At 40.7% G+C, this 72,089-nt stretch overlaps 4 protein-coding genes across 4 annotated transcripts; 2 read left to right on the forward strand and 2 right to left on the reverse strand.

Annotated features, from left to right (window-relative positions):
* Window positions 1-20,731: 20,731 nt before the first annotated feature.
* Window positions 20,732-33,659, forward strand: agbl5 (ATP/GTP binding protein like 5). Its single transcript, XM_022737849.1, has 16 exons — window positions 20,732-20,773; window positions 22,207-22,501; window positions 22,622-22,793; window positions 22,940-23,106; window positions 23,241-23,418; window positions 23,577-23,755; window positions 24,369-24,900; window positions 25,026-25,195; window positions 25,468-25,603; window positions 25,813-26,030; window positions 26,188-26,390; window positions 31,422-31,552; window positions 31,690-31,742; window positions 31,893-32,068; window positions 32,534-32,667; window positions 32,758-33,659. The coding sequence occupies exons 2-16, from the start codon at window positions 22,287-22,289 to the stop codon at window positions 32,833-32,835; spliced, it is 2,742 nt and encodes a 913-aa protein (XP_022593570.1). The 5' UTR covers window positions 20,732-20,773; window positions 22,207-22,286; the 3' UTR covers window positions 32,836-33,659.
* Window positions 33,660-34,363: 704 nt separating this feature from the next.
* Window positions 34,364-36,019, reverse strand: ost4 (oligosaccharyltransferase complex subunit 4, non-catalytic). The gene is made up of 3 exons (XM_022737850.1): window positions 35,913-36,019; window positions 34,949-35,086; window positions 34,364-34,494 (listed from the first exon to the last, which is right to left on the reverse strand). Exon 2 carries the CDS (start codon window positions 35,083-35,085, stop codon window positions 34,972-34,974), a length of 114 nt encoding a protein of 37 aa, XP_022593571.1. The 5' UTR covers window position 35,086; window positions 35,913-36,019; the 3' UTR covers window positions 34,364-34,494; window positions 34,949-34,971.
* Window positions 36,020-36,311: 292 nt separating this feature from the next.
* selenoi (selenoprotein I) lies at window positions 36,312-46,561 on the forward strand. The gene is made up of 10 exons (XM_022737852.1): window positions 36,312-36,456; window positions 38,709-38,777; window positions 39,407-39,515; window positions 41,346-41,420; window positions 42,633-42,895; window positions 42,990-43,098; window positions 43,180-43,228; window positions 43,319-43,499; window positions 43,605-43,784; window positions 43,952-46,561. The coding sequence occupies exons 1-10, from the start codon at window positions 36,400-36,402 to the stop codon at window positions 44,057-44,059; spliced, it is 1,200 nt and encodes a 399-aa protein (XP_022593573.1). The 5' UTR covers window positions 36,312-36,399; the 3' UTR covers window positions 44,060-46,561.
* Window positions 46,562-58,621: 12,060 nt separating this feature from the next.
* Window positions 58,622-68,475, reverse strand: LOC111236523 (hormonally up-regulated neu tumor-associated kinase-like). The gene is made up of 8 exons (XM_022765286.1): window positions 68,224-68,475; window positions 65,755-65,877; window positions 65,443-65,612; window positions 62,542-62,597; window positions 62,243-62,381; window positions 61,950-62,077; window positions 59,623-59,758; window positions 58,622-58,892 (listed from the first exon to the last, which is right to left on the reverse strand). Exons 1-8 carry the CDS (start codon window positions 68,473-68,475, stop codon window positions 58,622-58,624), a joined length of 1,275 nt encoding a protein of 424 aa, XP_022621007.1.
* Between the last annotated feature and the right edge of the window lie 3,614 nt (window positions 68,476-72,089).

Here is a 72,089-nt window from a genome sequence, read left to right on the forward strand (position 1 = left end):
TTCTAACTCCATTGATAAAGGGACTAAAGGCTTTTCAGTGAGTCACTGAGGCGAGCAAACACCAAAAAGATTCTCCATGTCAGCCCACAGCATGAGCCATAAGATGGGACCTGGGCATGTAAAATAGACCCCCCCCCTTTCCTCCTTTTCCATCCATAACTTAAGCAGAGATCAGTGGCTAACACTCTTAATCCCAAGGGGGTGCTTTCTGAGCTGTAATTTAAAAATAGCGTTTTAATAACACACCACTGCTACAGTACATTAATCTCAGAATTAATTATCTACCCCACCCCCAGCCTATTTGCTTGAAAGAGGCTCTTTGCTGCATTTCTTGTGTTTTAGTTCTATTTATTCCATGAGTGAGCAGATAAAGAGATGCATGTGGAGTGTCTTGTGTCGAGTGCAGTAATTATGCAGTTGCTAGTATATTAGCACTATGTATATGAAAACCCAGCGAATGAATTAGAGCTGCGGGGTGTCATCGGCATAAGCGGTCAGTAAGGTGAGATGTTCGTAAACGGCGCACGCAATCTAACGCGGGCTGTGCAATATAAACAAGAAACAATTCAATTAAGGAGTGCACTGAATAAAAATACTGCATGAGCGTAATCTAAAGATATTGTAGCAAACAGCTGCAGTGTGGAGAATAACTTCAGGTTCGTTTACATTTTTATGCAAGAAAATGTTTTTAATCAAACGTCACTCCTAGCAATGGAGAATCAATTCCGAAGAGAAATTAAAGAGCATAACGTGACTGGAAGCCAGGCCTAAAGGTACCGCAAATATTCAAAAACAATATTAAACTGCGATAAATAAAATATGAACCTTCTTTGGTAATATAGCATTCAAGCGTCAAGGGACGTGGGCACTTAATGCAAGTTAATGAAACACAAGAATCATGTTTAAAGGCACGGCAATCACTGAGTATTTGTCGAAAGGTGATGATCGTGTTGCTGAGCCCTCTGGCAGAAGTTGCAGGCTGACAAGAGATCAAGTTGAACGCTGACAGTGATTATTAGTATATGAGCCCGGGATGTTAATAAAAAAAAAAAAAAGAAAAAAAAGAAGACAAATCCTCCTTGTTCTCTTTCCCCCTCGCTTCCTGTTTCCCTGATTGACTGACTGACTGACCTCTATTGTCATAGCTCCACAGCTGACAGTGATCTCCACACATACATCACTTTGTATGTTCTCGGCTGAACAGCGGCAACGTGCGTGAACTCTGCATGAGGCAGGTGCCCCCGGGTCTGTGTATCACAGATAACCTTTACAAGGAGGTGTAGTTCACGCCTCCCGGCCCCCGCACCTTCCCGCTATCACATCAAAGGATCTGGATGTGGTTAAATTCAGGCTGGGGAGACAGTCGGGGCTTGGCATGCATGACTGATGTCGAGTTTGTAACATTAGGTATCATAAGGTGTAATATAGGAGATAGCATGAAGTGTAAGATTGCATTTGAGCGTGTTGAAGGAAATAGGAAACTGTTTGATAGCGCTTGGTATTTTATGGTTTACTGCTGGTCTTTTTCTGCTCTGGATATCTGACCATAGCTACAAAAACAAAGACCTGCTATTAATTTGTGTTATGCAATGTGTTAGCTCATTCCTCCACTGTATTTCTGCCTTACTTTTTGTCTGTACTTCGTCTTTGCTACACTTTAAGTTATCCTCTCTTTCTCACACACACACACACACACACACACACACACACACACACACACACACACACACACACACACACACACACACACACACAGAATCCACTGCAGACTTTCATGTTTCAATTGAGGTTTGATTGAGTTATTAAATATACAAGTCTTGGAACCAAACCATGACAAAATGACATACATTTCTGTTGTTTGTGACATGACTCTACTCAAAGTTCTGTGTCTCCTACATGACATCCTATTAATTTTGTTTATATCAAGGCAGGTGGTTGTCAGTAAAAGTCATTTCGTCAATCAGTTTTTTTCGGACTGACTATTTTTCAAATGAAAAAATAAGTTGCTAATTTTGTCAGTGCTCTTTCTAGACACTGCAGGTTTAATTGCTAATTGTTAACTGGGAATGAATGCATTTGCATATTAATTAGTTAGCCCATTTGCATTTTTAATTTGCTGCCTTCAAAGGGGGTGAGATAAAAGGTCGCACAATTCTGAATAATTTAAATAATTTATGCTCCATTGGTGAAAAGAAGCTGAACAGAAGTGTTCTGCGGATATTAACCCCTGAGAGCTTTTACCGAATAAAGCACTCCAAAAATTGTTTTAACAAATCTAATTAAACGGAAAAAGGTCTGAACACACAACCACCCAGAGCACTAGGAGCTAGAGTGTGTCCTCGGGAACAAAAAACGCTCAGGAGAGAGTGATGGAGGGTATATGGATATGGAGGACGAGACTTCCAGCCCTCCATCCGGATATGAAGGCCTCTCGTAGTCTTTTCATCATTCAGATTGATCAAATACCCCTACAGGAATGCTGATGGAGTCAGTGCTTGGTAATAGTAATTCTCTCTGAAGTTAAGCTGCTTTTTGCAATGTGTCGTACTCCATAAGCAATCAAGCAGATACATGTACTGTGGTGGATCCTTGAAAGTTAGCTGAGACTAATTTCAACTTGTTGGCGTGTCCAAGTTGTCATTTTAATGAATGGACATTAGCAGCGCAAGTAATTTCATCAGATCATCACAAGGAAGGAATGAGAGAGTCTTTATTTGTATTTGTAACCATGTGTTCTTCACTTTAACTTTCTCCTTCTCTTCTAACAACTCAAGTGTCCATTTAAAAAAAAAAAATAACTTTCCATTTTTGGGTGCAAGGAGCTGATATTTTTGCTCCCTCTTCTTCAACCAGGTCCCGATTGCATTGTGAGACTGTCTCCTCGCCTTTGTCCCAGTGATCTTAATTACAGGCCCTGGGCCCTGAGCAGAGAAGCCCATTTAAATCAGAACACATCCAGCTTCCATTATGGGCTTGGCATTTGGTCTTTGTGCCCATGCTCTTAAATTACATGCTGCCAATCCTAGTGGGCACAGGCAAGATGAGGAGCGGAGGATGGGTGAGAGATGAGGTGAAAGCGGGATGAGAGAAAAGAGAGAGGGGGCCGAGAGTAAGAGTGGAGGGGGGCCACAGGCTGCACTTGTCGACAGAAGCCCCCCCCCCCCCCCCCCCCCCCCCCCCCCCCCATCTCTCTCTTCTTCTGCCCTCTTTATCACCAGATAACTTATGTAAAGTAGCAGATGAAACCCATTCCCATTCACGTCGGCCTGATTGTCAGAATAAGCTTGCATTCCTTTGAAAAGTGATTGACCGCCTGAAAGGGTACAAATTAGGGGCCTGTTCGTCTTTTCTTCTCCGGTCGTGGGGTTTATTTGCGGCAGATTCACCCAGGCCCAAAATTAAGTGAACTCAGGCAGGGATGAATGGGAAAGCTCTGATTGAATAATTGATTTCCTTTGTGCGGCCTGTGTTTAAGAGGGATAACTAGACATCCTTTGGAGTGTAATGATTGTAATTACTGCGATGACTGGTCATGTCAAATATGACACAGGAAAGGACTGTTATTAACCTTTATTCTCCGCATAGGAAAAAAAAAATAACCCAATATCCTCTTGTCTCTCTCGTCTGCATATGGGTTTCACCTCTGGTGGAGGCATGGCTGCCGTAGGTTGAATGCATGGATGAACTCATTCCCTGTCTTCTACACCTGGCCCATGAAAGGTAGATGGGTAATTGACTGTGCAGTCGGAGTCACTGGTGTGCCAATGACTCACACGGCTAGTGAGCCTTGGGGTAACTCTCAAAGTACAATGCATTATGGCTGCAGAATTGAAGTGTAAAAGATAGGAGTTATAGCCGTGTTCATGATATCTGTCAGATTCCCATATGCCTTGACCTCTCAAGCAGCGCAGCCTGAATTGGGCTTTAATGCACTTGACGCATTGAGGGCCTCAGTGAAACAGACATTCATCACATTGTGATCAGACACAGTCTGCTGAAGTTACTGGACATGTGGTCCATATGAATCACAGACACCGCCACTGATCTACTGATCTACTGACTTGTCCAAACAGTGAGGTCTAAAGCCACAGCTTTTAAGCTGCATATGCAGACACGACTCTCTGTATGACAGTTCTCAGCTCCAAGCTAACCCCAAACACTCTCTGCATTTGTCCCCTGCAAAATTCAAAGTTATATACCGAGGCTGTTTTCACAATTTTCAAGAAAATTTGACTGAGCACACCTGCGCATTTAAAGCAGAACTAATTGATGTTTTTGGCCGCTTGCAGACCGAGGAACAAGCTATAAACATGAAACTGACATATTATCACCTTATTAAGTGGATCCGTCTAATGTGCTAGCAAACTGTTTACCTATTTCCCCAATCAGCAGACATGGAACAGTATTTCAGCTGGACTCAGTTGGAGATGTTTCTGGCAACCTAACAAATTCCCGAATTAACTCTTCTTTTAGCTCCTCTGTTTTTCCTCCACCAACCCCCAATAAAAGAAAATATCTCTCTCTTTACCTCCTAAATGCTGAACTACATCCACCAGCTAGTTGCTAACTTTGTCAGCCTGCCATTTGGTGCTGAGCAGTTTGCATACAGCAGGTTTATCAGTGCTTTTTTGCTGAAAAACAGCTGCCTCCTGAATCTGGAAACAAGATAAATGAGCTGAAAGACACGAAAACGCTCCATAGACCTAAAGAGTAGGATGATAATTCTCTGTGGATTCATCACTACAAGCAACCCCTTTCACATTACAAATAGTTCCTTGATCCACTGCAGCTTTAAATAGAGTTTCTCTGCTGATAGAGTGGGGAGTTAAAGGGAAACCCCACTTAAAAATATGAATTGCATGTGCTATTTCAATAATATGGTCCAGCTCAGGATTCATTTGTAAATATAAACAAGTCTCTCCTTAAGAACAGAACAGTAAAAAGTAGAGGCGTCAGTTATGATGTCAAACTGGGGCCAATCCTGGAGCTGCTCCATCGACGGTGAATCACTGAACAACTGCAAGGCCACAGTGACGTCCCCATGGTGGTTTCACTTGGATATGTAGACATTTGATGATTCACAGCTGTAAGGCCTACAGTCAAATAAAACTAATTTGGATGTGAAATCTCAAACATCAGTCCTTAATATAGTGTCAGAGGACCAACCCCTTTGAAGTGTCATACAATTTTCAATTCAACACTTGATTTCCATTAGTTTTTTGCCCTTTTCTTCTTCAATTCCCTGCAACAATGTGCACTTATTTATCCCATCCACCACACCATTAACAGAGCCATCCAGCTCCAGGCATAAATTTTAGAGACATTAGAAACTCGTCTTCCTAACCTGTCACCGTAAAGCCCAGGCCTTGTTGCCCTTCAGTTGAACCTCTGGAGTCAGGGCTGCCAGCCTTGCCAGCTGTGGAGACAACTGAAAAACTTCATTTGCAACTCCATTTGAAGGCTTTAATTAGGTACCACAAGCTCTTGTGCAGGGGGAGTGTGACCAGTGAGCGCCAGACAGATGGCACCAGGGAAACAGTAGTACATTTTCCACATGACCCGAGCGAGGCATATGTCAATATCTATTTCAGATAGTTCATTTTAAAGTCCTGGAAGCATTATTTTTTTCTAGGGATGGCAATGTCAGGGTGACCATCTGTCAGTCTGTCGGTTCAGACCAGAGGTTTTCAAACCACAAGGAGCATGGGAGAGCTGAAGGCAGGGAGTGGAGGGACAGGCATGGGCCAAAGATTCTATGTGGCATGAAAGAGATAGATGCATGCGGGTGTCCTGAAAACAACGGGAAGTCAGATGTTGTAGTTTGTTTTTGTAGTCTGCTGATTGTGCAGTAGCAGCAGAAGTGTCTCACAGAGGCAATTAATGTACTTAAAATAGCAAGATAAAGCGGATTTTTTGAAAGCAAAAGCAGCGCGGCCTCGAACAACAGGAGCTAAACTAAAACGTCAGAAATGTGATGAACAGGGTTTACTTAAACTGGCTCAAGTGACTCAAGTGCAGGGTGGAGAGAGAGTGTCAGAATCTGAGGGACCAAGGCATCATACTGACATGCACTGTGCAGTTCGAAGGCAGGAAAGACCCACACCACCGTGGTAACCTCCACACAGACATTCATGAAGTACTGCTTAAGATATAGTAAAGATGGTAAGAGTACAATGGAAGTAGTGTGTGTGTGTGTGTGTGTGTGGGTGTGTGTGTGTGTGTGTGTGTGGGTGTGTGTGTGTGTGTGTGTGTGTGTGTGCGCACATCTACAGCTATTGGACTGATGGCCACGACATGTAGTTCTGACATTCATGTTCCCTACAGCAGTGGTTCTCAAGGTTGGGTCCCCCAGGGGTCCTTGAGGGAGTTCCTGGGGGTCCCCAGTAAAAAGGGGAATCATTTATTTTCACTACAATTCCATCCATAAGTAATAGAATGACAGAAGATATAAATATTTTGGTCATGGGTTTCAAACACTTTCTGTAATAAAACATCTAAAAGCAAAATCTTATTGGATAGGGCTCCATGGTCTCATTTGTGTCAGTTTAGGGGTCCACTGACCTACAGGATAACTAGCAATCACTTTGGTCCTCCACTGACTTTTCATCTCATGCTAAAATTTCAATTTGACCAGTATTTTGGTTAATGACTAAATACCTACAACCCAAATTCATTAGGCTACTATCAGCCTCAGCTGTACTTTGTGTTCAGTGCTAATAAGCAAAGAGGCCACACTAAACAAAAAGGTGAACAGGGTACAGATTGTCATTGTAAGCATGTTGGTACTGACATTAGCATTTAGCTCTAAGCAGTGCTTCACAGAGCTGTATGGGTGCAGACTGTCTATCTTGCTGCGTGCGTCAAGCTGAAACTCTTTTCAAGCAGCTATCTGTTAACATGTTATTTTGCAAACCAGTAGGCACAGGAGAATCATTCTGTCGTGAAAATTTGTCTTGGCATCTGTTGTAATCAGCATGAATCCAAGCTGACTTTTTAATGAACAAACAAAACAGAAACTAAATTTGATTTTATCATTATTTGTATTGAAGAGAATAATCTCAAAGGTGAAATTTAATGACAGAAAATACTAACCTAAAGAGAAAATCTAAATTAGAAATGTAAATATAATCATAAATGAGGTTTTTAAAAATTACCCTTTTTTTCCCATGGGTCTATAAATGAAGACACAAATTTAGTCTGGAGTTGGTTGCGACTGTGCCATCCCGCTATTTGTGTTCCTTAATGACTTTCTAATTCCTCATCAGTGGGTAGCTAGCCTCCGCAGCAGGCAGACAGAGAGCAGTGGCAGGGTGCCATCCAGGAGCAGGTGCTCTCCCATGTTGGGCTTATGGTGTCCGTAGGCCTCAATTACATCCTTTAGGTTGCTCTTAAATTGGAGCATTTCAGTGGGTTCAGCGCTTCACTCTGAGCTTAACTTTTTCTGCTCACACACTTGAGTGATAGATACGGAGTCAATTGCTGCTTACTTGGCTGGGCTTGTTTTTAGTGTGCTGGCAAAATTTAGCTGGTTGCAACAAAAAGAGCAGGAAAGAAACAGACTATAGACCAGTTGATGGAGATGTTATATTTGACTTTTACCTTTGGCCAAGATCAGGTTTGAGATTTCATGAAGACTTTCTAGATATTTTCTTGCTTTCACAAGATAAACTTGTTTTGCTGGGAAAGTTATTAAAACTACATTACATCATCTACATTCCATCTCACCTAGTTACAGGTGACAACATCACCTCATGTTGCTGGGTGTTTTATTGTGTGAGCTGTGATAGAGTAGAGCACAGAATTTTAAATAGGTTGTTAAAGGCCCACATGATAGCGTTAAGGTTAAATGAAGCAATATTCTACATGTGTCTGTGTTTTGTGTCAGGATTTCTCTCCACATTGCGGGATATATGTAAGAACATTTTCACCAGAAGTAAAACAACAAACAATGACAGTGATGGCAATCAAAACAACATTTAAAAGTCTTATCAAGTTCTTAAGGAAATTCACATCTGACTATAAGCCCACGCTGTTTTGTTAGGGAGGAAATATAAAATATTTTTACCATGCAAATAAACAATAATTAAAAATGTATTTGAACTGAGCTTTGCAGTAGAATACACATCAGTAACTGTACTGTTTTAATTTTTAAATGTATGCATTTTTCTGGCTATTTGTTGATTTTGAATGTTGATTGACTGAGGCTACTCTGGGAAATCTTCCCTGATCCAGACACCTGCACACTGTGCTGTACAACAGACATCACATTTATGAAACTGATTTCAAGGAGGTTTGTAAAATTCCTTAAATAGAGTTGTACATATTTTGTATAAGTTTGTGTTACCACAAAACTATTTGTTTGGACAAATTACTCCACCACCACTGTTAATGTACAGTACCTCCATTTTGGGCTATTACTACCACCCTTGTCTTGATTTGTGATCTTAAAACATGAAGGATGAAAACATATGAATGTATGTTTTTAAGTCATACTATATAGTAGTAGTGTTTCTATGACAGTAACAACCAACTGTCAAAATCGCTAAGCTAATATTTTACTGTTATGCTCATTAACTTAGAAAAAACACTAAGCTTTTAGAAATCTTCTACTCTCCAATAATCTTGTGTTTCTATGTGTTTTCCATCACTCTTCTTTGATGCTTCACATTCATCAATATTGACAGATTGGCAAGAGAGACACTGTGGTTAAAACCTGTACTGCTGGTAAGATACTAATCGTGTTTGCATACAAGATTAACTTGAGAAAAAAAAGTATTTGTTTACCAAGATCATGTGTTAGAGATGCAGATTTAGTCCAAACTACCTTTTTCTTTTTGTAAATTTATACTGTTTTTTTGTTTTTGTTTTTTGTTTTGCCTTGCTGTCATAAAGTGTCCTGAGGTTATTGACTGAATATCACATGCAGTGCTGTTGTGGCATTGAAAGTACCAATGTTTTGTTGAATGACACCAAAATAACTGACAAGATTACCAAGGTTCCATCAAATATGCGTCATCTGGTTTTACCTTAATGTAAATCTGGCAACACTTATTCAAAACTGTCAGGATGAAGTATCATGTTTTTTAAGCTATATTTTAAAATGGGAAACTTTGTCAAGTTTTCTATCAGAGATGATAACACCCCCCTCAAATATTGCAACACAAGGACCAGGAAGTCCAAGAAGTTCACGGAAAAGCATGTAACACCACTTCGCTCATTAAAACAGCTTGTAAACAGGGATCAGCTACCGCATAGTCATTTCCAGTAAAATTGATTAAGAGACACATACTTTACTTATGGCATTTTCAGTCTGTTATGTACATAAATTAACCTGTTTGATTAAAAATTCAAGTACAGACAAAAAAAACCCTTGCAGTTTTGCATTATACCAAATTCCTGCACGAGAGAACTGACACAGACACACATCCCAGAAAGTCTGTCCGCCATGACACTTCTCCTGCACCACACTGGTCAGACCACTCAGAGCTACATAACAGTACACATCTACCAGGCCTCCTCTGATCTCACCCGGGAAGGAGACAACACTTTCATATCAATACCCTGTCATCTCACAATGTGGCATCTTCCCCTTTGAAGGTACAGTAGCATTGTTGCAGTTGCTCAGATGTGAAACTCTAGCTTTTATCATCCTGTTTTAGGCAAGGAGGAGAGGAGTGGGAGATGAAGGAAGCGATTTCTTTTTAACTTGGACCCACCAAAGTGGAAAGAAACAGCGTGTTGACAGGTGTGTGAAAGGAGCACTGCTGGGGCAACTGGGGAACATCAGAGACCAGTTTAGAAGGCTTCGTAAAGTCTCTCCGAAGAGAGGGTGCAATAGGCTCACTGGCAGCAAAGCAACTATAAACTCACGTGCAAATCAGAAGTTAGCAATGAAGGTTAGTTTCTATGGATGCCTGCGCATGCTTTTACCATAGATTATTGTTCTTTCACATACTTTAAGGCTTGCTAACGTGCACTGGTGCAGTCCTCCACGAAAGAGTCTTAAGACACCAACCAGAGAGACTTGATCCTTGTCCTGAATTACCAGCCAGCTGTAAACTACAAGTCCCATTCCACAGCAGGAGCATCACTCCTCCCATTAGCCTTGGCATAGTGCCGACGACAAATGTGAGATCAGTGGTCGTCAGGAGGCCCAGTTGGGACGAGACCCTCTGTCACTCACGGCGACACATGTCATAAACTCATTGTCTTGCCATCAATCTGGGGACCTAACCACCTTAACAGCAGATGGAGGCCCAGCAGGAAGACAGGGGGCCATGCCCTGAGCCTTTGCCCCACACAGAGTGCATGCAGCGGGAGTAAGAGGGGCCACAACTATAGAGGAGCCTCACACCCTAGCTTGGACCTCCTGTGGATACACCTCTGGATGAAGTCCTAATGTTGTCCATGATTAATTAGAGACAAATGTAAGTATGCCATCATTGCTGTGTAGGAAATTAGGCTTGCTTTTGGTTTGAACATTTGTCCCATTAATGATTATCTCAAAGTTTCAAATCCTGTACATTTCAACCTCTGCTTTACGTCAGCAATCACTTTTACATCACCACTGCATCTCTCAGTAAATATATAAAGGTCTAAAACCACAATGAGCATAAACATCCTGCCCAAATGTAGGGATGAAAATAGCGATAAAGATGGTCTGCAAGGGATAAAGATGTCTTGCCACCCCTGAATGGGGACATGTAATGATATTCATAAAGAGACCACCTACTGGGGGCACAGGAAAAACGGTTCCTTAGCAACAACATACACGCTCTTACAAGCTACATCTTGGGAAATTTTGACCAGATTGGGATGCAAACAACAGAAAACCTTTAACTAGGCCATGTTATGAGTCTGCTCCCTATGGCTGAGTATCTGGGTGTCTCGTCTGGCGCAATACCCACCCCCCCCACAAACTAATACATTCTGCACATCAACAAAACACAATAAAGAGAATACAAGCAAGTTTGTGGTATGTTGCTAAGCCAAATCTCAGCCCTTTTTAGTTCTGTTCAAAATGTTACATGAATGATCACAAGTCATATAATTAACATCTGAAAATCCATCAAGGCTAAAGGCCAAGTCTTACTTTTCACACAAAAGTACCTTTCAAGCTCTTTTTAAGAGAATTTACATGGCTATCGTCCAAGTTACTGTACAGTGTACTTCAAAGGTCACAAAATGGTCAACCCTGTTATCTAACTCTTGTTCTCCCTACAGCACTCAGAAACTATTTCACGTTATCAGTTGATGAGAAATCTCTGATAGCTCAGGTGTATTAATAAGTCTCATATCCATTTAATGTAATTAACTGGGGAGTCCTGTTCATGACTCTGTATCATGGGATTACTGAGTGTCAGAAATGTTACGTTTAGTGAAGAAGAAAAAAAATCACAAAGCGAACAAACAGTGAAGGTGGAAATATATTCAAAATGAAACTACCTTATAAGGAGATGTAGCATTTTCTTATACTTTCTTCTCAGGATGTTATGTACATCTGCTACGAGGGACTGTAGAATGCCAAACCACACTTTAATGCATGAGGTCCATCTTGCAGTCAGCACAATAGTGTATGCAGTTAGTCAGTCTAATGGTGTTAGATGGAGTGTGATTTTTGTGGTACTCAAATCTTAAGCATACTTGCTATTATCCTCTTCATCCAAAAAAGCCTAAAAACAATTAGCGTTCAATAATGAGTTATGTTTGTTTCTCCCTGTCATTAATTACAGTTAAAGACAGCAGATGACTTAAAAGCATCCCTCTGCAAAGAGCTCACAGAGGTCAACTGACAAAACGTTATCTTCTGGTTACAGCACTTTCAGGGAAATGATCAACAACAAAATATATTTATATTTTAAAGTGCATCATAATAAATCATCCTCACAAATACATCAGAAAATTATTCACAGAACCTCACTACTATTATCTGGTCTCCAAATCAACACATTAAGGTGAAAAATGTAAGCATTCAAACTCCTTATTTTCTTCCGTTAAAGACTGAGACATTTGTAGAGATTACTGAAGGTAAAGATAACTCTAATCTGCAGCAGGGTTTGCTGTCACCAACTGACTGGTCTTTGAACAGTGTGTCTGTGTACTCATGGCTGTGCTGTGGTCTGTGGAGAGGCCAGCAGAAAGGCTTCACTGCCCTCTTGTGGTAAAAAGGTAAAACATTCATCCAGCTCTGTCAGTCTACCTTGCAAAAGGCCTGCTATGGATCTCAGCACGTGTGCTGCAAGTGTCATATGGAGTGCATAACAGGGTAGAAGAGAGTACACATAGGTGCAGCCAGAGGGAACCAAGGGGAGGTTTCTATCCATAATTCTGTGTTATACCTCATGAGTTGCAGTTTGATGGTAGTTTCATGAAAGTCACAGGCTTGGTGGGTCCAGGAAGCAGGTCAGGTAGCTCGACAGTGGGCTGATTCTGACAGCAAAATAACGGACAGTGAGTTAAGTCACAACAACATATGAATATCTGAGGTGAAGTAGGTTTGCTGGGTCTGGACACGTGCACAAATGAACCCTTTGTCACAGACACTGCTTCCTGTAGAGAACAAGGATTTCATTATATTTATTTTATTGTAACATTCTCAGCAAGGCCTCAGTTATTGCAATTAGTGTAATATAGACTACAGCACGTGCGGTGACTTTTACAGAAAGGCAAACAGAGCTAAGCAACCGATCCCCCCACCCCCCAAAAAAAAACACTGGGTGTGCAATTCAACTGTTAACTACACCAATGTCAAAAATATGGACCGGACTGAAATATTCCTTTTCATAACAGTAGTAGCAGCAAATATCTCCTAAATTTTGGGACTGTTCTGTCTCATGATTTTGCGCTGCCTGTCTTTCCTGTGCTGAAAGTCTCTCACCTGCATCTTACTGCTCCCTGCCTCCATCTTTACTTTCCTGGCTTGATTATTCTTCTGAACTGACGGTAAACATATCAAATATGCAGTATAGAGGAAAAATATCACTTATATGGTAATCTTCAAAATACTTACCATTACTTGAGAATGATACTCCAGTGACAATGTAAGATCCTGCATTTTCCTCCTCCGTGTTGACCTTTCCTGGCTCACATCATCAGGACTGTAGTTGGAAACCACAGGGGAGACGCGGGAACTTGGGTCTTGAGGAGTCGTAGCATTTATTTACCAGCAAAAAGCCTGAAGTGCACATATATTCACTGCTACGTTCTGCTAACTGCTAACTAACTAGCTAACTCTGTTCAGGTCACAAGGCTCTCTCTCTCTCTCTCTCTCTCGCCCGCTACATAGACAAAATACGTACTGAGCTATTCCTGAAAGGAGCTGCGCTACTTGTGCAACAATATTCTATCTCAAACTTCTCAAACTTACAGCACAGAGATGATAAATCAGTGTGATTTGCTCGTTTACTTGATACTACCGCCTCTCAATGCTTAAAGCGGAAGTGTAGTTCCCATGCACGTCTGCGCATGCCGATAATGCGTACAATATCTTAACTGATCTCAGAACGGTTAACGCCGAGTCAAGGACAGCTTGACAAGCACACTTTGGCAATAGTACTGTCTCTGAGCAAGTCACCCGTCAGATCCTAGGACTATCCTACATGCGCATGCGCAGACCTCCACAAAAAAGGCTGCTGTCCTCTCTGTTTGACAAGGCCCAGCCTTTGTCAATGGGACACGGTCACTCCCACGAAAATGAGACGATAGATATAACGGCTGGACGTCAAGCTAGCTTGCAGGGACAAAACCTTCCTGCTGCCACAAGTGGGCAGTAAACTACATGACGAATGCAAATAGGCACACAACTGACATAGCCTACTAATAATATGTCAGGTACTAAGAATGCTCAAGAATTATGCTCTCATACTGCAAACTGAGAGTAAATATATAAGCTTACAAAAATATATCAATAATATATAACTATAAAATAACATCCTTAGCCTATTTGTTATTGGCCTTCCTGAGTCCAGGGAACAGCTGTAGATGAACATGAGTCAGGGAAACGTGCACATTTCTCTCCAGAACTCCCACCAGGAGTCTGATTTTAGACTCCACCAGACCAACCCTCATGGAGTGAACAAAACATAATTTTCAGAAAGAGGAAATAACCAGTAGCTGGAAATAAAATATTAACTATTAAAACAGTTTTCTCTCTCAAAGAGAAGCACAGACATGAATAAGAAGCAGTTTCACCCAAAAATATAAGATTGTCTTCAGAAATGTCTACATTCGTTCCAGTTTTACTTAAACTCGCCTTCTCATTTTGTTTGTTGTGCTTACTCACCATTCAAAATGCTGCTTCTCTGTAGCACAATTTTTCAATGCCTTGAAACATAAGAGAGAGAACAATGGCATCACAGCATTGTGTCTTTGTACACAGGCTGAGATCTTACTACATGAATAATAATTTGTCTTTTACCAACAAATACAGTTGTGAGTTCATTTCTGATCAATATATTTAAAACAGGTCAAGTTACACTATACAAAGATCACATCACTATAAAAAGATGGATATTAATCTTCATTATATCCCTTATAAACTTTAAACATAACAAATCTAACTATTTTAAAGGAAAATAAAAGAATTTAATGCCAAAACTCAACAACTTTAACAATTCTAAAAATTAAAAAAGTTACATTAATCAAAAGCTGTAAACAACTGGTCACTGTCCATGAGTTCTTCCACAAGATAATAACTTGAATCATTAGCCACATCAAGGTACGACCTGTTCTGACCTTCCAGTTGCCAAATAATTGTGTAATCCAAGAAAAATAGATAATGAGGAGTTTCAGTCAAAATTTGTTCAAGTAAAAAAGTGAGATCAAAACACAGGAGATTTATTTAAACAAGACATTATACTGACCGCAATGGAAACGATACAAACTCAATAACGAAGTTCAGACACAACAGTAAAGTTAAGTCAGCCAGTGCATATTTAGAGCTTAAAAACCGATTCAAAACCTCAACAGCTCACGTAGCAATAAAGCCATGATCACATTTTTCAAATAATTTTTAACAGGCTTCAGTCCATATTTTGAATTAGTAACAGAAACCACCAAAACCAGGTCTGCAAATCCATCAAAACAAGTATTCAGTAAACAAGTATTGAACGATTAAAATTAAGTGCACATTTAAGTCTGAAACAGCACATTAAGAGCTTATAAATTACTTTTAAACTGTCATAAATCCACAGAGAAACAAACAGATGATCAACTTCCGCTGAAATGACTTGAACAGACTTCAGTCACCATTTTCAATTAATAACAGCAAGCAGCAAAAACTCGTCTGCATATTCATTAAAAAAACTGGCACAAATGTAAGGCTGTCGCAGTAACAAACAAAAGATGATGCACCTCTTAAATAACTTGAACAGGTTTCAGTCTGTATTTTCAGTTAATAAAACAAACAAAAAAATGTTCTGGAGACACACCCACGCACACTACAATGAGCCCACCTTAAGGACCTTAGTTTGAGAAAAAAAAAGATCACAAAATACAAAATACAAATACAACTTCAATACAATGTCACACCCTATAAAGCATAATGTGTAAAGCCAGCTCAGTCAGCAGAGCAGTAGAGTGCTGGGTCTGTGCTAAAGAAAGTTAAACAATGTGGTAATTTCATACGAACACACAACTCTATAATTCATGTGTGTGTCCTGTGTCTATGCTTCTGGTGTTTCTGTGAACATACAAGTTGTTACACTGTTCATCAGAAAGCCAGTCTGAGTTCTGGTCATTAGTGGAGATATTCCAAACATCAGACCTAAATGTCAAATGCTTCAGCTTTGCAAAAGACTTGTGAAGATGTCTGAGCAGAGACTACAAAGATATTTAATTAGGACACTTCACAAAGCCTTACCTGGGCTAATGAGTTAAAATCCTTATCTTATATGAAGGATTTGTCATTTATTTTTCATAACAGGTGACTCTGTGATATCCAGGAAACCAGGAGTAAAATGTTTCTCATGTTTAGAGAAAAATGCTCTGTTGATATGTAGTCAAAACAAAAATTATGAATTTTATTGCCTCATGAAGAAAAGCTACAGTGTAGAGCCTTGTGTGAAGTATAATTTAAACAAAAGACAAAGATCACTGTGTGCACAGTTACGTTCAGGAACACAAACATTAGCCCTGATGACCAGCAGGTTTAATGCCACTTCAGAGGAGGACAGACTTTGCTTGCTGCATGCACTGCGTGAACTTGAGAAGGAGGTTCATTTTTGTTCTTCTGTCCTGCCTGTGAGGACATAAGGGATGTCCATTTGAGTAAAATGTTGTGAAATGTTTGACCAAGGCTCAGACCTCACCACAGCGGCCTGGGTTCGAATCCAGCCTGGGCCCTTTGCTGCATGTCATCCCCTCTCTCTCCCCCATCTTTCCTGTCACTCTCTCACTGTTCCTATCAAATTAAAGGCAAAAAACTGACTCAAAAAATAACTTCAAAAAATCCTGCTGAGACCTGGGATCCCAAAAGGGAAGGTTGTAGCAGTCCTCTACTATCCCCAAGCAAATTGGGAATGACCACACCCTGACACATAACACAGTCAGGATTTTCAAATCAACTGATCCTGATCTACAACTTTTACACAACATTAACATACAGCTACGCCGTCAGAGTGATACTCACAATGTATAAAGCCCTACACTACTCTCCTAGTTACCTTTCAAAAACTTAGCTCACTTTAGGCAAAAAGCACCAAGTGACCAATCACACAAAAGGTAAATGTTTCCAATACAACAACAACAACAACAACAACAACAACAACAACAACAACAACAACAACAACAACAACAACAACACCACACAGAGCCTTAGAAATTGGTTAAGTGCTAAAGTTAAATAATATTGGTGTCTGTCCATAGAGAGCAAGACATAGGCTCTGATGGGCAGTTTGTTTTTAATAGAAACAAGACCAGATCCAATAATGGTCAACTACAGCGTTCCTGACTGCAGTTGATCTCAGTGTCTAAGTGACTTTTAGTAAACCCAGTTTGAGGTTTCATCAGACACACTCCAGACAGCTCACCATGTGATCACCAGAGCGGACGCTGTAGCATTTGGGTAGAGCTGACAAATTCTGGCCACCAGTGTGGCACATGATCAGCCACCCAAAAAGCCCAGCATGTTGGAGTACATGTTACCCCCTGAGGGAAAATAAGAAGATTAGAAAACAGATTAACATCTCTAGTGCACAGTTTAACCAAACAATGGCCTGCTCTAACTTGCTATACATCCCTCAGCCAAGTTAAATATCAAATACCCCTGTATCCCTGTTTTATTTTACATTAGCATAACTTCCAACTGCTATTACAAAAAATGCAATTCTTCTTCTTATTCTTCTTCCTTTCTAAAACGATGTAAAATTTGATAAAAGATACAAATACTGTGACAGCTACATAGTGAATTGTACATTGTTTATTTCTGCAATATAGAGGTTGGGCTATGGTTGCCTGGTAGCAAATGTAGACATACCAAACAAAATATCAATGGCAACATGAGACACTGGAAAACATGAGCCCTGGTACAGAAAAGAAAACAATGACTTTGTCCAAAATTAATTCCTTGTACTGTAACACTCAACATTTAACTTAATAGTGAACAACAAACTGAGACCGAAGTTATTATTTTGCACCAGTGCCTAGAAAATGATTTTGAATACAGTCAATGATGTGTAATCCTGTTTTGAATGAAGGCCAACACAGGAGTTCTCCCATTATCATGTAAGGGGACAACCCCATCTATATTCACAGTCTCTTGAGGGACTAGCAAGCTTAACTAGTTCTGTGTGTTAAACTCACCTTTGACCCACAGCTTGTGGCTCTCAAAGTGATCCGAAGTTATAAATGTTAGGCACAAGAGTCAGGATTTCCTCTAAAACTATGTAGCCCATAGAAATAGAATGAAAACAAAGATTAATATAGAAACAATCACAGGGAAAAAAGGCAATCCACAAATAAACACACTGGCACTGTCGTACATCAAGGAAAAATAGCTACAGCTGTCAGGTAAAACTGCTGGGTTTCTGAGCAGTTGTTTACTTTAATCTTATGCTTATCATTGAGACACCTGATGCAGAGGTTATCTTTGTTTTGTGACATCTTGTCATCAAGAAGGTAAAACTTTAATTGAGGATACAGCAGACTGTAGAGTTTTTATTTATTTCTCTTGACAAATTACCTAATTTCCATCATAGGACAGTTTGATGACAGGGATAAATGCCTCTTCAATGGCCTAAGGACAACTCTTACTAGGGAGAAAAATGTACTTTGACTTGTACACAATAAATCACTTATTACTAACCAGTATGTCTCTGACCTCCCCCTGAGTTTTCAGTCTCTCATAGAAGGAGGTGAAGAAGTCCTCTCTCTTGAGAAATCCAGGTACAATACAAAGAGCATCAATATCAGCACCTGTCAAAGTAACACAGTTTCATATGAGAGGAAAGTCTATATTTAAACAGACCATTATCTTCACCATCTACTCTCTAGGTGGTAACCTGCCACTGAAAGAACTGTGTTTTCCCTGAATAGAAAGTCACTTGTGAAACTGATCACTGGAAGATTTATCACATAGCACCTTCACCTATGTGTGAATCAATACTCACATTACATGAATCACATGAGCCAGTGTAAAATTCAAGTTGCCACAGTTCTAATATGTTTCCAGTATCATATTTGGTAGTACCTTTGAAACATATAGATAAAAAAGATTTAACCAGCAATTTCTTACTGTTTCTTCACATATTGTTTTGAGCCACTCATTTTAGAGTGACTCAGTTTTTTCCCCCAACTTTCTCTCTGTAAATAAAACATAAAGTGCACATGATCAGATATCATAATTTCTCTGAAGCAAAGGAAACTTGCAAACTTGCCATGATTAGTCAAGATAAAGAATAACAATTAAAAACATTCACAACAAACAGTCCACCTCATTTGAAAACTTAAGTTAAATTGCTGCGTTAAAAGCCTGAGTAAACTTTACTTGAAATTGCAGTTGGTATATATATATAGTTGAAGTTATTTTAGCTTGAAATTTTGAGTTGAAATAGTGTTTGAATGGATAATGAAAGAGTTTTTTTTTATTTTTTTAATTCAAGCAACAAATTAGCATTAGCCTAGTTAAACAACTTGTGTAACTTAACTTTCTGAGCGGAAATAAAGCGTGTCTTCAAGTTGAGTTTACTCACATTTTCAATTGCTTGGAATTAGACTTCTATTCTCAAGAAAATAATGTTTTGTTTTCGTTTTCAAAATGATTAAGCCACAATGTTCTGAGATGATGAGATTGTTTGTGATATGACACATGATTCAAAAAAGTAATGCCAACCATTTCAATATTGCAAGCAGAAAAAACTATTTTACTATTAACTTTTTTCTCCCAGTGAATACATGAGCGAATTTGTGGAGAAAATAATACTGAATGAACAACATTATGTGGCCTTTCTCTGGATCAGCTGCACTAGGTGGATCTTAAAGCTGCTCTGATCAATAATTGTATATGAACAATTGATCAGATGACTATATGTAATGTGAAAGGCACTGCTTGTGATGAACCTACAGAAAATGATCATCCGACTCTGCTGTTCCCCTCTGCTGTATAAAGAGTTTTAGCATCTTTCAGTTCATTATTTTGCTTTTACAGCGCATTTTCACTTCTGCTGCTTTAACTATCACCGCTCTTATCAGTGTCACCTTCATTTTCGGCCACACAGAATGCAGTTCTGAGAGAAAAACTTCAAAAAAGCCATTCTATGCTACTTGCTCAGCACCAAATGACAGACAAAGCTAGATACTGGCTGGGAAACACTGTGGACCATTCAGCAGCCAAGGAGACAGATATTTTCCTCAGGGGAGGGTTGAAAACAAAACAGAACAAAAAGGAAAGTAAATATTAGATTTACGTTTGCCAAGTGACCAAAGAATCAATCATTACAGGTTTAAGTAAGGTTAAAGACTTAACCTTTTTAATTTATTAATTTCTAAGTTAACATCTCCCACCATGTATTATTAGCAAACAAAAGTAAGTGCCTATAATAGGTGTCACATCTGCCTTAGTTCATATTTCTATGATAGTTTCTATGATTTCTAGATAGTTAGTTCTTGGGATCATCTCCATTCAACCAATAAAGTTTTATTATGCAATACTATCACACATTGGTTTTCTTAGACTTTGGAGTAAATAATATCCTGAATAATGTTTCTTTACCAAAGTCTTTTCAGGTTTAGTAGACTCTCTCAAACTCTGTTCTGGTTACTCTGAGTACATAACCCTGTCCTGACCACAGGATGAAATAGTATTGTTGGTGAGTTTAATATTTTGTTGCTGGAGTTTTTTTTTTTGTTTTTTTTTTTTACATTTATCTTTTCTTGCTCATGTACATTTTTTCTGTAATATTTGTGTATTTAGCACTGTATTTAGCACTGAATAGCCACCATATAGAGTCGTCGTATTGTTATAAGAACAATGTTGGTCAGTTGATTAGTGTAAGATTGAAGTGTATGAATGTCAGTGTCAGTCCTTATTATCTCTGAATGCCAATATCGGATAATTACTTCTCCACTTTGTTCTAATACCACAATTATTGCCCTGTCGGTGCCCGTCCATAATAACAAACGTCCTACCACTTGTTACTGTTCGGATTAGAGACGAGGAAATTTCCAGGCATCTTTCATTTCTACAGGGAAACCTGAACGCAGCAGAGGGACCAATGAATTGAGGGTGAAGAAGGAAGGACGGTGAAAACAAAAATGGACATCGATCGAAAATAACCTAGTAAGACTGAAAATTCATTGTCTCGTGTTAAAACATTGGTGCAGCTAAAATGCTGTGACAATGTTGCGACGAAAAAATGCAAATTCAGTAAAAAAGACGTTTCGTTTCGAGCACCGACTGCTAGTTCGGTAGCTAAGTTAGCCTCAGTAGCTTAGAAACGTATGTTAGCATTATTAGCTGTAACATTAACGGTACAATATTGGCCGCTAAGTCTAACATTGTAGTAACTGTTAGCTAGCATTTTCTCATTTAAATAGCGTTAAATGAGAGCCTTTTGTGAACCGAGTGTAACGCTTGCAGCCGAGACTTCACACCCCCTTTATTCTGTGCTAGATGTCTCGGTCAGCTGTTGTTGTTATTACTCTGTTACTGAAACCAAACAGCAGCCATTATTGTATCCCTCTGAACAGAGGTGTAAAGGTGTCAAGTTCTCATAAGTGATGGGCAACCATGCATCGGTTTATCTGCGCCAGTGGTACAATGATTACGGGGGTCTAGCTAACACTGGAGTGCCAATGAAGATAATATTGCATATAGTTTGACCATGGTTGTAGTTTCTCTAACGTCCTCAGGTTGTCGCTGTTATGTGTTGACTTCATATGCTGTATATAAATGGTTGATTTGCATATAAGCGAGTCAAAATGTTTCATCTACATGATATCTCTAATTACAAGTAAGACTGAGTTACCGAGTTACTTTTGCTTGGTGCCTCCATTTAAAGATATATGAAGTTCAGTTTTGACTATCGAAATGTGAACTCCAGATATCTCCATTGTTATAAGTGAGTCATAATGTCAATTATAGATATATTAAATTTCCTCACTGGATTGTCTTTTAGGTAAACAAAACAAAGATATTACTACCAAGACTAAGCTGTTACAAGCAACTGCAATTTTTAAACATGTAGAATTAGTGTCATGGCTTGTCAGTACTAGAGTGGAGATATTTTGAATATGACTGACTGAGACCAGCCACTGTGCCTTTTAAGCGGCATGCATGCTGTTTGGGTGTCATAAAAGGTGAAAATGAATTAACTATATGATGACACCTTTTTTTGTGGAGCTGACAGGTAAGCAGGAAATTTGTTGTTTGAGGTCAAGTATATAGTAAGCACTTTGGTCATTGCTGAGACAGACAGTCAGTAATTGTGTGTTTATAAGCACATCAGTTTGCTTAGACATGTGTGAGTTGCAAAATGGGCCTAGAACTGAGAAATATTTTTTCCTATAGAATACTGTAGCTGTGCCACTGTGTCATTCCAATACAGGTTGCTTCATGTAAGACTAAAGGGCTGTCTGAGTTTTTGGATCCATTTATCACTCTTGTTTCAACTCATTTTGCCAGAAATGACAGCACAAGCATCCCTACATTTTTTCTTTCTTTATATTTTTTGTCAGTGTAAATGTGTTTTTGTTTTTCTGATTTCATAACAGACTGTCTATGTCAGACCTCTGACTGGCTCATCACAAAGAACCTGAGGGGAGAAAAGTCAAAGAGGCCAGAGTTCAGAACCATGGAGGCTCGGTTTGGTAATATTGTGTTCAGCTCCAAGTTTGACTCAGGAAACCTCGCACGTGTGGAGAAGGTGGAGAAGGGCAGCTCCAGCCCTTCCTCTGATACAGCTTCCAGTGGGAGTGCCCCCTCAGGGTCTACTATTACCCCTGACTATGAGTTCAATGTGTGGACTCAGCCAGACTGTGCTGGTACTGAGCATGAGAATGGAAACAGGTAACAAAACTTCTGCTTTTGTAGAAGGTATTTTGTTGTTTACATGAGAGGACAAAAGGCACGAACAATGCTTCTGTGCAGATAAATATCTTTACTTGCTGCACTGTTTTTGTGTTTCAGATCATGGTTTTACTTCAGTGTGCGGGGTGCAGCACCTGGGAAGATACTCAAGATCAATGTGATGAACATGAATAACCAGAGGAAGCTGTACAGCCAGGGTATGGCTCCTCTTGTACGCACTTTACCTGGCAAGAACCGATGGGAAAGGATCCGAGACAGACCCACATCTGAGGTATATACACACACTCAGAGGCTGTCAGGCAGAGGATGTGGGCAGCAGGAACCAATGAGGCAGAGTGCTGTCAGTCTGGCTTCCTGACAACTATAATTATCTTTCTAATAATATGTCTCTTCTTCCTTTATTCTATCGCTTTCCAGATTGTAGAGAACCAGTTCATTCTCTCATTCACTCACCGGCTGTTGGAGGTGCGGGGGGCTACCACCTACTTCTCCTTCTGCTACCCATTCTCATACAGTGAGTGCCAGGAGATGCTGCAGCAGTTGGATGAGAGCTACCCCAATGCTGCTAAACTCAGTCCAATCAGGTAAAACATACACAACACAACCCCCCACAACACATGCAATACATGTCAATTGACATGTATTTGTAAGTAAAATGCCTCTCTCTTTTCAACTCTCACTCTCTGAAATCTCTGTCCTCCCCTGTGCCCTCTGCCAGTGCACCGGGCAGTGTGTATTATCATCGCGAGTTGCTGTGCCACTCTCTGGATGGCAATAGGGTGGACCTGCTCACTGTGACCAACTGCAACGGGATGCACGAAGAGAGAGAACCCCGGCTGCCTAAGCTGTTTCCCGACAACAACACTCCAAGACCACATCGCTTTTCCAGCAAAAGGGTATGACTCAGTTGTGCATAAACACAATCAGTATTGTCGTTTGTAATGTTACACCTTTAGTGGCTTTTAATGACAACATTTAAGGCTGAGGCTGATGTGGAATTACCTAATAATCTCAAAGAGATGAAGCTGACCCTTGTTGGTGTGTCTGTTTGCAGGTGTTTTTCCTCAGCAGTCGTGTACACCCAGGGGAGACGCCCTCATCCTTTGTGTTTAATGGTTTCCTAAACTTTATCCTAAGAAGAGATGACCCACGTGCTCATGCACTTCGAAACATGTTTGTGTTCAAGCTCATTCCTATGCTCAATCCAGACGGGGTTGTCCGCGGACATTACAGGTAAGAATTTCACATTCACATACATATATGGTTTGCATTAAACTCATCATTCATATCATTTCTCATAAATGTTTTGTGTTATTTATGTCATGATGTGACTTACCTTGTAAAAGGGTTAAATTACAGTTACAGGTAGTTACAACAGGTAACAGTGACTCATATGAGTTACTTGGCAGGGTTTTTGACTTGCAAATAGATCCCATAAAATGTATAACAGGAGTCTTGTTTACTAGACTAACAGTAAAATCGAGTAACACAGGAAACTGTTGAACATGTTTACATGCACTACAATAACCTGATTACTGTAAATCTACATATAAACATGCCACAAGTCAGTAATCAGATTTCTCTCCTACCACAGACCTTATTTTGGAAGCATTATTTACTTATTTTAACCATATAACTACATAGTGATATAATTGTTCCTGGTGGTTTTTCTCTGTACAGCTCTGTGCATCACATATCTGGAATGATGTGTATCTTAAAATAGCATCTGAACCATCTTCTCTTTAAACAAACACTGCTTGTAATTAGTATGCTAGAAAAGCCCTTCAGTTATACAGAAGATTATTACAGTTTTTTTAATTACTAGCAATCTGTCTCTGTTTTGCAGGACTGATTCCAGAGGAGTGAACTTGAACAGACAATACCTGAACCCCAGCCCCGAGCTGCACCCATCCATCTATGGAGCCAAGACACTGTTGCTCTACCACCACATGCACAACCGCTTGCACATTACACAATCCGGCACTCACTTTAACAGCCCTTCACATACACAGACCACGCCCCTGAACATCAAACCCGCCAATCAGCATCAGGCTCCTCCCCTCACCGCCCTTGACGTCAGCGTGAACCAACAAACTGTAGAGAAGGAAGAAAATCCTGCGCAGCCCGAAGTTCCCATGGTGATGGAAGAAAATGTCTGGGTTACCACAGAGACAGGGAAAGGAGACCAGAACAGTTCATCAATCTCTTCAGAGACTGTAGCCCCTGTTACTGTAGAGGTAACAGTCCCACAGGTGGAGGAACAGGAATCAATTCCACCCCAGGAGGGAGGCGTGGCATATTATGTGGATTTACATGGCCACGCCTCCAAACGTGGATGTTTCATGTATGGAAACAGCCTTCCCAGTGAGAGCCAGCAGGTAAAAGATTGTCTGTGTATTCCAACCCTTACCTTGGTATATTTCTGGAACAATGTCAGATGATATTTTGTATTATTGTCAAAGTTTTTCTTAGCTTCACTCCACTCCCTTTCTTCTGTCTTCAGGTAGAGAACATGCTGTACCCAAGGTTGATCGCTGTGAACTCTGCCCACTTTGATTTCCTTGGCTGTAACTTCTCAGAGAAAAACATGTACGCACGAGACAAGAGAGATGGGCAGTCCAAAGAAGGCAGCGGGCGAGTGGCCATTCACAAGGCCATAGGGCTGCTTCACAGGTCAGATTTCAATGAATACACACCACTTCAATAGGTGATGTTCAGTGGTCAGTTCAAATCGCACATTGCAACTTTTTAATCTATTTTCAATACTCCTTTGGGTTTTGAAGAGTCAAAAGTAAGGTTTTCAGAAATTCAAGGATGAGTAATTATCCCACTGTTAATCGTGCATCTTTAATGTTTGTTAATTTGATCAAAATACAGTTTACATAATAGTACGAAACAATAGCTGTAGGAATAGTTGGTCATGTTTCTGTTATTCTCCCTGACAGCTACACTCTGGAGTGCAACTACAACACAGGAAAAAGCATGAACACCATTCCACCTGCCTGCCACGACAACGGACGGGCAACCCCTCCTCCACCTCCATCATTCCCTCCAAAATACACTCCAGAAATATTTGAACAGGTAGGAGGAAAAGAGTGGTTTGTTTTACAGGATTGTAGTTTTTTGGGAACATGAATGAAATCCTTTCAACTCATATCATCCCAAGCTATTGACTCACTGTCAGTAGCTGATATTTCCAACTGGAACACATGTTTATTGAAATGTGGTGAAAATGTTTGTGAAATGAACTACAGAATCTATCTGCAAACTCAAGTGATACTGTGCATCAGGTGGGGCGTGCCGTGGCTGTCTCAGCCCTGGATATGGCAGAGTGTAACCCCTGGCCAAGACTGGTTCTGTCGGAGCACAGCTGCCTGACAAATCTCCGAGCCTGGATCCTCAAACACGTACGCAACACTAAAGGCCTGAACACACACATCCACTCTCACCCTCCACCAAGAATACACCACAATGGCAGCAAGGCTTCACCGCCAAAGAATTTCAACAAGTGAGTTCAAACAAAGAAGCCAAACAACTTACACAAAAATGTGTATTTAAGTATGTTGAGTTTTCATGTAGAACAAACTGTTTGATTGGCTCTGTGTTGAGGTTTTTTTTTTTTTTTTTTTTTTGTGATTTTTTTATTTTTATTTTTTTCCTGGCAGCTGTCTGTCTGGTTCAGCTTCGGAGAACACCCTCAGCCGCATTCGCTGCAACAGCCACAGTAGCAGCAGCCAGACGCCCTCCCCAAAGATGCACAGCTCTCCAAGCTTTACTTTTGGCTGCCCCCCACCCAGAACTCACACGCAGCACAACAGCACACACACAAGCGGACGTGGAGGCAACAAGACACTCGGGCCAGTCAGGGGTAAGCTGACCTCTCAACAATCTGCCTGTCTTACTGGTTGCTGGTTGCCTCTTCCTGGGTGTTTCTCCACTCTTCTCTTTTCCTCTCTCAACGTTACACGTTCTGTCTCTTAGTGGCTCTTGTGGCTGCCATCCTCTGTTTTTACTGATGCTGATGAACGGTTGATGGCTGGTAGTGGGCTCTTTTAGGTAGTGTGGTTCTTTTAGGATGCCAGATTGGTGTGTCAATGTCTGTGATAGTCAGCTTCAGGTTTACTGTTACAGTGATGTGAACTGGGTCCCAGGCTTGGGAGGATTTTTATTTTAGAGACATCAACAAATGGATTCTTGTCCTGGATGTCTCTGGCCTGTAATATGAGCATGACCCCTGCATGACCTGAGCATGACGCCACCCGCTGCTGTTGTCTGTGCATGCATTTTGTCACCTTCAACTGTAGTCCTGCTCAGACTGAGGATGAAACTGCATGACTTTTGTGTTTTAATGAGCCCTGTTCCTAGGCACCACAACCAAATTGATTGTTTGGATGGAAAAATTTGCATATTTTTCCATTATTCAGATTGATTATGACTATAGGCCATCAATTAGCTTACCTGGAGGATTTTAACATCTGCTGTGCCTCAGTACATGGCTCTTGTGAAAGGCAGTTTCCACAGGTACCCACTTTGTGTTGCACACAATCCCCGCATGTCTCTGAGTTGGTGTGCGTATGTGTCTTCCTCTCTGTAGACCCTAAGCCTCAGGAGAAGAGACGTCCCCCCCACCACCGCTCCATCCTACGGTCCCCCAGCAACAGCCACACACCCTTACGTCCCCCACTCTCACCCCCTTCCTCCTCCTCTTCCTCGTCTTCCTCAGTGTGTGCTGCGGGCTCCTGTCCCCTCCCGGCCTCCGTCAGTATGACAGGTCTGTACTCCCTCCAGCCCCCCAGCCTCTCCACCTTGCTCCCCTCCCTGCAGGCTCTGCCCCGCCCCGGGCTGCTCTCCAAACTGAGCCCCCTTCTCCTTCAGAGCCTACCACCGGCCACCAACACTCCAACTGGGCCCACCCAGGACTGAATCTAACCTAACCTGTGAGGGCTTCTGTGTGCGTGTGTGTGTGTGTGTGTGTGTGTGTGTGTGTGTGTGTGTGTGTGCGCATGTGTGTGTGCGTGTGTGTGGGTGGACAGAGTGAATGTAAGTGCAAATCGCTATCCGGTGTGTGTCTGTGAGTGTGTGATTGAAACATTACTGGTGCTAGCTCTTCTAACTTTTCCTCAAATATTTGTTTTTGTTTTTCCTTCTGCACATATCTGCATAATTACATGTATCTACAGTATTAGCACCTTAGGATAAATGATACACTTGAGAGTGCAAGTGTTCCTCAAATCTCAATTATGACTGAAATGTGTTGAGAAACGTTTTTCCTTTCATTACCAACGTTAAATCAAGTATTGTGTAACACACAACCTTCTGACATAGTTCTTGTGGATTCTCTTTACTAACCAAAGCAGACCAGTTAGTGTGTGAATGTGTTTAGCAATGTGCGGCAGTTGCTTAGCTACATAATCTCCATTGTGTCCTTGAACTTGCAGAATATACAGTAGATATTAGCAGTATACATTGATATTAGAAATATTATACGAATGGATTAAATTCAGTTCAGTTTTATTTATATAAGTAGCGCCAAATCATAACATACATTATCTCAAGGCACTTTACAGGGTAGGGTCACAACCTTATAATATTACAGAGAGAAACAGTTCTCACTATGAGCAGCACTTGGCAACAGTGAAGAGGAAAAACTCCCTTCTAACAGCAAGAAACCTCCCTCGACCGGTTGGGGTGAGAGGAGAAAGAGGGGGGTGAGTGGGAGAGAGTGCTCAATGCGTCATGGAAGTTCCCCTAGCAGTCAAGGCCTATAGTAGTATAACTATGGGATGGTTCACCTTAGCCAGCCCTAACTATAATCTTTATGAAAGAGGGAAGTTTTAAGCCTTTATCTTAAATGTAGAGAAGTGTCTGCCTCCCAAACCAGAACTAGGTGCTGGTTCCACAGGAGAGGAGCCTGATAGCTGAAGGCTCTGCCTCACATTCTACTCTTGGTAACTCTAGGAACCACAAGTCGACCTGCATTTTGAGAGCGGAGTGTACTGTTGGGATAATGTACTTTGAGCTCTTTAAGATACGATGTAGTTCGGTCATTAAGGGCTTTATATGTAAGGAGGAGGATTTTACATTCTATTCTGGATTTTATAGGGAGTCAGTGCAGTGAAGCTAACACAGGAGAAATATGAGCTCTTTCTCTAGTTCCTGTCAGTACTCATTCTGCAGCATTTGGAGGCTTTTCACTGAGTTATTGGGACACCCTGATTATATGGAATTACAGTAGTCCAGTCTGGAGGAAACAAATGCATGGATTAGTTTTTTAGCATCCTTTGAGACAGGATGTTTCTAATTTTCACAGTATTGGGCAGGTGGAAGAAGGCTGTCCTAGAGACGGGGTAAAGGTTCCTTACAGTAGAACTTGTAAGTCGCTTTTTCAGTCCGTATACAAGTAACAAATTAATAGAAGAATTATTTCCATGTTACTGTGCTGATATTTGGGAAATACTGTTACTCTTACTCTTAATCAGCTACAATGTGATTTACTTTTGCCATGTTGCACTTTCATTTTTGAATTATTTATTTTATTTAATTTTTGAGAGATTGGGTTTGCAGAATTAGACTGAACATGTGGCTTCTGTTTCTGTAAAATCTTTTAAAGCACTTTCTGATCTTTTGTTCCTTTCCCCAGTGTATTTGGATTTCACTCTGTAATGGTTATATGTAAAACAGTGCAAGTCGCAGGCTGATCACACCGTCCCATTATAGTCATATATGGAGTTAGCTCTGTGTAGGACTTAGCGTTCTGTAGTCTACATTTAAATCCTTGTGATCAAAAATCACATGTAAAAGGTCTGTTGTTTAATTTTTGTGTGTAAGTCTGTGATAATAATGAAACCTGTATCATTCCAGTGTCAGTCCAGTCTTGGTGCTGACATTATGATATTCACAGAGTAGCCTACTGCCAGAAACCTCATGTGGACCATCACTGGCTTAAATCCTCAAGGATGATGGAGTTATGAAAAAAAAGGGTTGTGTCATAGAGCTGCCAACAAGCAATATCATATAAAATTATTTGTTTTTCCAACAGTGTGACCAAGTCAAAGTTGGCAAGTGTTTTTCTAATGAGATTCCAGAATTGGTTTTGGTGTATATAAAGTTTTTTTTAAATTTTATTATGTGTCATCAAGCCGGTGAAGAAAGCATTGATTGTTATTTATTCAAGCACATTTGTGTGTTTCGTTGTGTAAATTGAATTTGACAGGTGTGTAGTTGATGGTCAAAGTTGATATATTTTGTGATTTGCAGAGGTGAGAAATTATCTCATCGTCTTGGTCAATATGTATAAGCCTCATAGAGGAATTGTGGAATTATAGTAATTTGTCTGTAATTCAGTTTTGTGTGCTGTCATCCAAGTACTTGATGATGGTCTGTGTTTTAGACCAGCCATTTTAGACGGACTGAAGATGCTGAGGTTGAATGTCTATGATCTGGAAAGGTTTTATGAGCAGCCGATAAACCAGACCTTTGATCGATTGGATCAAAATAGCTTTCTGAATATCTGGCCTTGCTGTAACTATCGTCTGTTCAAGTGCTGTGCAACATTGTCGTTATGGTGTGCCTTGCTCTGTTGTAAGCAGTAGGTCTAGGTGGCTCTGCTCATCCTTTTTTATCAGAACACCTGGATTATATTGTGATCCGATAGGTCATCCGTCTTGCCTCTACATCTGCATTGTCCTCTATTTGGAGAAACTTGCCCTTGCAAGATGCAATGAAGAAGGAAAAAATAGGAGACATGTATTCATAATTTAGTGGCTTTTTTGATATACAGGCCTAAAACACTGTACCGTTTAAAAAATATATATATATAAATAACTACAGATGAGTTAAAGGAGCATATTTAAGACTTTTGTTGACCTTTTCATGAAAGGGAAAAAGGAGTTAATTAGAGCAGATGTCAAACAAAATCCATCCTCTTTTACTTAGATGTAAAGTTTTCCAAAAAAGGAGCATAGACCTGATAGAGAAATCTTTCAAATTAATGTTAGTGTGTGTGAAACTGTCAACCTCTGAACATTTGATTGTCATTTTGTGCTACAGAAACATAAAAGTCTTACTAAATGCTCCTTTAATGTCACTATGATGATGAATTTCATGTAGCCTATTCCCACTCCATTCAGCACAGTGGGGAACGATGTATCATGATCTTTCACTTTAGACCAGTGCCCTGAAAAAAAAAACTGTAGTTTTATTCTGCTTTCTCACTGTGAACTTTGATGTCCTGTTTCCCAGTTGTTTCAAACCCTAAAGCTTAAATATCTTCATCCAGAATAACAAAGAAAAAGCTTTAGGTGGAAACACACTGTATGCATAGTCACATTCTCATTAGGTCGTTCTGCTTTATCCTCCTTATGAGAATGTTTCCTTCAATGTGGTGCTAACCTTCTATACCAGACTACGGTTAAGTGTTTGTCTGTGTAACATCTTTAAGAATGTCACCTTCTTAAATGTGCTGCTGTCCTTTACCGCCTCTCTGTTTAACCTCTGGAATAAAAACTATCCTTTTGTGAAGCAACTTCTGTGTGTGAGTCCTCTGCTCTCTATTCACTCTGTTGCATGTAATCTTTATTTATTAGCGTCCATGTAGAGTGCAGTTGCTGCCAAACAGTTAAAGGTGCTTGAAAGTCAAACCTCAAGACAATCAGTCAACCCAACATGTGAGATCTTGTGAAAACATTTCCTCTTGACCACTGATACATCAACATTCAGCAATTCATGTGTGTTACATTTGTAATTTTTTAAATACTTTAATTTCCTAATAGTTTTTTGTCCTGGAAAAGATCTCTGTCTTTGAATGTTGTGTTGCCTATTTGCCACCTGCTGTTCTCCCTCCCTCTGTTTTTTTTTTTTTTTTTTTTTTGTGATTAATGTCCCTTCATCTGGTTAACAGGCCTCAGCTGTCCAGACTTTCAGGCTGGTGGACACAGTTCAGAGGGTTGGTCCAGAATGCCTTTCCCCACGCGTCCTGGACGTGTGGGGAGAGGGTGCCGAACTCATCACTCCACAGAGACCCGTACAGAGGTTAGCTGACTTTGCTGGCTCACTCACAGAGAGCAAATTCTCATTTCTTGTATTACCCATTTTTTAATAATATATCTTATATATTTTATATACATTTGTTTAACAAAGTCTTGCCATAATATCTCCATCTGTCGCAGACTGCTAAAGGGTTGGGGCCTGAACACATCCTTTCCTCCATCAAATTTAGCAAGTGAGTCCAATCTTGTCTACCGAAGAAGAAAATGAAAATACACATCTGCATTGCAACAGTGGGACATTGTATATTATGGAGATTTGCCTTCTCCATGCTGTGATTTCTCCATGAGTGGTGAAAATATTAACCTCTTCGTTGCCTGCCCAGGTGTGAACTACAGCCTCATATAAGCCGCATCCCCATCCGGAGGTTGGGATCAACTGACACCTCTTCCACACGCGACAGTAAAACAACCCCTGTTAGCAATAATCCAGAGGAGTCACCCTCCATGAAGGTTTGGAAGCTGCTCAAACCAGGCCTCCACAGACACCTGTCACTCTCAGGTATGTACTTTATACGCACACATACACACATGTTGCTGTTGTATTAGCTCTGTTTGGCCTAGAAGGAGTCACCTGACTAATAATGGGATCAATTAAGATAGGGCCAGTGACAAGGTTTTGCAGTGGGTCATCTCATAAAAGTTTGATTCCACATGACCTTAAAGCTGCAATAATCAATATTTATTTATTTAGAGTGATCCCACTCTGTAGTTCTCCTCAGTCATACATAGCATTGTATTGTCTTTAACCTCATTGCTTTGGTTTTATGGCCTGAAACTGTACTGTTTTGGTTCGTCCCCAGTGTAGGAATTTCTGAACTGCTACTATTTTTACCATTAAATTTGGCTTCAATATGTGTGTTGATTCCGCATTACGGAGGATATTTTCCTTTGTTCCATAATTTTCAAATGCTCCATGGCATTATTGTTTTGAGTTAACGTCTTTACCGTTTATGTCACTCTGCAGGTGTGTCGGGGAAAGACGGTGCCATGCAGCTGGCCTCTAAGGCACTAATGAAGAAGGGCACTGACAGGAGTTTACACTACAAAGGAAATGCTATCATAGAAACTTCACCAGAGATGGATGAAACACTGCAACAGGTGAAAACAGACACTTGTGTCAAGTGGAATTAACATTACAGTAAGACATAATAAATGACTTAACCAGGCTGTACCTTGTTGTCTTTAAAGGTTGAGGAAACTCCGGCGATGCCGCTGCCTGAGCCTGTGAACATGCGTGAGACAGTGACCCTGTGTGGAGAAGCTTAGGAACTGCACAGTAGAGGAGACACTTCGTATATCTGTATTTCGTAATGTGAGCCTAAATCACAATGTTGTGATCACAGCCAGTTAGATCTTCATAACAAGGAGGGCATTGTCATCACAGGAGGATTATTTGGGGCATCCTAATGTGCAATATATCATTTTTATCTTTATTTATTCAGTTTCCAGAGCATGCATGATGTATTCAACCATGCTGTTTGACATAGTTATACCTGCCCAGTACAAACATTGAGTAGCTTTACTGGAGCAGCTGGGGGTTCAGTGCCTTGCTCAATGACACCACAGCAGTGGTTGAGGTAGGGGAGAGGCACACACTTTCCCCATCCCAGTTTTACAACTCATCAAAATCCAGTGACTTGAAATATCTTTAAACATTTCAGCTTCTATCACTGTACCTCACATTTGTGTTTTTATAATTTTAGTTCTGTCTTCTGCTGCTTGTTCCACAAAAAGGCAGCAGGTGCACTCTGACCAATACTGTTATGCACTGATAGATATACTATATGTTTTCAGTCAGCCACTTGTACTCTTACAGCAAAGGTTGACTTTTATTCCAGCTGACACGCACAACAGCACCTTTACCGCCCCCTTTATTTCCTTTTGTGTGTTTAGAAACAAATGTGTGAGAAGTGTGTATTTAATGTAATTATTCCAGAAGTTGTTTGTGCTTTGCCTATAATGCCCATAAAAGGGAGTCAACCCCTGTTGGACCTTTTCATGGTTTGTTTTTACCACACTGCTCAACAGAAAAGAAACTCAAATGTGAAATTGTAAAATCATACTAATTTAAGTAAAAACGTAAAACATTAGTTAGTGTTGTGTATCTATAAGTTAGTAATTCATGTGTAGCAACTGATTTTAGGATAAATGCGGTTGTATCTGGAAAGCCCAAACACTTGTTGGGAGAGGACAATATCAAACTAATCCATGAAGTTAATGAAAAGTACCAAATAGGAGAAAGTAACAAAAAATCAAAGCATAGCTATAAATCTACCTTTACCAGGCCAGAATACAGAGAAATCCTAGAGGAAAACCTGCTGTATTCTGCAAAAGAACTGTAACTTGGGGGAGTTTAATTTCTAAATATACATAAAGCCAAAGTTGCACAAGTGGCTTAAAAACAAGTTTGAGTCCAAAGTTGATACAGACCTAAACATATGACTAATGGATGTAAATTTTGTTACCTCACTTCACATTGAATTGGAAGGGGATGAATAATAATACATAAGGTCCAAACGGGGGGGTGATACCATTTATGGGCAATACATATTTGTATTGAATATACTTTTTCTGTCACATTCCTATAGAGCTTTTTGCTCCACAGCACACCAATATGGGAACAAATCATATATATAAATAAGACAATACTATGTTGGAACTTTAAAAAAACTTGAAGTATAATTAAATTAACTTGAAATAAAGTTTGTGTACTTTAAATTTTGCACAATAACTTAATGACAATTTATTAAATGTATGTGTAGAAAACCATGAGGAATTTACTGAAAAATCAATGCAGATGGACTTCACATATTTTTATTAGAAAAAACACTACTGTGCAATCATAACAACATAGAAATTCTTCTCTAGGAATAAGGATGGGAAGACAGGGAATGTTGTTGTTGTTGGCTTAGATTCCCATCTCACCTGTGGGAAGAAGACATAAACTGGGTTCACACGTGTTAAATGCTAGACAAAATAGTCCTGTTTGAAGTTGAATGTGCTACAGTTATTAAACAAGACTATAAATGAACATTTAAATATGGTTTCTCCACATTTTTACTGATAACCAATGATAAATTATAAACACGCCAGCCATGTACTGAACTGGACTGACTCAGCTACTTCTCCGTGTGCCATGATGCCTTTAATTCTGTGCATTTTACACCAACACTACATTTCTTGCTTTCAATCATTAGTATATCACACCTTTTAGTTAAAGGGACCTATTCAACAAATTCAGTGATGTAGTATGGTGTTAAAAATGTGTTTTTTTGAGGGCACAATGGACCATGACTGACAGTTGTAACCATACACACAATAAAAAAAAACAAGGTATGGGAGTGATGAACCATCTTAGGCAAACATAGATTACACTTACCTCTCCAATCATATTGGGAAACTCTATTCCTGCTTCTTGGGGTTATTGACAGCGACGTAGTGATATAACACCACCAACAGGAACAATGACACGCCAAGCATGTTGGCAAATATGGCCAGCTGCACGTCTGTCACCATTCTGCCAAGGATAAAGAGACACAATGGAGCATTGGAAGAAAAAGTATGTTTGGCAAATGGATGATGGAGGTATAGATATTTTAGCAAGTCAATTTACTATAAAGTCATGTTTAGTTTGTATCATCTTGATTTACTGACTTGTAATGCAGGTTTATCACGTTTCAGCCATTTGTACACGTTGATATCATTATGGTGTGATATTAAGTTATAACTAACTAATGTTCACAATAATAAGAGAAATGATTTCCCCCCTGATAAACTGCCTATATCCCTACGTTAAAGATCTCTGGAAGTCATTTTTAGTTGTAATTCACCGAGAAAAGATACGAAAATGCATTCCAAATGTTAAAAGAAAAGGTATTCATTAGATAATTAGTGGTTAGCGATATTATGTTAATTTGATAGTATAGTATTTATTTTTAATATAGTGATTTGAAGTAACTTTAGATTAAAGCATCTCAAACCACAGGCATACACCTGTATTTTTGAAAACATAATCATATATTTCATACTGGTAACTCAACATGCAGAGACGACACTGCCTTCCTGACCACAATACGCGACACTTACTCAATATTTGTAAATGTGATCAATTTTGCATATGAATTTATATACATGGTGGTTAATCACTCTGCCAAATCATGGTCAGTTTTCTGAGTGGACTATCAATCTGTGTAACGTCAACCCAGCTAGCTAGCTAGCTAACTGGTAGAACCAGCACCTACACTGGTAAAACTAACCGATACGATGGATGCTACATATGAAGCTTCAACATAATTACAAAAATAAACCCATTGCAACGCAGTTTAGCTACTGATACTACTTACGTTATCCCTTGTCTTAGGTTTTTACTGTCAGTTCGAGCGTTTCTTCAGCTGCTCAGCAGCAAACAAGCAAACGTATCTTACTTCCGGCTGGAGGGGAAAGCCACGTCACTTTTAGGAGCACCATAGAAATACTTTTAATAGAGCAGACCTCAGTGATCAAAGAACGAAAATAAAACACTTCAACAATCATAACCCTTATTCATTTTTTCATGTGACACCATTAAAAATTGTAACCGTATAATTTTGAGCCAGTCAAGAGAATGTCATTATGTTTTTCGTCATTCTTTTATCATTGTCATCCAAGCCGGGGGCGGCGGTAGTAAGCTACGGTTAGCTTGAGTGTTTGCACTCTGTAGGAGTGGTCCAAATGTTTCGACATCACCTCACCCGGCGTGAACGAAAGCGGCTAAGATAGATGGTACTTCGACTCGGCAGCTAACGTTGGGAATTTGCACTTCCAAAGGAAGAGATATTCATCTGTACCACCATGGCTCTTTACGAATATGTCACTCAGGATCAACTTGCGGGCTTTGACAAATACAAGGTATGATTAATAGATTGTAATACCATGTTAGCAGTTAGCCATTGAGCCGTGTATGTATGTGTGTGTGTGTGTGTGTGTGTGTGTGTGAGTGAGTGAGTGAGTGAGTGTGAGCGCGCGCGCGCGTGTGTATGTGCGTGTGTGTGTTTCACAGCTAGCTGTCACGATCTGCAGGGTGCTCGCCTCCCAAAGAGTGTGTGAAGGTAGCCAGAATTAGCTAAAATCATACCGGATGCTGATAACGATTACCCTAAAAAATAAAAGTGTTAATGGCCTGTCTTAGATGTTGTTAGTAACTGTAAATCTTCTATGCTGTTGTCATAATAATTTTGTTGTTCATGGGGTTAGTTTCAGTAACCATTGATTGAATAGTGTTCAAATTTGGGGTCAGCAGTCTAAGAGAACCCTTACAGTTGGAAAATATTTTTTGATCATCAGTTCAGCAGTCACGCGTGTGCCCGAACATATAAACACTATACACACTATCTAAAGTCTGCTGAATAAACCAACCCTTTAATATTTCACATATATGTGTGTAGTATCCGTTTGAGAGGTCTATGCGGGGGACAATGTTGAGGAGTATTAATTATTTTGAAAGTGGTGGCCGGAAGTGTAATTGTTTACTTGGCTGTACTTGACATAGGCGCAGATGTGCTAATAGTTAGCTAACGGCTCCCTCTCTTCGCCTGTGTTTGGCTATTAAATAAGGCTTTACCAAAATGTTTTAACACATTTCAAAGATCTACTGACTGTCTCCTTTTTGTGGAGAATGATAGGTCTTTAATGTGATATTGTTATGCTATTATCACAGCTACAAAAGAGTAAGAAGCTAAGTAGCTACTGTAATGGTGAAGTGAGGGGAAACCACTCAACATGAACCAGTGGACGGATGGGGAACACAGACGGGGCCTGACAAGTGAAATCACTCTTAGAGGCAGTTCAGTGACCCTACAGTTGTGTTTTTAAAAGGTTTCTTTGAACAGTACCATCTTCCTCTGTGTGTCACACTAACATTTTAGTGTTAACTTAATTGCCATAAAGCTGAGCATCGGTGTGGTAATACACGGAGGCAATGCAGGACTGAAAGAGGAGTGACAGTTATTTAAAGGATCTCAGCAGACAATTCAGTATTGATAAGGGGACATAATTTGACATGGTAATTGTATATCTATTGGTTTATCAGTGTCCCTGAAGTTTACAGACAAAGAATCCAAGTTATATAATATAAGCTATGTATTCTGATATACAAATGTTTTGATGTGTGATGTGTCTATATTTATTAATTTTCCTGGTCATATTCTTTATCCTTAAACGACTCAAACAAAGGTCACTCAGTTTCTCTTTAACACCTTCTCCTTTGATTACTGTGGGAATCTACTCCCTTGGGTTTTTTTATCATGAAAGGCCTTTTTCCAATAATTGCTTTTTAATTGGCTCAGTCTAAGTGTTGGCTACTGTGCCCCAAGCATTAGTTCCTGGAGGAGAGCGGAGGATGACAAATGACAGTGAATGAAAGGATTGTGGCTCTCTATGACATGGTGCTTGTTTTTTTTCAAACGGTGCACAAATGTGCCCTGACACAAGCATGCAAGTGGAAAGCACATGAGAGCAGAGGACTGTTCTACTGATTTTCTTGCTCTGTTTTTCATGCAATCATTCATCTTTCTGCTTCTCACTTACTTTGTCACACTTAACACTTAGTGCAGTGCCACCTCCCTTGGTGTGAGAGCAACTTGTGTCTCTGTCAATGCGCTTCTGTGCTTTTCATTTGTATAGTCATGTTTGTACTACACTGTCTGTCTTTGCATATGCAGTGATGAGTAATCACATTGTTTATTTTTGTTGAGTTGCAGAAAACATTTTTTTGATATTACATAACATCATGACTTAATTAATCCACAATGGACATTGTAAAGGAGGTGTTCTAGTTTTGTCAACTTTATAGTAATCTGTGATTATTTATTGTGAAAATGAAAATCATCTGTACACACCTCTTAAATTGTATGAACTCTAGTGAAGGTAAATTACACTGTAGCACCCACACTTGTTCATCATGCCTGGATAAAGTTACAAAGACTGGCATCAGGTTAGTTTTGATCTGCATGAGGACAGGCTACTAAAATTATCCAGTGAACAAGTTACATGTGAGGCCGTATGGTCTTTGTTTATAAGCGCTGATTTATTTGCAATGAAAAGTATCAAATATAAAAAATGGGTGAATGATTATCACTGACAAATCATGTGTCTCTTTGCAGTACAGCGCAGTGGACTCCAATCCCCTGTCTATCTATGTCATGCACCCTTTCTGGAACTTTGTCGTGAAGGTAAGACAGACCTGTTCAACTCGATCTGTGTGTGTGTGTGTGTGTGTGTGTGTGTGTGTGTGTGTGTGTGTGTGTGTGTGTGTGTGTGTGTGTGTGTGTGTGTGTGTGTGTGTGTGTGTGCGCGCGCACGCTGCATCATTAATGAGGTTTCAAACTGTCCACTGTGATACAGTAACAACACAGCCTCACACAACCCCTCCTTCTTCTTTGTGTCTGTGTCAGAACACATCAGTCTCTGATTGTAAAGGTCTGTTCTGGACTGTGGAGATAGTGTGTTGTTTTGAAACCAGTCTTGTACCTTGTAATACACACAAGCTGTTCGTCTTTTAGATAAATGGGCCCTTTTCTTTTTTATACAGCTTGTTTAAGCACTGATACATTCATTTACTTATATGCACCAAGCCGTTATTATTTATTATTATATATTTACAAATCTGACACTCATTTTAAGAAATTCATGTTCCATAAAATCCTCACTGCCTAACAGATATGTAACTGCCCATAATGTGTGACAAAAATAATTACTGTCTCATTATGTAATCAGTGTTATTATTAGGGCGAGAAGACTGTATTTAAGAGCTGTGACATGTTAATTAAATGTTTTTCATTATCTTTTTGTCTTTGTCCAGTTTCTACCGACATGGTTGGCTCCAAACCTCATTACATTCACAGGCTTCATGTTCCTCGTGTTGAACTTCCTTATGTTGGCCTTCTACGACTTTGACTTCACTGCCTCTGGTAGGTCCTCTGTACCACTTGTCTTCCCCCTGGCTGTGAATGAGGGAGTGTCATTTCCTTCTTTCCTTTCCTTTTTCAGAGGCTTGTAACTTTGTTTATGAAAGGCAAAGTCCATCACTTACTGAAACATGAGCGCTTATGATGGGCCAGGGTGATCGCTAACCCATGACACCCTACACAAACACACACACTAAACTACCACTGTTGTGTATGTATGTACAACAGAATCTCTAGAACATCAACAAAGACTGACGCATAACTCTTGAAGATACTGTACTCTATCATGTCTTTGTCTCTACTTACGTTTTGCACAGATAGGTGAACATAAACACATAAAGTAAACACACACATAGACATGACTCTACAGTCAATATGACCTCTGGTCAAAATGACACACAACATTTTTGTGCAATATCACTGAAATGTTAACTCATTCAAAACTGTGTCATCTTACAGTAACTGTATTATTTTTAGGTTGAAGTGTAGTCTATTTTGTTATAATTAAAAACAAACGGGTTACATGGACTGCATTGAAAACACGGACCCCAAAGTACAACCTCAACACGACAAAAGTCAGTTTACCTCTTATCACTGTAACAGAAGGGAGTTCTCCTGTGACTTCCAGTTGAGGCTAAGAGCATGAAAAAGGATATAAAATAATCAGTGAACACCACAGATTCCTCAGTTTTGGCCTGGGTTGTGAGTCATGCAATATGGCTCCACAATGGAAGGAAATACCTGACAGAAACTTCACAAATATGCACGAGTAGGCGACTGAACACAAGCTGGAACACAGTTGTTGCAGTAGTTAGGAGGTACAGGAGGAGCCATACTGCCAATAACAAAAGGCACTGTGACACCACACACAATTTGATATTTATGAAACCTGGCATTGAAACACAAATGATAAGAGCGTCTGACTTGGCAAAAGGGTTATCTCTAGAAACCGGTGCCTCAGTGGCTGATCAGACAGTGAGAAGGACACTGTATGAAGTCAACCTTCTGTAGGTGGCGTTCAAAGAAGAAAACCACCAAAAGAGGCCTGATGACTTCTGGCAGCACTTTGTTTAGATCAGATGGAGTCCAGCGTGTTCAGCTGGAGTACCACAGTGACTGCATAGTGTCATGTTTCAGACTGTGAAACATGGAGGTGGGAATGTGCTGATATGGAGCTGCATTAGTGCAAGAGGGGATGACATTTATAAATGGCACAATGAATGCAAGTTTGTACCCAAATACTGAATGAAAGAATGACTCCCAATCTCGAGAAGCTTGGAGATGAACTTTCCAAGACGACAGTATCCCAAACACACTGCAAAAATCACACAAGAGTTTGTAAAGAAGGAAAAAAAGTGAGAACTAGTTGACTATTTTTAAGCAGAAGGTAGAGCAACAAAACCCCTCCAGCACAGAGCCGCTGAGAAGAATCATCCATGACAAAAGGCAGAACATCTCTCCGCAGATTTGTGCAAGACTTGTGTCATCCATGCCCAGGAGGATTGGATCTGCCAACAAAAATAAAGGACAGACATACAAAACATTAAATGAACAACAGACTTCACTAATGAAGGGTGTATTGACTAGTTTATTCTTACATATGGACCTTTCATTTTAGTTTAATTTAAAGTCAAACATTTCTGTTTTTCAAATCAATTGGCTTCCTTCTTCTTAACTGTATTAAATGGAGATGATTTGTGATTTCTACACATTTTAGCGATGACCAGTGACCAGTGGTGTACTCAGTTTTGTTTTGTTGTATACTGTGTGCCTTTCCATTTTCCTCTGTGTCTCTGTGTGGTATGATGAATATTTACATTATTTATGTCTCAGCTGCAGGACATGAACACGTGCCCAGTTGGGTCTGGGTCGCTGCAGGGATCTTCAACTTCTTGGCCTATACACTCGGTGAGTCCTAAACCACCGTGACCCTCCATGTGTTAGTGTTTCTCTCTCTGACTTTTTGAGAGGCTCAAGGGGAATTCTTCCAGTGCAGTGGCTCTCAAGAGCATAAAGCTATCAGACTATATTCATAACTGGTAAAGGGGGGAGGATGTTGTGGTCTGCGTGTAACATCCTGACAGAGACATGGATATATTTAATTTGTTCATTGATTATTTTTCCTCAGATAAACTAATACCTGTTGTCTGTTAAAATGTGGTTGCTCTGTTAATGAGGGAGATACGGTCATATAGTTCTTGCATCAGGTAAATCCAGATACCAATATCAACAGGATGCCACATTATCATTCAGGAGAATCATCATTGACAGTATGGGTGTGCATGGAGCTTTTGTTGTCAAGGTACTAAAATGAATACATGGATGGAGAGTTTCCAAGTGGATAAATCTGCGAGTGTGGAATTTGATCTGCTTCATTCATACTGTAGCATCCTGAGACACCTTCAGCTGACTGTACACAATCAATATTAAGTCGAATGTTTTGCATTTAGTGCGATCAACCGAGATTAATCACTTAAACGGAGCAATATTTACACGGCACGGTGTGACTTTAAGCCTGATTTGGACATTATCAGGAGGTTGTTGTTTTTAGCAGGACTTCACAAAGACTGAAGTTTTTAAGCTTGTTGTAATTACATTGGAAGTGCCATGCATACACATAACACCTAGTTCATAGACTGTTAGTCAGTGAATCTAACTACAGTCATATCCATGCAGATTTATTTGACTGTGAAATTCCGTCTCTGTTTGTTTGTGTGTAGACGTGTACTCTGTGAACCGGACTGAGGTCCATTTAAAATCCCACCGACCATTTTGTGATCCACTGAAATAAAACAACTTTCCATACAGTGGTTTTTTAAATTTATTCATTTATTTTTTATGAGGATGTGTTTTCAGAACACTTCTATGTGTGGATGAAATGAGTGCGGCTCAGATCAGAGGTTGTGACAGAGACTTCAGTGGTGGGAAGAAGGAATGTGGCTCTTTTCAAAGACTTTGTGCAGTTATGTGAGTGTGGGCAGCAGCTTTGGCTCAAGTGTGAAACATGTAAAAAAGAAAGCAAAAGAACATCTTTAGCACTTTGTATGTTTGTGTCTTTATATAAATACTCACATAAACATGTTGTGTATGTAATGATCAGTGCCTCTTTGTTGTGTTTAGATGGTGTTGATGGTAAACAGGCGCGTCGCACCAACTCCTCCACACCACTGGGGGAGCTTTTTGACCACGGCCTGGACAGCTGGGCCTGCATCTTCTTCGTGGCCACCGTATACTCCATATTTGGGCGTGGCGAGAGCGGCGTGGGTGTGGCCACGTTATATTACATCCTGTGGGTGGTGCTGTTCTCCTTCATCCTGTCTCACTGGGAGAAATATAACACTGGCATCTTGTTTCTGCCCTGGGGATACGACATCAGCCAAGTGGTAATGATGCACACAAACACTTACATTCATTCACATTAACATTAACATACCAGCCTTCTAATGACTGGACGTCTGCTGTCCCATCTCCTTCCAGACCATCTCCCTTGTTTACTTGGTCACTGCTGTGGTCGGTGTGGAAACTTGGTACCAGCCGCTCCTGTTTCACTTCCTCTATAGAGACCTTTTCACTTTCATGATCATCGGTGAGCTGTGATTGGTCAATCTGAAAACGCTCTTTCACTTTGCTGAAGCAGCTGCATTAATTCATGTTTGTTGCTTTCCAGCCTGTTCCTTCACTGTGACCTTACCCATGAGCCTCTTCAATGTCCTGAAGTAAGTTACATTTTCATCAGCGTTTTATTTATAGTCGTCGTATTATTTTCGCCCAGTGCGCTGAACTTTTCTCTCCATGTGGTATGGCAGGGCTTACCGCGGCAACACTCTGAAACACAGCAGCCTGTACGAAGCTTTCCTGCCCTTCCTCTCTCCCGTCCTCCTCTTCGTCTTGTCCACCATTTGGGTGGTGTACTCTCCATCCAACATCATCGAGCTGCAGCCCAGGATCTTCTACCTCATGGTGGGGACAGCATTCGCTAATGTCACGGTGAGAGTCTGCTGATTGTTTACACACACACACAAACACACACACACACACACACAAACCACAACTTGTTGCCATAACATATTTATGTTTGTGTTTATCCTGCAGTGTAAACTGATTGTGTGTCAGATGAGTAACACACGATGCCAGGCGCTGAGCTGGTTGTTGCTCCCCATGTTGGTGGTGGTGTTGGTAGCGGTCACAGGGGTGGCCGGCAACGAGACGCTGCTGCTGTATCTGTGGACAGCCGCTGTCATACTAGCACACATACACTACGGCGTATCAGTGGTAAGGTCACACATGCGGATTATTAACTTTTTGGATTTCCCTTATAATTGTTTTTAATGAGCCTGGAGTCCAGAACGAAAGGCAGAATTCCTTGTTTTAGTTTGGCGCTGATAAATGTTTGAAATTACAATGAGATATAAAATAATGTTGTGTTTTTCCATTGGCAGGTACAACAGCTCAGCAGCCACTTCAACATCTTCGCCTTCTCCCTGAAGAAGCCCAACAGTGACTGACAGGAGGAGGAACGAATCGGCTTGAAGGGAGCGGAGGTTTAAGCTCCTCCCCTCCTCTACTCTACCGACACTTCACTCTCATCACGACGGAAACTTCATCCCCTCCCCTCCATCCATGAGGATGCCGCAAATGGAATGGACTATGGCCCTCTTTTCCACTGTCTCCAAACACACAAAAGATACAACACGCACACCCATCCCTAAACCAACCAACCAAACTCCGGTCTCGGCGATGGGGCGGGCCCAGGGGCTCTGGCTTCCGTCATTGGTGATTGGCTAACTTGGTTGAGCCAATGAGGTGCAATTGTTTCCTACGGAAATGTGCTTCAGTCGTGAGGACAGGAGCCCAGACGAGCCATGCAAACATACACACACACATGAACACACATATTCTGCTTCCTGCAGATAATTTATATCTTGTGGCAAGTACAATAGAAACAGAGCCACACACACACACAGTTGCACTCACATAGTATTATGAATGTATAATATGCCTTGGGGAAGCGCCATTTCAGTTTATTGCATTAACAGGAATGCCTAAAGTAGTGCTGTTTCAACTTAACCAAACCTCTGAACTCTGGCCACATGTGGCTAAAACATCCACAGCTGTGTCCAAAGTTTAAAGGTTCATTCACCTGTTTGTCATCGGATGATTTTCAGTTGGAAATCTCAGTGATATATGTTAATAACTATATATATATACTGTATATGTTAAGGGGTTTGGGGCATTTTATTTTCAAGGAAATGAAACTTAAAAAAAAAAAACAATGATTGGTCCTGTAAAACATTGTATAAACTTCCCTCTAATTAATTCCACATTCAGCTCTGTAATGACGGATGTCATGAGTAAACCGAGTTGAATATTGACCAACTAGGGCAAGAATTGACCAGGGTAACCTCTGACTTTTTGAACTCTACTAACCTTTGACCTCTGTCTGAGCACTGGCCTCCCAGCTCTCCCTACCCTCTGAGGTGTCGTGTCTTCATGCTGATTCGCTCTGTTTTTGTTTTGTTTTTTTACATTTCTTTTTTATATACATTCAGTGGAATTATGTGTTGGTCTGTTGCCATGGCAATGGTGTGTGTGGTTTAGTTGCGCAGCGCTTGAATGAAGAGTGTGTCCAAAAACCACAAACGGAGCGGACTCACTCTGAAGGAACAAGCCGCTGCACAGGACACCGCAAACGCCACAACACCACCTGGTGTCAAACCCTCCTGCTCTCTCACACTCTCACACACACACACACACACACACAGACACACACACAGACACACACACATACACATACATATACACACACACACATATACACACACACATACTGTTTTCACACCTTTGATACTGTCTGTAGAAAAAACTTGTGTATTATTGTTTGTTTTTTCAATATGTTAAACACTGTTACTCTGTGTGATTCATGTTTCCATGGTGAGGATGGATAGTCAGTAGTGACTGCAACCGTGACTTGGCTTCTCATCAAGCTGGTTTTCACTGCACAGCCAAATAAGATGAGAAATTCTGTTTTTGTTTTTTTTTTTTTCATATTACAACATAGACAGTTTGTCAGTGTTCTTGCAGTTTGGGGAAATAAGCTTAAGTGGTTCTGGCCTTGTTGTTGAAAAGTCAAGAGTCATGTCTATCTGTCAGGACATTTACCAAGAAAAGATCAGAAAAGTCCCAGCTCCACTCAGGAGTTTGACAATTCAAGCTTGGCCTGATTGAAACCTAAATGAGCAATGTGGAGGTGACACTTGGGTTTCCAGTTACATTTTCAAACCCTGATGCTCAACCAAACTGGAGAAACTAGTTCACAGAGGCTGGTGGGGCTCTGGTTTACATGTCTCGCCTCACTTTCACTGGAAAAAAAACAAACAAAACAGGTGGATCAGATGTACTGTGGTTTCACTGTTCATAAAGTAAACATCTTAAAATAAACCTGAATAACAACTGTTAGTAAAACCTTGTGCTTGCCTTGTGAATGGCAAGTTCATTTTTGAGTTAACTGACTGAACATGAAGTCTGAATGTGAATGTCCAGTCACAGTAAAAAAAAAAGGTACAAAGGAAACATCAGATACATGGGCAAAATGTAAAAATATCTTTCAATTTTAGATTTGCTTATGCGTTTTTTTTATCACGTGCAGAACTTTTGTACATAAACTGTTATTGAGCAACAGTGAACATGTCTGGGAGGAACAAAAAAAAAATCAAACTCTACTGCCATAATACCCAGCAAAGTAGTCCATGTTGATTTCCAGTATCTCTGCACTGCAACTGGGTAAAGCTTGTACGCAGCCATAAGCACATTATAATAGTTGAGATTTGATTTGATTTGATGAGCCCTTTTTAAGGAACCCCCCCACATCTGTGACTGTGGAGACCATAGATTGTAGTGACGTGACAACAACTGACTGTGAGATTTCACCACCAAAACTTGTTTTTCTGGTGGGTAAATGCACTGTCTGGGTATGTGCAGACACTGTGTACTGTTAATGTATGGATGTATACTCTGTATGTGTGGATATCTGTGTAAATACATACATTATTTCTTCGTTTTTATTTTATTATGGTTTTTTTTTGTTTTGTTTTTTTTTTTAAATGAGGTTTTGTTATTCTGGTAGGCCGATTTCTCCAAACACTTAACAGGTGAACTGGTGGACCAGGAGACGATGCCCATCAGCAGTGCTCTTACTGTCAGATCCAAACCCTGTGAAGCTGCAAAACGGTCCAGGTAGCACTTCCTACATCTGACAACGGTTTTTTGAACAATTTTCATCTCTGCTGCTCTGCTTGCTGATTGGATCGTCCTTCAGGTCAAAACTCTGGGATAGTTTGGAGGCTGTCAACACTACAAACAATGCTAAATGCAACGAGGCATTTCATATCATTATTAGAAAAAAAATCTGTCAGCAGGGTGAGACAAACTGTGCCATTTAAAGAAACAAACTCCAGGCAGAACAATGAGAACAAACGTTAAAAGAAACAAGTCTCTCTTCTCTTCCAGCTGGCAGATAAAGTCCTTAGTTCCTTTTAAAATCAGACTTTCATTTTCACAGCTACTTTTCTGGGCATTTTTTGTAGTGTGCTCCTCAGCGTTACTCACCACTTTCTAGAACAAACTTTCTTAATTCTCCCCCTGGATCAATGAACCAAGCTGTTGAAATTGTGACTAAGTTGTTGTATAATGCTGCTCTGGCAAACACTCCAGGGCTTCAGTGTGGCTACTTGTGATGTTGTATTTAACCGGTGAAAGAAAGGACTGTCCAGAAACAAATAAAAGTGAATTTTTCGTTAACCACGTTACTGTGTCAGAAGCAGAAACTTCTGTGATAGTTTTTAAAAGGTGGAATAAAGCTTAAGTTCCTTTAATATCCACTAGGAGCCAGCACAGAGCAGCTATGAGCTTTACGTACTCTGTGCTTTGACCGCTTGAGTCATTTATTTCTTCACTGTAAACATCACCTGTGCCATGGTAAGAGTGTTCTTCAATCGGGTACCATGAATTTTCTTACACGCGCCTTAAGCCTTAAGCTTGCAGCTACATTAACATTAACTACTACACACCTATCCAACAAAACCTCACACTTTCCCACCAAAATGAGGCGCTGGTATCAACACACACCTCCCACAAACTTAAAGTGCTCATTCCAAAATCAAAAGCATCTTTCTCACCTTCGGTTTGAAGCATATGTAGCAACACATGCTCCAACAGCATAAAAACTCAATAATTCACAAATATGTATGTGAATACCCATTCAAAGTACAAATGGAAGCATAATAGAAACCTGTAAAAAAGCAAACATTTCAGTACTTATCAAACTGTTAAAAACTGAAAGATGCTGTGTATTTACTCAATTGGCAGATTTCATCAAAGTGAGGGACAGCACTTCAGTTTCGGGGCAGTAGGAGACCTTGGTGTTATTACAAAGTACATCTATTCAATAAGTTCAAGGAGTCGCTATCATATAAGCACTTACTGTGTACTTAAGCTTCAGGGAGGGAAAGGTGTTTCAATGTCAAAATTGAATTGAGTTTGGAGAAATAATTTGGTTTTATAGGTAAAAACAAACCACTATGCTTACATCAAACCAGCTGTCCAGTCATGTAGAAGTATGAGGACAAATCAACAAATTAACATGCACTACATATAGCCTCCAGCAGATGGAGCTGTAGATCAATACATGTTGTAGCCTGCGTGGTTTTCTACTGGTTGCTATAGCTGAGGACTACAGGGTGGAGAATCACAAACATAGTGTATCTGTACACATTTCCCTCAGAAGTGACGTTCACAGGTAACACCACAGTTGCCATTTCATAGTCTTCTCCACAGTGTAAACAACAAACTGTATGTGCTGAACTCAACACCTCTGACTCATGTGGCTCTGCTCTCTGTTACAGACTTCATTAGTAATTGATTGTCTCCTCGCCTGCAAGTTTGTCTGGCAGGAAAAGCTTGTGTGTGTGTGTGTGTGTGTGCGCGTGTGTTTGTTTTTATCATCTTTGCACTCACAGCAACTCTTAAAACCCTCTGGGCATCATATGCGAGACATTTGGGATGGAGTGTTGACTCAGAGTGAGTGAAAACTTTCAAACAGAGAAAAATCCGAAATCCTTGAATAGTCGTTAAGAGAAAGTGCCAGAAAACATCAAAGGCGGACGCTGTATGGTGGGTTTGTCTTTAATAACGGCTTGTATATCACGGAGTCAGTATGTTTGAGAGTGGAGGCCCAGCATGTCTGTCTTGGATCGGCCTTCTATTGTGAATGTGTAGGTGCTGAGTTCTGCCTGTCAAAACAGCTGGCAGCACGTCATGATGGCCGCTTATCTTGACGGGATCTTTTTCATCCAGAAATATGACTCTCATCGAGCAATGATTCATCCAAACAATGTCCTGTGAGTAAGCCAGAGGGTTGCTCGTCCATTAAATATGTGATCCACCTCTTTGTCTGGGAACAGCCTAATGCAGCGGGCTTTGGAGTGGTGTAAAATGTTTGTGTGACTTAAGGCCCACTGTGCAATTATCCGGCAGCACTTTGGCGGATAAATGTCGATGGATATTCTGTACATTTCAGTTTCACTGTTTTTCGTCTAATTCACATGTCCTCTATATATCCACACTAGGGAAATTTTATTGGTTTTGAGTCCAAAATTTTTTTGTCCTTAATGGAGTAAACCACCAGAACTCTGTATTCTGTATTAAACAGTTACAGTCTTCAGCTTTGAAATACCTCTAAAAAGCCTGAAACTTTCACTGAGGACGACAGCTGTAGTGGATTCACAAAAGTTACAATGGATTCAAACAGTGACCAAGTTTAACTGTGAAAAGAAAAGAAAAGAAAAGAAAAGAAATTAACCTCTTTAAAAAATTGCACTAGGTTATTAAATCATTTACTAATGTTTTATGGATAAGTTATTAGTTTTTTCTTATAAACTGTCCTTTATAAGAAAGTATTACATCATACATAGAAAAAACTTTTAAATGATCTAACTCTTGGCTAACTGGACTAAGTTTTGTTCTTAAAAGACATATTTGTAAGTTTTGCTATTGCTACGTAGCCAAAAGTAGCATTAAAAGCTGTTTCAGGTCAGCAACTTCAGCATCAAACTTCATTCCCTTACTCACCAAGAGCTGTCTCCAGCACTGGAAAACAACACCAGTGTTAACTCTTGTCTCTAACAGCTAGCTAACCAGCTAGCCCTGGCCCACACATGACATAACATGTGACATGGCGCTGCTCAGAGAATATATTATTATCTCTTGTCTTGTAAATGCAACGATGTCTGAAGCTTTTGTCAAGTGACAATCACCACCACCCGCTCCCAGCAAGAAACCACATTCGATGGTAGAGAAAATGTACAAATAGCCCCTTTAAAGTCACATTACTATATGAAAATGTCTGACTTTGGTGCCCTCATTGGTAAAAATCAAAATATAACATCTATTTTTAATATTTTGTCTCAGCAGTTAGTGCACACCCACTAAACTGACATTTTATGCAAAACATCATGAATAAACTTGGTAGAGCTTGACAGGAAAACCAGATCTAACTACCAAGATAAAGGCCCCTGTTTTGTGATAACCTGACTTCTTTTTACATGTCAGCCTGCTGTGAAGGTTAAGCTCCTATGTGTTGATGTTAAAGTGACACAGTGTCCCTCTGGTCAAGGCGTCTTTTAGTGAATTGGCTGGTGTTGATCCTGAACTGACAGTTAATCAGATGTGGCATCAATTAAACAGTGTTCGGCTCGGGTTGCTGCCCTGCGGTACTGGACGTTTTGTGCGCTGCTGACCCCCGTGACTCGTACACAGACACACACTGGGATGGCGAGCAGCCGGAGACGAGTTAACCACCGCGCCACCCTGGACCGATCCCCCTGCGAGATGACGCTCAATTATGGATGACCATCATTAGAAACCAGACACGCCAGAACACAGACTTGCCCAGACTGACACACACACACACACACACACACACACACACACACACACACACACACACACACACACACTCACACACACAAGCACTGTGATGGACACAGCGATTATTCTCAGAGACACCCAAGACTATTGAAGTGCTAATGGGGTAACACCATCCATTTCAATCCATAACCAGTGCACCTGTAACCCCTGTGGCCTCAGGGTGACCATCAGTATACATTTTCCATATCAGTGTGATAATTAACAAATTAAAATCAGTGTCAAATTATGATTTTAATCCAAACTAATTATGTTTCATGGCAAAATCATTTAATTTTTTTTGAGAAAACTGAATTGTGGTTTATCAGACAGTAACAATATGGCATTCCTGTGTACTGTGTCTGGAAGTTGATGTTGGGGTCAGGTGCATATTCATTCCTTTGTCTCGGCTCTTAATCCTGCATTTGTTCTATGAAAGCACAAACACAAAGGACACATCTCTCATCAGTCATTAGAATAGGGATTAAGCGACTATACATCAAAATGATGGCATAGACAGTCATTCATCCACAAGCAGGGTTTCAGCTTTCAGAGTGGAATCTGGGTATGTCAGTTTTCAGTGTGTTTCACTGCTGCCACTTCATCCACATCTCTATTGTCTCTATTCACTTTCTCTTCCCTTTTTTTTAAGCATGATAGCAGCACATGGCTCTATGAAAATGTGTCATGTCAATGTTTGGTCTGCGACTTTGGTCCAGACTTGAAATATCTCGAAATCTATTGGATTGATTGTACAAACATATGTCTCCCTCAGAATTAACCATCATCAAGTCAAACTCTCAATCTGTCCTATACCTAGTTTGGATTGTAGAATACTCACGAAACTAGCTGTACTTTGTATATAGTGCAAACTGGCAAATGCTAGCATGCTAAACTACAATAGTGGACATGATTAGCTTTTGTACCAATTTAGCATCAGTATATTGGTATTGTCTGAACTGAATAACAACACATAGACACACTCCCACAGACACGGTTGGTGCATCTCTTGGTAGCAAACTTACAGCTAACATCTGTATAGTCAATACATAAACACAACACAAAGGGTCCCATGGTCAAAATCAAACAACTGAAAACCCTGGAGTGGTTCAGCCTAAAATGTGTGCATTTAAACTGAACCTGACTGAAGACTGATGTGGATTTACAACCTCACAGGCCTCTGGCAAGGTGAAATATGACAATGACAAAGATCATTTAGGACCCGGTTTAAATCTTCTTCTGTTCTGAGGCTTCTCTAATAATTAACTAGCTCAACCCTAAAATAACAAACGTCAGAGGAAGTATCTACTGACTTGACCAAGTCCAGGCATGTTGTGTCTTTAGTAATGCTAACAAACCCACATGAACACACAGATGACTAACTCCCAGTGACCATAAGTGAACGTCTCTATAGCATCTTACCTAACGGTGTGTGACAGTGTCTGAATCTTTAAGGCAACTTAACCTACACTCTGCTGCAGAATACAAATACAGTATAATGACAATCGGGGGGGGGGTCAGCTTTTTCTCCAGGACGAAAGGGAAACCAGTACAGTGCAGGTGCATGCTTCAGTGAACTAAAGTGTCTTTACAGTATCTGGCTTGTTTAACCAAAGATGTCAAATAAATGTAGTGGAGTAGAAAGTACAATATTTACCTCTGAAATGTAGGAGTGGAAGTATAAAGTACCATAAAATGGAAATACTCAAATAAAGTACAAGTACCTCAAAACTGTACTTGTACGGAGCTGAGCTGCTGATATTAGAGAACACTGCTGTTCCAATTGCAAATAGTCCTCCTGTCCTCAGGAATCTGAACTTCTGAGTTGAACGTGTATCTAAAAGGTCACAATTTCTTATTGGGAAAAAATAAGTCTTAAGCTTTCACCTCTGAACTCCTCTCTGCTTTAACCCTGCTGGGGAAGTATATTTCTTCCTCTTTGTAAAAGAACAGCTTCCATGAACTGCTGCACACTATTGCAAGACTGACGCAGGTACTCACACATCAGCTTTGAGTTGACTTCCATTTTGCTTTTGTTTTGATTTTGTCATGGCTGTCATTGGTCAAGACACTGAGTGAAACAGCACAACAGTGAATGCGTCACCAGTTGTGATCACATGGAAACACGTCTTAAGTCACCCTTTGATTGAGACAGAACAATGTTCACTGTAGAATGCATATTTACGCAATGTTCCAATCGCCCTGGATACATCCTTTTGTGCAACATGCATTATTAATCTGTTTTCCATTCCTGGTTTGTCCACTTCTTACGTACATGCACCATTCAGATTCAGTCCTATCAAGTTCAGACCAACAAACATGTCTGGCATCCAAAGCAAGTTTTCTTATTTTATTGATTGGATAACAATGTGATTTTTAGCAGAAAAATTGTTTTCACGGATGCACAACAACACACGTCTGTATTAGTTTCACTTGGAGTGCTCTTTTCATCCACTTAAATGGCGGAAGCCAAAACAAAAGTGCGTCATTGTGCACCCTTCAAAACAAATTCTTCAGCTTTGTGTTGCTGCTCACACTGGTGTTGTTTTCTGGTCTATATCTGAATTTGTTCATTTCCGAGGCAGTTGCCTACACTCCCAATGAAGCTCTTGTTCGGCTCACGACGGGGAGGGAGTTAATGGACCAAATTTGGTGGATGTATTGCGCTCGAATGGACCAGCAAAAACCACCATAAAACTGAATCAACAATCAACATTTAAAATTCAACAGCATAAGTAACTGACATGGCTATTAATGGTTTTATAGCATGAAAACATATCCTACTGGCCAATATTCAACAAACGTCCATATGCCTTTAATAAACTATCATTTAGTTTAGTATCAATCTGCATGAACTCTGATAAATGATGAATAAAGCTGAATATTTTTTTGTTTGGTGAGTTGGAACGTATTCATCTATCAACAGGAAACGTGTCCTCATGGCTTCAACTGTATTGCACCTAAGGTGGTTGATCTTGCTCAAGAGAAATCCCCACTGTCCCAGCTCTACCTGAGAATCTACCAGGCACTGATTCAATGTTATTGCCCACACCACAGTGTTTCCAGGTCCTAAGTCTTTAAATGTCTTCCATCCATACTGCACTTCAATTGACAAGGTGTTAATATCAGCAAAATCACCTTACCAATTAAATTCAGCAGTAATTATTCAAGTTTTGTACCAGATTCAGAATCAAGTGAACCCAATAAGTGCCTTTCTGCAAACATGGGAGATAACAGCCTAAACATTCGTAACAAACAATGGCAAGAGCCTTAACGACTATTTCTGTCCATGTCCCCAATTTGGCTTGATTTTACTCTGAAAGATGTAATTAACACTCACACACATGCACAGCACCTGTAGGACCAGTCAGTGAGACGTCCTATGTCAACACCCTACTAACCCTCTTGAGGTATGTTTGAGGAATCCATATTTTAACAACGACCTCAAGCACCACTGCTCCTCCACCTCAATGATTTATTATCACATCATTGATCATTATTATTAATCTGTTATACATTTGTATGAATATTTTTTTTGTCTTTTTAAATTAAAGTTATAATATGTAACTTTTCCACATTAAAATGTCTAAAAACAACTAGAAATAAGTTGAGACGAGCAGGACGAGCAGCCTCCACCAGCCAATCAGACGGAAGTTGAGTAGACCCCGCCCTCTCAGGCAGCCCAGGACACAAACAGAAATAAAAACTTTACTTAACAGTTTACTATTTTTCAATTTTCTATCCAACATTCCACAAATAGAAAATTAGATTAAAAAAAAAAACTCCTTATTCTTAATTATACACTGATCTGATGGGGGAAAAAAAATCAGTTTTATGAAATTGAATTCAATTTTCCAACTTTCTATTTTTCATTCTTTATATGGAAGTGTTGTTCTTTGTGACATGGACCAGACAGAGAGAGATTTTTCCATTTATTTGTCGGCTGCCGTAAGTGATGGTGTCACATACCCTTGTAGTTCTTTAGGCTTACTTAACTTGGAAAGTTGACTGTGCTGCTCTTGTTTAGTGGATTGCCATTGTGCAGTGTGAATGTGTGTTTGTCTGATACAATATCAGAGCTTACTGGTACATATCATTGTTAAGTAGCCAGAAAGGTAACTGGAGTGGGGGATGTATCCACCTCAGTGGGTTCAATCTGTCTTCATTGGGCACACGCAGAACATGCACGCCACCAATCGACACACACACACACAAACACACACACAAATGCAAACAGAGTATCAGGTAACAAGCCCTGAATTATTTAGGAGCCACGAAGCAGCAACCAGATTCTTCCACATCTTTGCAGCACACCTGAATATTAATGATCCAGAGACGGTGGCATGAGGAAAGAAGAATGCAGAGACAGAGGGAGAATGAGGGAGAAGACACTTGACAGAGATTTGGGAGTAAGATTGTTGAAGCTTGAAGTACAAGCACACCCATGTAAAAAAAATATATATGTCAAAATGTTTTTTTTTTTTCTCCTAATTTTCATTTTTCCAAGTTTAGGTTAATGCCATGGTTTTACCACAGCCATTTGATGCTTGTCTATTCCACCAAACACTACAAATTGTAACTTGAGAAGAGTCAGCCCATCAGAACCAAACAAATTAGATGTGAATGTATGTAAATCTCTGTTAGCCACTGTATTGTAAAAAAAAAAAAAAAATTGTTGTGGTAGCACTGACAAAATCCTGTGTAGTTACCAAACTAGTAAGGAACAAACAATAAACTAATTTGTAATTAATGAATACGTTCCCAGCTCTAAAGACCATAACTTGAAGTTACAGAGAGAGAAGTGTCAGCTAGTTACCAGTATTTAATGATCTTACTGTCGCAATGAATCATTCCTGTTTAAACTCAGCTGTTTATCAGTTTATTATGGTCATATTAGTAACTACTGTTTTGTTGCTTTTTAGTGAAGTTGTGTCCAGGGGCAGACTGAAACAATAATTCAGGCTGGGAGTTTGACTTGATCCCAGGCCACCCTGTACATGCAAACCACCAGACCGCTAATTTTGTAGGCTAACCCTGTTTGTTGATGTAACAGGCTACCAGACTAGTTATAAATTTGGCCACTATGTTGATCCGGGAGGAAAGTTATCCAGATTACAAAATACAAAAATAACTATTATTTCTTAACCATTTTAGCAATTGCATGTTATTAAAGGATGGTTGAGGCTTCGTGTGTACTATATAATCATAGCAGAAATGTCAATAAGTTGACAGAACATAACGTGAAGGGCAGTACTTTTCTGGTGCTTTGTCTCTCTCTCTCCCCGTCACTGGTTGCATCTCATACTGAGTTGTTCAACTGTATCTAAGAGGACATACAATAAAAACAACAGGTAAAGCCACAGCAGTCCTGATGTACTTCTTACTTAGCCAACAGCCTAATGTAGAAAAGTAGCCCATCCTAATGCTAGTTTCTTCTCGCTATGTAAGCTAGTGAACACAATGGCCTTCAGCAGGTGCACTATTTGATTAAGTCATTGGTTGAAGAAAATCCTGCCACATGACTGCAGTTAAAAGTTAGCCAGCAGGTTCACACTGGCACATTTACAGATGTTGATGTATGTGCATTGTCCCTAGAAAAAACATGTAAATTTGGTATTTGTGTGTGAAAGGAAATCTTATATTGTAGTGAAACACTGATACAGTGGCATAACTTTACTGGGAAGCCCAGAGCATTTAGCGCGAGCAGCCATTTGGCAGAAAATTCCTATTTGGCCGTAAGTGGCGATATCACAGCTGAGCATGATAGTCTGAGAGTCAACTTACGTAAACACATATTAAAACATACCCCTATTTAAATATATATTAACATATTCTTAATTGAAGACCCATAACAAGAAGTTAAGGCAGAATTGAGACTTGTTTTTACTTTGACTTTCAATGTTAGTACAAAAACGTATTCAACAACAGTTAATACAAACGCAACCATGAGTCAATGTGCGTCTTGCACTTCACATTGTGATGGGTGGAAATAAACACGTTGAAATTCAAGAGGAAAACGGTCAGCGGTAAAAATCTTGAAGGCCATATTTGAATTGATGAGCATAGTGAGAGTTTAAAAGTTTGGCACTGCAGCATATAAATGATACACAGTGTGTGGTGTTTGGGTTGGAGTCTGCATGAATGGAAGAGAAAAAGTAAAAGTATCTTTTTGTAGCTGCTGTTTGCACATTTCTCAAAATGTCTGTGCACAGTTCTAATATCTCAGTCCTCCATATTTTGTACCAAGAACTACTGTAAGAGAAAGTGACCATTTAGAAGCCTTTTCTGCCTGCCACCTTTATGTTGTTCCTACTTCTGTTTCTGAGTCAGTTGTCATCTGTGTCGCTAACCTCATTCCTAACTCCTCTCCTTCTTCATCCTCCTCCCCTCGTCATATCACTGCGGCTCTATCATGTCCTCCTATGCCTGTGTCAGTAGTCCATGCTGTGCAGCTGGCTCTTCTTGTCAGTTTTCCCCTGCAGGGCTGCAGGTAGCAGCGGCAGATTCAGGTCTGCCACGCGACGCTGGAGAGATGACCGTAACTGAACTGAGTTCCTCTTTGCTCCACTCATCCCTCCCCCTGCCATCCCTCTCTCCCCTCCTCCTGCTGCCGACAGATCTCTCCTCTTCCCTCTCTCCTGCCTGAGGCTCTTGATGACCAAGGTATGTTGTCTCTGTGAGGGGAAGGCGGGAGGTTTAGACCCGTTGACCAGGAGTCCTGGGGGCCCAGGTCGAGTCAACCCCACCCACGTCATCTTCCTGCCTCGTCCGTCTTTTAGCCCCACATTGCGCAAGCGTGGCAGGGGGGCAGAGGGTGATGTCTGGGTTGTTTCCATGGAACCCAGGTGGACTCTGTCTGAGGAGTGTGTGGTGTGTGTGTCGGCCTCCAGGAGCATCCTGGGAGAGATGCCGTTCTTCTCTGAGGAGTAAAACGTCTGCAGCTTTTCCAGACGCTCGTTGATGCTCAGGTGATGAGAGTGGTCATCCTGGTGGCGGCTGTCATGGAAACAGTCTGACCCGGGGTCTGCTGCCCCATCCGACTGAGTTGTCCTGAGCAGGTGCGTGTGTCGGATCGGTCTCACTGTGCTGCTGTCTCTGATTGGCTCAACGGGGACTTGGCAAGGGGCGGAGTCACAGAGTTGAGATGCAGAGCTCTTAGGAGGAGAAAGATGGACGAGTTCCCTGTCTCTAAACACAGACACTGGAACATAAAGGTACACAGATACTGTATGTCACACACTGTGCTGTGGATGTGTGCAGCTTTGTTTCTGTGCAGTAAATTCTTACCCTCAGGAAACAGCGTCTCTCTGGTGTCCAAGGTGATGGCGATCTCTTCATCAGTTGCCCCATCCTCTGCAGACAGAGGGGCAGGGGAGGGGGAGGGAAGGCGAGGAGGTATTGAGGGGGAGGCAGAGTGAGGAAGTTGGGGAAGGGAGGGGGAAGGGGGACGGTTCTCATCGTCCTCTCTGTTGTCCTTTCTGTGAAGCTCCTCGGTCCTCCTCCTGTTGCTCTGACATTCAGTTGTCTGCTGGGCCCTCAGAGGCCTGCTGGACTGCTTAGAGCTTTTCTCATTGGTCGGTTCATTCTAAAGATCAAGCAATGATTAGATTGGACAACTTGAAAGTTTCATCTGATGGTGGCACTAAATGAAAAGTCAGGAGATCACCAAAGTCCGTAGGATTCATCCCATGGACACCATAATGATGTCTGCACATCATGCCAATCTATCCAACGGGTGCTGAGGTACTTCAGTGTGGACCAAAGTGAAAGACTGAGCAACCGCCCAGACACATCGCTAGCATGCTAATAAACAAATACAGCACCCAGCTGTTTCTGCACATTTTTTAGCTATTTTGAAGTAGACAGACTAACATGCACTATGATGACAGTAAAAAATATAGATTGATGTCAGCTTTATAATGTATTAGAGGAATATTACTTTAACATCTCTGAGTGATTATCGTATTAATGTTTATTATATTATAGACAATGTCTGCATTACCTGTTGCTGAGTCTTGGATTCAGTGTTATTCCTCTCTCTCCATGTATTCTTACTGGGAAGACTCCAGTCATTGGTTTCCAGCTTCTGCAACTCAATCATTCAAACTTCAGGCAAACCATACATGCTTTTCATCATTTTTGACATGCCATCAACTGACCCACTTGTGTATTACAGGCATCAGAAAAGCTGCGTTTATTTCAGCATGTGCAGGCCTGCGTGTGTGTGAAAATGAGGTGCGAACCTTGCTGGCCTTGGCTCCTTTCTGGCTCCTGTTGAGTTTGTTGAGCAGCAGGTGATAGGAGGCCATGATGGCGGAGGGTCGGTTGGTGGTGAGCGTGTGAATGATTTCAGAGAGGGCGTAGCCCAGTGTCTCTGTCATATAGGCCAACACAGACGAGTTCAGATCCTCCGGACACAGTCTGGGAAATCACAACAGAGAGGTAGGGAAAAACCATAACAAAGATAAAGCGTGAAAAGTGAAGCAGAGAGAAATCTAATGGCTCGTTCAGGATCTGTCGGTAAGGAATGAGTAGAAACTGGTTTCTACTCAGGGTTTTGGTTGTGAGCTGTCCAGGGCTGGAACGGTTCTTGCTTTATTCATGTGGATTTCAGAAAACACGTTATTGCCAGGAGGAGCCGTACATGATTACATTTCCACACTGCATAAAGTGATAAAAGCCTTTTAGTCACGCTATAATACACAAAGCTGTTACTCTACTGACCACAAAAATTTTAATTTAGTCAGAAAACTTGCTGTGATTTCCCTCTTGGTGCTTTTGCCCACATTGTAATGTTTGCTGCAGAACTTTCCCAGAGGGCTCTTTGTATCTCATGGTATAATACACACTTATGTTACAAATATAGTAGTGTCATTTATTAAAAAATCACAAGTGAATATACTGAAGGTATTTACATATTTTTGCAGTATGTGATATTTTTCACACATCACCTATTTTTCTTATTTTAAGATATATTTAGAAAAAATATGATAGAACTTTTTACAGTATATAAAATTGGTGAATTCCGCAAAACATATTATCAAAAGTGTGTCAGTTTATTACATGTGCATACAAGGAAAAAATATTTTAGCCGCCTTTGGGTGTGTGTGTAGACGCCATGTTAAAGTGCAGTCACACAGTAGATCTCGACCTGTTTTTATGAGAGAGCGTGTGTAGTGGTTTCTTGGCATATCCCTCGTTGATCCATCTTTCCTCCATCGCGGCTCTGACACTGGGTCTCTTGGCTGGGTCTGGCTCCAGGAGAGACAACACAAACGACACCGCACCTGCAACAGGAGCACAGATGGACTGAGTACATACAGGGCAGCGTAGGATGGAGGGATGTAACATTTGAAGCAGCATAATAGATAAATAAATGAATAAGCAGCTATAAACAATAATGTATTGCAGTGTATGATGTGAAAGGTGTTGCTCATAGGGATAAACCCACACAGAATTACCTGACTCTGCAGTTCAGCTCTGTGTTTTTGGGTCTTTCAGCTCATTGTTTTGGTTTCCCTTCCTGTAACTTCACTGTTTTGGCTAAGTGTCATTTCTCACTGGTTTGTTAACAGCAGGCAGCTGTTTTCGGAGAGAAAAGCTCAAAAAGCCCACTGTAGGCTAATGTGCCCAGCACCAATTAGTGGATGGACAAAGTTAGTGATTAGCTGGTGAACATAGTGGAGCGTTTGGCAGCTAGGGAGCCAGATATTTTTCTTGAAAGTTGGTGGAGACTGCACTCCACCCTCACCACCACCCACAAGTTAAATGCTAGCATTCAGCTTTGGTTGCAGACATGAACATTAGTCAAGACCACACAGTCATAGCTGGTATTCTAAATGCAAGCAACTGCTGGTCAACGACCATCTTGTTGGTTACTCAAATTTGCTTGGAAGGGGTTGTGGTAAATGTACTTCAAAATGCTTCATATTCAGCTACAGTCACACAGATGGCCATGCAAGACTCATGGAAGCAGTTTTGGGTCAGTGTCTTGTGCAGGTGAAAGGAACTTTGGCATGTAGTTGGGCAACGCCAAGGTTCAGACCTCCAACCAAGCAAATTAATGACTTTGTACATCTCTCACTACTCATGCCTGGCCAAATAGACCAAACTAAAAAGAACCAATGTTACACAACCACTCCAGGCTGCCAGGCTGCCAGACTGCTGTCACTCATTGTGACTTCGCTGAAACCGTATCAGAGACGACAGCATGGAGAGGGGCAGGATTTCCCTTGACGAGAACCAATTTAGCCTGTCAGCCTACGACACCCAAGCGTGGTTGATAGTTTGACTCCAGATGGGGATTCCTGATAAGCACCGCAGTCTGGAGGAGAAGGTAGCTTCAAAGAGGATGGCTGCCGCATTCTCAGACATACACGCCAAGACTGCTGCATTCAGTTTGCTGCTATCAGCTGCCTTGCTTTCAGTGGTGAGGCCAAAGCAGCTTGTCTCAGCAGGGTCAACTCAGTTTGTTTGTAACCAATAGACTATTTGAGGATTTTAATTGATAACCATCTGGGGAAAAAAATATTTTTGTAGACACTCACAGTAAAAAATGTGGCAGTGGTGGTTGGGGTCTGGGTAAGTTAAAGTTGTGTATTGTGTTTGTTGAGAGTTTAAAGGGTTGATGAAAAAAACAACCCCTTGCAAAAGCGGGATAAAGTGTAAAAGTTAATGAGGATGTCTCAGATGCCGATCTGTGGCAGTGATACAGCCACTAATCTGATCTTGTCACAGTTTCAGAGCATCAGGGCCGTGCTGGTTTTCCCCACAGTAACAGGAGCCGTGTTTGTTTGTGGTGACATGGCGCCATGACAGACTGTAATGGAGTGACTATGTGTGAGAACGAGACCAAAATAAAGCAGAGATAAACAGAGACACTAAAGCCAATGTGGACATGGTGCAGAACAAGTAAGAATTAAGGGGAAACTTTTCCCTCAGTTCTTTGTTTCGTGACAGATCTGTGGTCGGTAGAAATCCTAGGATCTTCAATTAGCTATTTGTAATGTGCTGACCTGAGACTGAGGAAAACTTTCCCAAATGGAAATTGGGAAATCATCATGTTGATCTTCTATGGTTTACTTTTTTTTTTTTTTTTTTTTTTTTTTTTTTTTAATTCTTGGCCATTTTGTCTGGAGCTGGATAGCCAAGCATAAAAGTGATATTTGAAATGATTAATACGAAGTGTGAGATCTGTCTTGGTGCATTTTTTAGCCATTTTTTTTTAGCCTACAGCCTGTAGGTGTGCCTTTATATATTTTTAGCCACTTCAACTCATAGAGCAGTCTTTACTTTTCTTATTATTTCAAAGTACGTTTGTTCTCGCCATGTCACCTCTAGCAAATACCCGTGAAACCCCATCAAGACTCAAAGCAAGCACTCTCAACTCCAGCTCTATGGAGGCGAGTGACTCATTGGACATTTTAAAGTACATAACGGTGGCACAGTCTTTGTTTCAGTTGGGGGGAGGGGTGTTACCTTTGCTGACGTCACTGGGGATGCTGCTGATCTCTCCGTTGACCATCTTCTGGTGCAGCTGTTTGATGTTGAATGGTTCAACAGTAAAGGGCAGAGTCCCTGTCAGCATGGCGAACATGCTCACACCTCTGCACACACGCACACAGACACACACACACACACACACACACGGAGGGAAAATGTGTACAAACACATTGACATTATCCATACACAGCACCACAGAGGAAAAAAATATCCAGGCAAAGCTATGATCGAACAGGCCTCAACAGACACAATGAGACTTTATCACTTACACGGACCAGACGTCCACTTTGGGTCCATACTTCCTGTGAGCGAGCAGCTCAGGGGCGGCGTAGGCAGGACTTCCACACTGGGTGTTGAGAAGCTCCAGGGACAACGACTCTGTCTTCAGAGTGTTACTCAGGCCAAAGTCTGTGTGAAACATCATCATTTTTCCAATGGGTTCTTGTTGCTGCACATTTACAGATGCACTCGATGGCTACGGTTCTGCACTATCCTGATGTGTCCAACATTTTTGCATCAATACACCGGCAGGCAAATGTCACTGGACAAAGCAGAAATGTCAACATACCTACGATCTTTATGTTGTTATGTTCGTCCAGCAGGAAGTTTTCAATCTTCAAATCTCTACAGGGGAAAAGAAGAGAGACAAAAAAACAAAGTGTGGTTCACCATGAGCTTTGTCCTTAATCCTACAGGAATTTCTTAAATTGCTTTTTCCCTACACATGAGTGTTTTGGAATAATTTACTTGACAGACACTCCTGCAATGCGTGTTTGGCCTTACTAAGCTTTCCTGTGTATTTATGGACAACCAGATGAGATGGGACCAAACTATACCCACAAAAGCAAAGGAAAACCCAAGTTAAATTTGGGTTTGGGTAGAGCTCAAGCATTAAAAATACTGCTGAAAAATATTTGGGGGTACATTTAGTAGTAGTCATTTTGGGAATTAGTTTGCTTTGGACTGCTAAAACCTTCCAACCATCAAGATTTTCAAGTCAACTCAAACTGCTCCTCTTGACTTGTGATCCTCTACCAGAATAATATCACCTGGAAAAGTTGCCTCACTTCCCTGAAAGTACCCCTGCCTCACCACCAGCCACACGGCCTGCTCTAAAACTACCAAGCTAAATGAAAATCTGCGGTTAGGGGAGAGAGATCCCCTATAAACTACAGCCTGGGAATCAGCCATGTTCCTTTCATCTGCCTTCATCTAACCAACAGACACTCCAGGTCCCAAAAATCCAAAGGACACCGCTCACACAACCCGAGGAAAGTTCAAAGACAGACGGAGCGAGACGGAGCGAGAGCAGACATTGTCATAAAGGAGAAAATGTATGCGGTAAACCTACTGAATGTGGGTGGCAGGAGGTGCGTTTAAGTGCAAATTTTCCATTTATTTCCAGTTTAATCATCTCTGTGTGGGACTGTGGTGGAGAGAGTGTGTGTGAGCGCCAGTGAGTGTATGTATGTGTGTGAGGACGTGGGTGTGTGTGTGTGTGACACTGAGAGAGGTGTTATTGAAGGGTTGAGCGCTACATCGTTGAGGGACTTCATTAGAGAGGAAGTCCATGATGTTGTGATGATGTGTGAATCATGGCGCCGGCGCAGGATGATGAGGTCATTGCCTGGTAATCACATTCCCACCTTCAGAGGAGCCAAGGTCTTAAACCAAAGCCCAGAGCTGTGCATGTTGTGTGTGGTGTGTGTGTGTGTATGAGCATTGGGTCTCTAACGCCTACACATACTAAAATGCCACTAAAATAACACTCTCGACTCCCACACTGCACTGTGCCTTTCTTGCAGTGTTTCCTCCTCTGAAAACTGTTAATGCCCTGCAAACTACTCTGTGTGCTGTGTGCTAACAAGTGTGTTTATATGCATGAATCTACAAGTCTAACCATAACATCCACCATGCAACAAATAGCTACTGCTTGTGGGCTTTGAAGGCCTCAGTTGTTTTCACAAAATCTCTACCAGGGCCAAACAGATAAAAGCATGACAAGCTCTTTATCACACGCTCCAGTATGCAGTTCTTTGTAATATGCATGCCAGAAGATGTCCGAACATCAAGGTTAAAACTGTACTAAATGGTAAGTGAGGTTACCATAGTTTTAACAGGATGTCAGCGCCTATGAATGTGTCTCAACTCAGGGGCTGCATCATTCGAGGGCTGCATTTAAAGACTGATTGCGTCACAGTGGTGCAACATCCACTTCCATTTTGAAGGCTCTCTCAAATGCAGCCAAGAAATGTGTCCTTCATTTCCTGGGCAATGAAGGATCCAACGGGGATAGCAGCCCATGCTATCCCAAGATTCACTGTGTGACAGTGATTAATCACTTTTCAAAGAGAGAATATCGTGGACTCCGCAAATATATAACAGCGGCTGAGGATGAATATGGAAATCCACCGTAGACCTGACCGTCTCATTTCGGTTTGCCCTTCGCAGCCTACACACCGCCTCCAAAGGATGTGGCCCCTGTATTGAGACACAGCTTTTATGTCAATTTGGGGTTTTAACAGGTTACAAATTCTTAAGAGCACATCTCCTCCTTCTCCCTCATTAAAAAATACACAAAAGTATCCAGAGAAATATGCAAATATTTTTCAGTTTGAATGTTTACGACTCAGATGTCTCCTCCGGGACTTAACTGAAAAATCCCACTTCAGTATGTGTCCTGAAGGTTTCAACTTTCCACCTCGTTTAAAAAACTGATTTTTAATGTCAAACTCTGAACATACATCATTCTGCACAGTGACGCTCAAGCATCCAACTGAAGTAACAATAAACAAATCATATTTTTCACTTTACAACCAGTTTTAGTGCAGGTTTAACTTAATGTCCAGATACCTTTACACCTGCAAATCACCATATCAGTTCTTAGTGGGGGAGATAAATCTTAATATAATGTAGATTTTTGCTTCCACTTTATTATTTTTAGCATCAGTTAAACTATTGATTGTTTTTTTTTCAATTGATCAAATAATCATTATAATAATTAGTAATGAAGAGTCCAACCAAAAGTCCAAAATACCAAAGGTCCGTTTACAATGAATTGAACTAGGAAAAACAAACACAGCTTGTGAATGGCAATTGTTTTAGAAATTAATATATTTGATCTGGGGCTTTTTGAAGATTTGTTATTTTCCTTGGTTCTGACATGAAACAGGGCTGAAAATGGGTATAATGTCTTGATTTTGGAGGTACTTTTCATTCCTTACCTATCTCCGCAGATGAGCAGAAAAGTTGTGGAAAATGAAGAAATAAGGGGAAATGAATCTATACCCATCACTAACTAGGCTAGATCAATGAAAGCAGCAGTTAGAAGACGTGTAAGACTCTGTAAAGGTGTTTTCATTAACTCAGTATGAGGCAGATGTCTCTAATACATGTAGAAGTACTGCACATTGTGTCCATGCTCGTCCTGTGTGTGTGTGTGTGTGTGTGTGTGTGTGTGCAGTCTCACCTGTGTACGATGCCGTGTTTGTGCAGGTGCTCCACTGCAGACAGGATCTGTCGGGTGTAGCGCCGCACCTCCCTCTCCTCCAGCCTCTTCCTCTCACAGATCCTGTCCATCAGGTCTCCCCCAGCACAGAGCTCCATGGCCATGTAGTAGCTGTTCTCTGTCTCCAGAGTCTGACACAAACAGGTGTTCATGCGCATACTAATTGGACACGCTTATTCTAACCTCATTTCTACAATCTACAATTAACATACTGTTGGATTCAAATACGAACAAATGTAATGTTGTTACATTGATGATGTTTTTGTTTCATACCTCCAACAGGACCACGATGTGAGGATGTCGGACCATCTGATGAATACGAGGCTCTCTCTTCATGTTCTTCAGTACGTACGAGTCCTGACGCGCTTTTTTCTTGTCAATCACCTTAATAGCCACCTAAACACACACACACACACACACACACACACACACACACACACACACACACACACACACACACACACACACACACACACACACACACACAAAAACAAATATGCACATAAATATACAATAGCTTTAAGGTGGTTTTTAGATTGGTGGTTTAAGTTGAATCAGCACCCTTTGCTCTTCCGTTAAAATGTAAAAGTCTTTTGGCAGTCATGAGCTATATGGATGGATGTGTACCCACAGTTCTCTACAAATGATAGATGTGTAAGTAGTTGTGGCTTCAGAGCCTTGCCCAAGGGTACTTCCAATTTAATTGTTAAGGAAGTATTCCTTAATCACTTTCTCCACCTATGTTTGGCTGGATCGCAACAGCGGGGCCAGTCCTATAAACAGACTATTGGTCGGCCGGCTGAGTGTTTCCCTATTGCTCACTGTTCTTACCAGATGATTTGGAACGAACGAGCAGTGTTGCTAATTTAGCACCTTTGTTGCTTTTTAGACGCCTTTAGTGACTTTTTTTAGACAGACCTCAGCTACCTTCCCTAAAAGAGTCAGTACAGTACAGTACAGCCCCGTGAGTGTGAGGTCAGGCTTTCCCTCCACAGGCACACCTCTCTATGCTGACCGCACGGCAGCTTATGTGACTGAGCTTCTAACTTTCTCTCAGAGTGATCATTTAGCTGAAAATCACAGAACAGTCTTTGTCTTTAACTTATGTGTTTGGTGATTTTGTCACATGACGTCGTGGTTATAAAATCAGGATTTTAGCAGCAGCTAAGAAATGGCTTGGAAGGGACTGCGGGTTGACATGTAGTCTGAATGAGCTGCGTTTCAGTTCTAATTCAAACTTGTTCCATTGTCTGACAACAGTAACAGAAAAACATGTAAATGAGGACAGCTTAATTGGGAATTTGGCTGTATCAAAGTACTGTACATGTGAGCACAGAGAGAAGAAGAGAAGCAAACAGACTGAAACTAGCTGACACTAGGCAGAGTGCCAACAGTTTACGATGCAGCAGAGCCATACACTGAGTTTTGACTTTGACTCATCCAATGACCTTCAGTTATGAGACCTCATGACACCCACCTCTAGATCTAAGTTTAACTTGTATCACTCATCATGTGTGGTAGAAAAGAAGACTGAATGAATTCAAACAACAAAAAAAACAAACCTTCCCTTGGTTACAAAAAAGTTGATACAAGCTATTTATGTTCTTACAACCATTTCCCCCTGAAATGAATGATCGTGATGAAAAAAATGACTTGGCCTGCACAGGAAATGAAATTCCTAAAAGTGACATTTATCTAAAATGATTCAGCTTATAACTGAGAACTACAGTTAACGTATAAGGTAAACATTCGGGTGTGAATGATGGTAAAGTGTAAAGTGTTGGTAGAATCTAGAAGGCTCAGTTTATTTACATTTTATATTCCATTAATATTTTCCATAAAAAAAAAAAAAAGTTTGTCATTAATATATGGTGTGATGTCACTGTCATTTCAATTAAAATTAAAAAATAAGAAGGTCCTATAGTATAAAACAGTGTGTGTGTGTGCACATTTGTGGACTTCACCTCCACAGGTCTCGTACCTGCAGAGGGTAACAGGGGTTAAGAGGTGCAAACACCCTTGGAGGTGAGTTTGGTCACTGCTATGGCAACCAGGTCAGGTACATATGAGCCGGGGCGATGACAGAAAGTTACACATACATTTACTTACTTACACACATACATACATATATATACATACACACACACACACACACACACACACACACACACACACACACACACACACACACACACACACACGGCTTCCACTACACAATAATGCATATCTATAATCCCAGTTTATAGCCACAGTATCAGAAATAGGCAAAATATTACACACTTTCATATATTAATGTGGGTTTTGTTACGACTATTTGAAAGAATATCACATTAAAAGGAAAAGATATGTTCAAGGGAACACCGTGTATACTTCCTCTCAACATGTAGTAGAAATGTTTATTTTCATATTGTACATAAATCATAAATAAAACTTATGCTGCATCAATTTGCCGTTTTTCAAAACAATAAAATTCCTTTAAGAGTCATGGAGAGGTACCCATTAAATGCAGGTAGTTCTGACTATGATGTTGTACACATAACAAGAATAATAACAGGCCGCTGCCTTATTCAAACTCAAGTGAGTATAACTCCCAGTTGCAAGTGTACAGGGCACAAGTTGTAACCATGTAATCATAATCTGGTGTGTGATCTTTCCCTCTGCCAGTATGCCGTCTCTCCAGTCTGAGGCAGGTCACATCACGTCTCCTCTCTCTAATTCTCACATCAGGGAGAAAGCACTGACCTTTTCCCCCGTGCCGATGTGCAGCCCCTCCATCACTTTGGCAAATGAGCCCTTATTGATCATCTTCCCCACCAGGTAGGATCCCACCCGTTTGGAGTGTGGGAAGCTCCGCAGCAGCTCCCTGGGGACCTTGAGAGAGGGGAGAGGCAGCCTCTCCCGGTCCAGCGTCGAGGCATCCCACTGGGACACTCCTTCACCCCCTCCCTCCGCCACCATGTCCTCTGGACTGGGCTTCACTGCAGCGGCTGGCATCCCGGACAGGCTCCGGGCCCCATGTGGCTGCCTCTTTACGCTCACAATCAAATCCAAAACCAGGTCTGACCTTGTGAAGCACACATACTAACGCACCCAGATGCACATGAACACAAACACGATGGTTCGGTTGACTTGAAGGTATAAAATTACAGACAGGATCCAAATCTTTCTTCAGGAGGAAGAAGTGTCCTCGCCCACAGATTTCCTCTCACTCTCAGATAAGTAATTCCTTCATTCCAGACTGTCTGACAGGTGATTCCTCTTTTCTTCTTTGTTTATTTTACCTGGTAGCGAGTACAGGTGCGTTAAGTGTCTCTTTTTCAATCTAACTGTGCTTCCTCCCTCCTTCTCTCCCTCTGTCTCTCTCTGCTGGGTAGTGGATGATTAACCGTTGTGTTCTTAGGTCAGCTCCAGTGATGAGGAGGACATTCTACACCGTAATTACCCCCCCACCCTCCCCCCTCTGCACACACTAAAGTACACACTGATACCCACAGTTACTCAGTAACCATCCAAACTCTCTTTCTTCGTTTCCTTGGCTGCCATTTGAATTTCTATTTTATATTTCTGTCTCTTTCAGTTTCTCCATGACACCATCAGGTAGGCTAATTTAATCTCGATGAGGACAGATCGGAGTTATGACACGCAGATGAGGACAGGTAAGTGGATGAGAATGAGACTTTGACTTTGAAAACCTACACAGCTTCATTCACCAGGAAAAAGTTATCTATTCTCCGGAAAGATCCCTGTAATTTTTTGCAAACTTTATTGTGTTGTAGATTGAATTTTAGATGGATAAAATTGCCTTTGTTGCCCATCAATCTACACTCAGTTACCCATAATGATTTTTTAGAAGATTATGCAATTTTAGTTTTATTAAAAATCTTAAAGCTGAAATCTCTCATTTACAAAGTATTCAGATCTTTGAGATGTGTCTAGAACCTGATTGGCTAATTGAATTGATTGGACATAGTTTAGAAAGGCACACACCTGAGTATATACAGTAAGATCCCACAATTCACAGTACAAGTTACAACAAAAACAAAGCCATGAAATCTACATCAGTCCAAGCGTTGAGTGTTCTCAGGGGCACAGTCGCCTTAATAATTGTATTGGTTATTAACTGTGTGTTATCAACTGTCACTCTAGTCCTCTGCAGAGATGGCAGAACCTGTTGGGAGGACGACCATTTCAGCAGCAGTCCATCAGTCAGGCCTTTATGACGGAGCGGCTGGATGGACTTTGGGTATAAGGGTTGAGTTGAGTTGAGTTTACCAAACAGTATTTAAAAAGACCGGAGAATGCGTGACCCAGCCAAAACCCGAATTTCTAAAAACATGTTTTCATTTTGTTATTATGACAATTTTATCCATTTAAACTACAACACAGTAAAGACTGCAAAAAAGTTAAGCGGTCTGAATACTCTCTGAAGCCACTGTATGTTAAGGGAGGAGTTTGACATCTCAGGGTAAAATTGCTTGCTTTTGCTTGAGAAGACTGATATCACTCTCATGTCTGTTGAGTTTAGTCTGACAGCTTAGTTTAGCATAAAAACTGGAAATGGTGAAACTGCTAGCCTGACTCTGTCCCGAGGCAAAATCCACCGAACAAAGCTCATTAATTAAAGTTATATCTTGTTTGTTTAATTTGTAAAAAAAAAAAAAAAAAAAAAAAAAAAAACGAACAACCTGTGTCTGAAATTGACAAGCTGTTTTGTACAAATTGAACAAATTGAGGTTAACATGTGCTAGTAGTATGTATATTGTTATATTTGGACAGTGCTAGTCTAGCCAATTGCCTTGTTGCCAGTCTTTATGATAACCTTAAGATAACCGTCCAATCGCTGTAACTTAATATTTACTATACAAACATGAGAGTGGTATTGATCTCATCTAATGCTCAACAAAAAGTGAATAAGTGTATTCCACAAAATGTTGAAATATTCCTTTAAATCACGTCCATGGCTTTTCTGCTTATCAAGAATCTAGTGAAAATACTTTCTGCCTTTTATCAATATTTACAAATGATTACAGAATTAGTTCTGAATTGTTTTTAAAGCTAAAAGTTCTCTAATGTGATTACCATTACAACTACGACCTTCATTGTTGACCCCTGAAAGTTAATTATCTTTTGTTAGGTCCAGACAGGTCAGAGGTCAGAGTCAACGACAGATCAGCACCCCTGCAGCTGGTGGGGATTCAGTATCTTCCCTAACAAGCCTTCAGCGGGGCGGATTTCTTCTGGCTTCAGACCATGAAAGCCAATTATGGTTTTAACATTTTTACTCGAATGATGAGTTTACATGATAACACTCATCATTTCAAGTAAAAACCAAACTGGAGTTAGAGTTATATTGACTTACTGATATAATGCTGGCAAGAGGTATCAGAGCCGCAGAGGCATGTGTTATGACAGTGGTGATCAGTGGAAAGCAGCAGTGAGGTTTTGCACTGATGAGCGATGGCCGGCACTGAAAGTATGTCTGCTTTTCTGCTACTGTGTGTATCAAAGTGTGTGTGTGCACGTCAGGGTCAGATTGCAGTGTGTTGCTGCTCGATTCTTCCTCACTCAGCTGATGAAAGGAGGGATAGAGCCTTATATCCGCCATGTAACCAAATACCCTCACACACTCTCAAACACACGCACAAACCTTACACAACCTTTAACTGAGCGGCTGTAGTAGCCAAGTGAAGCTTCTCCAGTTACCTTATTTTGTTTTAAACATGTTGATACTGTATAATTTGATTTAGCATTCAGAGAAAACGCACAGCTGCAGCAGCCATGACAGTCCGCTTCCCTCTCTGACACATTCAAGCGCCGTTAAACTTTGTGTAATCGCAATCAAAACACTTAGTCAACCGTTTTTTCTCCCTTTGGATGACCATGCCAACTCTTTATGAGACGTGATCAGCAACATTGACCAACTCAAGTCCAAACTGTCTTAGCCATAATTAAAAAAGACACATAAAAATACAGAAAACACCCTTTCTATACACTGGTGTCAACAGTTTTTCCAGAATATTCTGAAATGAGCCGCAAAACAGAGAACCAGTCTACAATTAGTGGTTTCACATCAGTAGAATCCAAAGTGCTGTGAAAACACCAACCAAAAACCCTTTAAAAAAATCATTAATTTTCCTACACAAGTTAAATCTCACGTCTTAATCTCTCTCTTCTTCTTCATGTGTGTATGTGTGTTCATACGCCAGGAGGCCTACACTTCATAAACGGGTCTTAAGGCCCTGGCGTGTGTGTGGGAGGAGGTGTTAACACACCCTCCCTAATGCCGGGGAAGGGTGTCAAGCTGTATCTGGCTCTGCACTGGACAGACGCAGAGGAAGAAAGAAGTAAGGAAAGAGAGGAGGAAAGTGTGACTGTGTCGCACTCCAGTCACAGGAAGCGAGAGAAAAACTAACAACTACACAGAGAGACAGGATGAGTGAGAAGGAGAGAAACCGAGCTTCACAACTGCAAAACAAATGTGAATTAATAAGACCTCTGGAGGCTTTTTATATAACCTCGGCACTGCCGTACTTAAATGTTTTGCAGAGGCTCTTCTGTGTATGTATGTGTGCATGTGTGTGTTAATGTGTGTGCTTTCATGGTTCAGA

The sequence above is a fragment of the Seriola dumerili genome, unplaced genomic scaffold (genome assembly GCF_002260705.1).
Source record: "Seriola dumerili isolate Sdu_G_001 unplaced genomic scaffold, Sdu_1.0 BDQW01000025.1, whole genome shotgun sequence".
In the NCBI taxonomy this organism is placed as follows: domain Eukaryota; kingdom Metazoa; phylum Chordata; class Actinopteri; order Carangiformes; family Carangidae; genus Seriola; species Seriola dumerili.

Bases quoted from the DNA above. Each gene is read 5' to 3' on its own strand.
- LOC111236523 (XM_022765286.1), bottom strand. From the start codon at position 68,475: ATGCCAGCCGCTGCAGTGAAGCCCAGTCCAGAGGACATGGTGGCGGAG. The intron at 65,613-65,754 runs GTATGAAACAAA...TGTTTGTGTCAG, and splicing joins ACATCGTGGTCCTGTTGGAG to ACTCTGGAGACAGAGAACAG. The intron at 62,382-62,541 runs GTATGTTGACAT...TGTTTCACACAG, and splicing joins TAACAACATAAAGATCGTAG to ACTTTGGCCTGAGTAACACT.
- agbl5 (XM_022737849.1), top strand. From the start codon at position 22,287: ATGGAGGCTCGGTTTGGTAATATTGTGTTCAGCTCCAAGTTTGACTCA. The intron at 24,901-25,025 runs GTAAAAGATTGT...TTCTGTCTTCAG, and splicing joins TTCCCAGTGAGAGCCAGCAG to GTAGAGAACATGCTGTACCC. The intron at 26,391-31,421 runs GTAAGCTGACCT...TCTGGTTAACAG, and splicing joins GACACTCGGGCCAGTCAGGG to GCCTCAGCTGTCCAGACTTT.
- ost4 (XM_022737850.1), bottom strand. From the start codon at position 35,085: ATGGTGACAGACGTGCAGCTGGCCATATTTGCCAACATGCTTGGCGTG.